Genomic DNA, 72089 nt, shown 5'->3' with positions numbered 1-72089 from the left:
TGGGTCTTGGCAGTGGTACTGACTGAGATCCTCCCAGCCATGATAGAAGTTCCCAAGCACTCATGGAGCAGGTGCCCGAAAAATCAGGTGAGACCCCTTTTAGAAGCCCAAACCTTGCTCCTAGTAGGAACTGGGCCAAGTCATCCGGCCTGAAGAGGAGATTATAAAACCCCTTCAGTTTACTCACAATAGAGGTGTACAGAACAGGTTCAAATCTAACCAGGTTCAATCCAAACTGGCCAGGTTCAACCAGTTCAAACTCAAACCGAACTGGCCTTAAAAAAAGTTGGCTGGTCTGAGTTCAACCCAATTCAGTGGTTCGAGGGGTGATACTTGTAAAGGGGAATCCACACCAGATTCTCCTTTACAAGCAAAGGGGATTCCTGCCTTTAAAAGGTTTCTAAGAGTGGCCATGGGGGTGGGTGAGAAGGCACCCCTATTGGCGGCAGCAGCAGCTCCTCTAAATCCCCAGCGCTCTCCCTAGCAGCATGGCCCACATGGCAGTGGCCCACATGGCAGTGAGGTGGTTCTGGCCTCCACGGATACCCGGAGGCCATTTGTGTGACCTCCGTGCATGTACAGAGGAAAAGCAAATGGCCTCCGTGCATCCGCAGAGGCTGGAACCGCGCCACTGCAGAGAGCCCCCATTGCTGGGGGTAGCATTGGGATTTAGAGGTGCCGCTGGTGCAGTCCCCTTTTGCCGTCCGCCCCAGACACCCTTCGAAAACTTTAAAGGCAGGATTCCCCTTTGCTTGCACCGGATTCACTTTTACAAGCATAGGCCCTTGAACCAGGTGAAACCAGTTCAAACTGTTTTGACCTGGTTCAATTCTGCAGACTGGACCACCATCCAGTTCAACTGAACCAAACTCTTGCCTGTGTGCTATCCCAAGGCATCTGGTGGGCCACTGGGTGAAACAGGATGCTGGACTAGATAGCCCTCAGGTCTGATCCAGCAGGGCTGTTTTTCTGTTCTTATGAACCGGTCCGCAGACCGGCGGCTCAGTTCAAATTCAAACTGAACCACAACAAGCAGTTCTGTGCACTCCCCTAATTCACATACACTGCTGGAGCAACTGTCCATTCTGTTGTCATAAGCCAGGCCAGCTCTGTCTACCCCTAATTAGCTCTGGCTATAGTTCTGGCTCATTACTCTGTGAGCTGTTCAGCATCTGAGGCAACCTGGTTCTTGTTCCAGAAGAGACAGTGGCAGTGCCTGAGGCAGTTTATGGTTGTAACTGGATCCACATTTCCCATATTTAATTTCTCCTCCTTATTGTTTCTATAAGGTTTAAAGCTTGTGTATAGGTCTCATAGAATGAAAATGAGTTCAGATGACCAATTCCCAACAGCAATATTGCACTGTGAATAAAGGGGAGTGCAATGTACAGTATACTGCTATACTGATGCCCTCAACTTTTTATCTGACCCATCCTCTGACTTCAATAGTTTGTTGTTGATTTAGACTGTTTTTCAACATAATACAAGTACATGGGAATGGGAAACACTATGGAATAGCACTGACCAATCCAAAAGTGTGTTAATCTTGCCTAAGCCCAAGGAAGTCAATGGATTGGGGCCTCAGAATTTCTGGAAATGTGCTCTTGTTTTTGTGGCCACTTATGCAATCACATCTCTATAGAAAGTCATGCCATAGTCCTAGAATCTGATGAGAACATCAGTTGTGTGTGTGTGTTAGGCCAAAACTGAAATCTCTGATAATAGGAGAAAGCCACTTGTGCCTGATCTCATCATAGAAAGGGCAGCTTAATAAATAACCATCTCATGTTTCTGCCTCATTTGTTCCCCATAGATACAGTTTTTCCTGATAGGATTCTGCTCACAGGGGCCTTAGTTTCAAGCTCAACTTGAAATGGCTCCTGTTCCTTTCTGCTGCTATATTGGGAACTTCAGATTATGACAATATCCAGCAAAGCCTTTTCTTGCTGTCTAGCCCTAGCTCTCTAACTCCCTCCATCAGAGCGAAAGACCAAAGAATGGATGTTCCTGAAGTACTGTAGGCCTATTCGCTAAGGGGCTTTCTTTCTCCCTGTAGGCCTATTCTTTAAGGTGGCATGGGAGAGGCATTTTGACCACCTGGGTTGAACTATGTTTTGGAGTGTGTTGCTAACCCAAAAGAATAAAAACACTTGAGCTGGCCACTCAAAATATGAAATTTATAAGTAAAATTCCTGACTTTTTAGAATATAAAGAACTTTTGGTTCTTTTTTAAAAATCTAGGCTTTTAATAGACACAGTTGCCAGAGTTCCTTAAAATTCTGTGCAAAAATTTACATTTGAGATTTCAGCCCAAGTCATATGTTTTCACAGCAGAATGCAAACTGCTTCCCTTGGCTGTTTCCCATGCTTCTCAGATAATACCTAGCTAGACGAACCATGCAATACTTATCCAGATGGACCTCCTCATTTTTGCCATACCATTTGAAGGCAGAGAAAATGGGGGGGGGGGGGCTCAATGTGTAACTTTTGGTAGTTGAGGGACTAATTTAAGTTTCACATTGGAGAGGCTTACCTCTGGCTAATAATGGTGGAGGCAGTGGGTGCCTTGTTTTCTTCTTTTTGCTTATTTTATACCATCACTGGCTGGAAGCACTGGAGCCATTTCCCCCACATACAATGCACCAAGAAATCTATTTATTTATTTATGTATTTAGTATATTTGTACACCTGCCCAAAATCACACCTTGGGGCAGTTTATAGCAAACATAAACCAAATTAAAACAGAAATTAAAACATTAAAACAATTTAAAACCACAATCCTAGTTAAAAAGCTTAGGTGAATGAAAGTGTCTTAAGAGTCTTTTTAAAAGCTGTCAGAGATAGGGAGACACTTATTTTGGCAGGGAGTGCATTCCAAAGCCTTGGGGTGGCAACAGCCATGAGATGAACTGTGGCAAAGGCAGATGGACGTCTCCGGATGATCTCAGTGGGTGGCTGGGCTCATAATGAAGAAGACCTTGAGGCTGTTCTCATGAGCAGCCAAGCCTGGTCTTGGCTGCCTGTGAGAACTGCTGGGATCCATGCAGATCCAGGTGGTGCTGTAGTGCCAAATCCAGCTCCAAAGTCTGGCTCTTAGCCTGGGTTAACAGAGTGAACACACTGTTAACCCAGGCTCTGGGATTGTGTGTCAACGTGGGCTGCTTGCAACCTGTGCTGACACAGAAACAAGCACCTCGGTCTCCCGAGGGAATTCCTCAATACACCACTCTCATTGCACAGTGCATTGTGGGATTCCCCCCGGCCTTTGGAACACCACGATGGTTGCCATCATGGCAATCATGTGTGCAACAGCACGGTGTGTTGGGGCCAGTCCAGATAATCTGCAGAGAAGGTAGGCTTAACCCTGCCTTCCCTCTCCCACACTCATGATTGTGTGAAAGGCCCCCTGCTCTTAAATCCCCTGGGCCTAAGCTGTTCAGAGCTTTATGGGTGATAACCAGCACTTTGTATTTGTGAACTGTGCTGCTATGTCTGGTTCCTGGTGCATTTTTTGGTGGGGTGGGAGGAAAGGTAGCCAGCTGGAACCAGCCTCTTGGAAGCCAGCCTTTAAATAGTTTTTACAAGAAAACAAGACACTTGGCACTGCTGCCACTAACTAGTCATCAAGGATCTCTAACACAAAAAACTTACATTATCTGAATTATTTGCATCAGTCTCCACTGTGGAAAATGTTGGATAATACCCACATTTGAACCACTTAGGAATGGGCATCTGAGGAGTTATGTCAAATTCAAGTATCAAAGGATGAGGTTTTTGTTAACAAATGGCAAATTAATGGTCTCTGAGGTTGGACTTGGACCCACTCAAACGTTCTTCAAGAACTCAAATGCAAAAGGACTGAATTTTTCAACAAAAATATCCAGCAGAATTAAAGATGGTTTCTTTAAAAGGTGATTGAAAACCAGCCAATATAACAGTTTGTAAAAGGGCTTGCAGGAGAGGATCTGCCAGTCAAACTTCTGCTCTTGAAAAATTGGAAGTAGGTTTTAATGTAAGCCTTGTTGAGGATGAACCAGCATGAGCTCCTGCAAAGGAAAGTCCTTCCTCACCAATCTTAAAGCATTCTTCTAGAGCAGGGGTGTCAAAGAGGAGGAGGAGAGGAGAGCTGGTCTTGTGGTAGCAAGCATGACTTGTCCGCTTAGCTAAGCAGGGTCTGCCCTGGTTGCATATGAATGGGAGACTTGATCAATAATCAAAACAACATCATGCCCCAAGAAAAGCAGAGCTTCTCTTTCCCCTCCCCTCCCTTCCACTCATCGTTCCTCATTTTCCTCCTCCTCTTCCTCTCTCTCTCTTTTAAAAAAAATATTTTTATTCAGTTTTTCCACAACACAAAAAGGAAAGTACAAATAAAACAAACAAACAAACAAACAAACAGAAAAAGGAGAGAGAGCACATAAGGACTTCCATCTCATCTTTGAAACAAGTGTCAGTAACAATACCCAGGTCTTGCCTGTAGTTTCATCATTCTCCCCCCCCCCCCCAGTAAATCATACAGAAATCAACTCTGGGACATTTTTTAAGCATTTGTTATTACCCCTCGAAGGCCTGATAAAAATCCATTTTATAATGTGTTTTTAGATAAACAAGAAGAGGGTCCCAATCCCTTTTAAATACTTCAAGTTTATTTCTTAATAATGCTGTTAATTTTGCCATTTCTGCCAATTCTAATACTTTGAGTATCCAATCCTCTTTACTCGGGCAATGACTGTCTTTCTATTTGTGAGCAAATGTCAGTCTTGCTGCTGCTGTCAGATACATAAAGAGGATCCAGTATTTCCTCGGCAACGCATTGTTGTCAATACCTAATAGTATTGTTTCTGGGCTCTTGGGAAAAGTCATTTTAAACACTTTTTTGAGCTCATTATAAATTGTCCCAATAGCCTTTAGACTTTTTACAAGTCCACCATAAATGTATATAGGAACCCTCCTCTTTTTTACACTTCCAACATTTATTTGACATGTTCTTGTAGATTAAGGCCAACGTCTTGGGAGTTAAATGCCATCTGTACATCATCTTGAGATTATTTTCCTTTAAACTAGAACAGGCAATATATTTCATGTCTTTTATCCATAGCTTTTCCCATTTCTCCAAGTCAATATTATAACTGAAGTCCTGAGCCCATTTTACCATAGAAGTTTTCACTACTTCCGTTCTTGTATATTCCAATAATAACAGACCGTACATCCTAGAGACTAGTTTTCCTTCCTTATCACACAACTGTTGTTCAAATTCTGACTTTGATTGGTTAAAGCCTTTTTTACAATCTTGCTTAAATAAGGCGTCGATCTGATGGTACTGAAACCAAGAGATATTCCAGTCCTGCATAAGATCTAGCTTTTTGAGTTCGTATTTTGTGCCTTGAAGAACAAGCAGTTGTTGATACGTGGGCCATGTCTGTTGCATAGTTTTCTGTTTTCTAGATATAACTTCCAGTGGAGATACCCATAGTGGAATTTTTGGTTCTAACACAAGTTTGTTTTTCATCCATATCATATATAGACTTTTTCTAACATAATGATTTAAGAAATCATTATTTACTTTTACCTTATCATAAAATAGATATGCATGCCAACCATATCTTATATCGAATCCTTCCAAATCCAACAATCTTGGGTTTTTTAATGTAATCCATTCTTTCATCCAGCTTAGACATATTGCTTCAAAATATAACTTAAAATTTGGTAGCGCAAACCCTCCTCTCTTCCTATCATCCACTAGATTTTTAAAATTTATTCTTGGTTTTTTACCTTGCCAGACAAAATTCTTTACATCTTTATGCCATTGGGCAAAAATTGACATTGTATTTATTATTGGTATTGTCTGGAAGAAATATAACATTTTAGGAAGAACATTCATTTTAATAACAGAAATACTTCCACTTAATGATAAATTCAATCTATTCCATCTACATAAATCCATCTTTATTTCCTTCCAGATTTTAATGTAATTATTCTGAAACAATAAGGCATTATTTGTTGTAAGCGTCACTCCTAAGTATTTTACCTTTTTTTCCACATTAAAACTAGATCTCAGAACAAATCTTTCAATATCTTCTTTGTTCATATTGTCAAGGTCTGGCCCACGGCCAGGGAAGTTCACGGCTTGGCTGGACGCTGCTGACTGAATGACGTGCGTTGAATCTCAGCAATGAGTAGGAGTCTGGTGCTGTAATTTATGGAGCAAGCTGAGAGCTCCCAGCTGGTAGGAATTTATGGCTTGTCAGCCCTCAGCGATAGGTATTTGCGCCTCCTAACAGCTTCTAATTGCGTCCTGCATTTAGAATGCCTGCGTTGTTGTGGTGTCAACGGTGTTTCAATGTCTAGTTCTTCCTTTGATTGGTCTCTCACACTTTCTGCTGATTCAGGCTGTTGTGCCTGTTCTAAACCATCAGCTGGATCTATCACAGCTGTCTCAGGAACGCTGACAGCTGGGCTCTGCCCCTCAGATACTGCTGACTCGGCCGGAAAGCTGCCAGCCTCCCCTTCCTCCTTGCTGTCAGAGCTCAAGGGCATGACACATATTTTTAGTTAGTACCTTTATCTTATCCTTATTTATATAGAACCCTGCCAAATTCCCATATGATTCTAATATTTCCAATAATGTATCAATTGACTCTAAAGGATCTTGTAAAAACAAGACTATATCATCTGCAAAGGCTCTTAATTTATATCTTTGTGTCCCTATTGACAGTCCTTGTATTTTGGTCTCCTCCCTTATCATCCTACACATGATTTCCAAGACCAATATCAATAGTAATGGAGACAGGGGGCAACCTTATCTAGTACCTTTTTGAATACTAAAATAGTCTGTAAGTTCTCCATTAACCTTAATGTTTGCTTTTTGTTCAGAATATATGGACCCAATTGCCCTTATGTAGTTTGCTCCAAACTCTACAATTTCCAGGGTTTTCAACATAAATTGCCAGGAGATGTTATCGAAAGCTTTTTCCGCATCTAAAAATAACATAACCAGTTGTTTATCATTATGCTTTTCATAATATTCTATTACATTTAGGACAGTTCACACATTATCCTTTATTTGCCTATTTGGTAAAAATCCAGCCTAGTCTTCATGGATTAACTCTGCCAAGACCCTCTCCATTCTTTTAGCAAGTATAGAAGCAAATAATTTATAATCATTATTAAGCAAGGAGATTGGTCTATAATTTTTAAACAGAGTTGGATCTTGACCAGGTTTTGGTATTAATGTAATAGTAGGCTGTCTCCATGAATCAGGGAACCAACCCTTCATCATAATTTCATTCATTGTCCATTGTAATGGTTGAGACAGTACTTCACTAAAAGCTTTGTAGTATATAATAGAGAGCCCATCTGGCCCTGGTGATTCCCCCCCCCCCCCTTTGCTCGCTTGATAGCATCCTTGACTTCTTCATTAGAAATTGAAAGATTCAGTTCTTCCCGTTTTTCTAAGTTTAATGTTGGTAAATTCCTTAATTGTAAAAATTGTTCTACTTTGTTTATCTCAACCTTTCTTCTTTGATAAAACTCCTTATAATATTTGTGAAATTCTCTTTTAATTACTGACTGTTGGTTAATGGTACCACTGGGCGTACTCAGACTCATTATATAATTCTTTTGCCATTCAACTCTCATTTTCCAGGCCAAATATTTACCCGGTTTATTTGCCTGTTCAAAAGATTTCTGTTTTAGAAATTTTAAGTTTCTTTCCATCTCCTCCACCGTCAACATGGAATATTTCTGTTTTAATACCTTTAACTGTTGTATTAAAGTTTGATCACCCCTTTTCTCAATTAGTTCTCCTTCCAAGTCCTTAATTTGAATCTGGATTAAGTCTTTGTTTTCTTGTTTCCTTTCCCCCCAATATGCATTTTGTTGAATAAAGAAACCCCTCATCACCGCCTTACTAGCATCCCATATTGTCTTCATTTGTAAATCACCCTTTAAATTTATCTCAAAATATTCTCTAAGTTTTTGTAAACCTTGTTTCACAATTTTAGAGTGATTCAAAAGGGACATTTAATTTCTTTATTCCAATTCTCCACTTTAATTCTATGTGATTATGGTCAGAAAATATCCTTGGCAATATATCAATATCTTTAATTGTTATCAACACATCTGCATTAGCCCCAATGATGTCTATTCTCGTATGCATTTTGTGTCTGTCTGAAAAGAAAGTATACTCCTTAGCATCTGTGTTTTTAATTCTCCAAATGTCATATAATCCAAAATGCTCAACCATATTAAAAAAGGCTTGTGGGAGATTCCCATCATTTTTCCACAGGTCTATTTAATCTCTGTCTTCCTCCGCTGAGACAATTCTATTAAAGTCTCCCATTAATGTAATCCATTGCCTATCTATCTCTATTAGTTGCGTTTCCAATTTTCTATAGAAATCTGCTTTTGCCTCGTTAGGGGCATATATGCCCACTACTATATATTTTAGGTCACCAAACTGTATTTCTACAATCAATACTCTTCCATAATCATCTTTGTATATCAGTTTTGGCTATAAAAAATCGTTTATATTAAAAAATATGCCCCTTTTTTTCTTAATATCTAAATTTTCAAATTGCTGGCCAAGTGCTTTGTTTTATAAATATTTTCTATCTCTCCTTCTTATATGCACTTCCTGTAGGCAAATCAAGTCTAATTTTCTTTTTCATTAATCGTGGAATATTTTTTGGTGTTTTGTTTTTATATTTAAGCCATTTACATTCAAGGAAAAGAATTTTATTTCCATACTAACTGTTTGTTTATTTTACTAATCCCTCCCTTATTTATTACCTTGTGTCTTTTGGAAATCCCCTGGGACCTGAAGATCGTTCCTGTATCTGCGAAGAAATTGTTTTATTTTCGAGTCTTCAGTTAATCTGTATTTCTTATTTTTATAAGTAAAGACAACCCCCTGAGGAAACTCCCATCTAAAGGGGATTTTATTTTGTTTTAAAGTATCAGTCAGATCCCTGTAATCTTTTTGTTTCCTAAGGAATCTCCTTGGGATTTCTTTCATCACCATAATGGTTTGTCCATTAATTTCCCACTTATCTTGAAAATGGGCTTGTATAATACGATCTCGGGTCGATTTAGAATTGAGCTGGATTACACAATCTCTAGGGACTTTGTGGGTGACTGCAAAAGTGTCATTTACTCTGTAGGCATCTTCAATCAGTCCTTCCGTATTAAGTAGATCTACCTGCAAAGGTTTAGCTAATTCGTTTGTCAGCACATCTGTTAAATTCACATCTGCACATCTGCACTAGTTGTAACATTGTGAGTTGATCAGCTAACTCTTCATTTTCCTTTTTCAATGTCAAAATCTCCTGATCTGCAACATTTACTTTTTTATAGATTTGCTTAGTATCTTCCACTATCCTTTTATTTATTTCTTCCAAGATATTACATTTATTTGAATTGCCTATAATCCCTTGTTTCATCACTTGAACCTCCTTATTCAGCTGCAGCATATCTTGTTTTAGGACCTGTGAATCTGCTTTTATCTGTTGTATGTCCTCTTTAAGAGTTTGCATATCATGGACCATGGATTGTACTACTTCATTATTTGTGTCTAATTTGCTATTAATAGTTTGAAGTAACTCCCAAATTTCTCCAGTGGACCTATTCATTTGACGAATTGATCCCACTGATAGTTTTCTAGCCATGTGAGTTTGTGGTCCAGTTGAAGTGTTCTTATTCTTAGACATTCTAATATACAAACCATAACCTACAATAACATAATGGAAGTTTACATCAAGGTTAACTCTTTAACCAATATACACCTCCTGTAACTATAAACGGGAAAGTGTGGTTTCCACTTTGATTCCACTTCACCCTTACTCTTCTTCACTCGAGGTGTATCCGTTAGTTCACTCTGTAATACAATCACAGGTCCCCTTCCAAGCTCATATTTGTAGACTCACACTGAAAGTCAACTATACCCCGCATGGGAAAGGTAGGAAATATACTTCACACTCTTCAGGACGCTTCAGGATGCCCAGAGGTTCGCCGTATTCACCTTTGTAGTTCCCAGCATCGAGTCTTTACACTTAGGGCATCTTGCAAGCCAACAGCATAGTAGCTTGGGCTACTCCAAGTAACTTTAGCAAAATTTGAGCCACTTTAAATCACTTCAGCAGATTCAATAGCCAATCGAAAACACAAAGGCAGGAGTAGGCATTAATCACCCCTCTCTTCGAGATTATTGCAAAGTTATAGCTCCTCTTCTCTGTAGATGTACTTATAGAGTTTTAGTCTCTCTCCATATGGAGCTGTAATATTTCAACCAAACCTTAACACCCACAGGCATCCAGAAAGCATTGTTTACGGTAAATAAGGTTCTATCTCGCAGGTTGTTATTTTCCTTGTTCCTTAAGATGAGATTTTTAATAGCTTACTTTGTTAACTCATTGGCGTTTAATAGAGATTGCAATGCTTCCGAGCTTGATTTCAGGACAACCTGAACTCCACACTGCAGAACAGTCCTTGACTCTAGCCCTGTCACTCTACTGGCACAAAGAGACCTTGGCTCCCCATGCCCCTTCTCAGCAGGAGCTGACTTCGCTGGGCTGGTTGAGTCTTCTTAGCCTCCCACTTTAAACCGGTGGGGGTGGGGGGTAGTTATTGGTGCTCCCCCAGTTGCTTTCTGCAGGTCTTCTCTCGGAGACTCCAAGCGAAGCGTCTTGCTCGGTCAGCATCAGAACCGGAAATCCCTTTCTCTCACTCTCTTAATCTCCCCTCCTCCTCCTCCCTCCTTTGCCCAGAGAAAAAGAGCCCCACACTGTCTTTTGATTTTGCCATCATCATCTTCCTCCTGCCACCTCTTTATCTCACCACTTCCTGCTCTGGACTAGTAGTCTGTACTTTAAGCCTACTACAAGGGAGAAGAAGGGGAGGAGAGTGGCAGCAGCAGAGGAGGAAGGAAGTGCTGGTTTCAACTCACTGGTCCTTCCTTGCCTGCCCATGCAGACTGCTTCCCATCAGCTGGTTGGTCCTGCATGGGGGCGGGGGGAGGGAAATGCCATCACCCATGAGGGGTGGGGGAGGAAGCCTGCCGGCCAGCAGGCAAATAAATAAACTTGCTGCCTTTTCATAAGGAAGCGGGAGGAAGAAAAGTGGCAGTGGCAGCTTATCCCAGCTTCACATGGGTGGGTCAGTGGAGCTCCACAGGTCTGATCCAGCCAGACCTTTTTTCAGGCTGGAAGTTTGACAACCTGGTGCTAGAGTGTCAACAAATCTTGTAGATTCAATATGCTTGGACTTACAATTTTTTAATTAACTTTTTATTCCATCTAGTATCAATACAATGAAATCACCATGACTTACATCTTGAGTAACTTTTTTTAACCTCCCAGTTCCTTTTTCATATCTGAACACTTCCTACAGAGCAATCAATATAAAATACATTAGCTGATAAGGAAGAATTGGTTTAGACACATGCATACACATTGAACATACACTCGTATCCTCACACCCCCACACATATACACAAATACACACACATACAAAAGGAAAGGGAAAAAAGGGGAGCCCACAACATCAACCTATCCATCTCCTCCAAGCTCAAGAATGATAACTAAGGCAGTCATAGTGCAAGCAGGTCCAGAAAATCACCCCATATTCCATGAAACACCTGATCTTTATCAGATTTGTGGAACACATTGTTCTCATGAGCTGCCAGCTACTAACAGGACAACTGTCCACTGATCAATTGTTGGTGGGTATTTGTTTTTCCAGTGGTGCAGAATCAACCACTTAGTTTTAGGGAGTGCTTTAAGCAGCCATTCTAAAAGGTTTTTTGATAACACCCTTGCCAAATGATCCTACGTGAATTCAGCAATCTCAAGGTAAGAGTGATTATTGAAGAACAGGGTTGGGGAAAATGAACGGTTTTCACAATGAAGGAATGTCAGCATTGGAGTCTCCCAAGAATCTGAACTGAGTCTGGCACAATGTAACTTATTCATCAATGATCCATTTCAGTAAACACATTGAATGAAATACTTTATTATGATCATTGATCAGTTATATATACAAACAGATGATACTACATTCAGATAAGAAGTAAATCATACTGAATACACCAACACAGAAGCCTTATGTTACAACATCTAAAAAGAAGGACTAGAGGATAGCTGTTGACAGATCTTAACAGCAGCTGCACAATATTTGACAACCTTGTAGGTGGTAGAAGGTTTCTTATCTGCCAGGAGGAGTGTGGCGTAAAATTCAGCTGTCCGGCTGGGAAAGCATAATAGCGAGGGAGAAATAAGACTGCACCAGCTATCATTATAAAAAGGATAAAACAACAGCACATGGTGGATTGACGTCACCTGAGCCACAGGGGCATAACCAACTGGCCAGAGGGGTTTTCAAAAACCTTCCCAATAAGACCGCTGATGGTAGGGTATCATATCTTGCTCTAAGGAAAACCCTGTGATAGCTCGGCGAAGAAAGGGACAATAGATAGCTAGCAGGTTCTCGGTTGAAGTCACCAAGGTGCCCTCTTATGGTCTCTGGGATGGAGCTTAAATCGTTCTGATTTTCAATATCCAAGACCCTCTGTTTGAGGATCTCCTTGGCCTGACTGTAATCTAATAATGACAAATGTTAAGCAGAGAGGCCAAATGATGACATTTTATCCATCAGTGCTCTTGTCCAGGTGGATTGGAACCTATTGGCCAACATAAGAGGGATCAATCCCAGAGGGGAGAAATGTATCCTAAGCCAATAACTGAGGATTACAATCCATGCTTTTGTTTCCACCCTCTGGAAGCCTGTTTCCAACCTCAGTGCTACATTGGAGATACATCGAGGGGCCCTGAATACTGCTCTAAAAAACTTAGATTGGATTATCTCCAGCAGCCTATAGTTAGGGTAGGGACCCAGTTGTGAGCCATACAAAAACTGGGCCAATGATTTTGCAGCAAATAACTTCAGCGCTGCAGGGATAACTTCTCTACCTTTGGAACAAAAAAATCTTAATGTTGTTGAAGCACTTCTTTGTGCCTGATGAGCAACGTATTCCACATGGGCCTTCCATGACCCAGTGGCATCAGTAAACACAATATATTTCTCCAAATGATCATGTACCCAAAAGTGGTCAGGAGGGTTTGTATGAAGGAAAAACAAAAGGCTGTCTTGCATTTGTGAACTGGTCATGAGTCATTTAAAATTTCTCAATGCAACTATCAGGGGCATAGGAAAGACAAAGCCTAGTCTTGTGGGCTTGATTAAAAAAGAGATTCAAGCAGCCCTTAAATTTCATTTAAATATCAAGCATAGATATAAATCCCCATATATTTTATGATGTATACTTTACAGAGTGTAAGTTTTTTCAATGCAATGAAACATAATATATTTGGGAAGTATCTTGAGATTTATTCTATTTACAGAAGTGATTATATTTCAAAGGCTCGAAAAGGCTTAAATATTTTAAGAGGTAATATATGAATCATTCGTTGAATGGCTTCTGGGAGGCAGTTTTGAAAGCCAATTAGACTGCTCCATGAGCATTAGAATATTTGTCTCAGAAAGATTAGGTTATAGGAAAGCACTGACTTTAATTAAGTCGTATAATGATGCACTATGTAGCTGTAAGACCACTGGACCTGTTTTACAGAATTCCTTCTTGCTTTGATTGCAAAATTCAGGGGGGGAAAGATAACCACAAATTTATGTGTGTGTTAGGTAGAAAAGAAATGTTATCCAAGACTTAGTTTAGGAATGAAGTTATGAGACCTATTGGGCCAGTTCAGATGATACATTGTCCACGAGCCCAACCACATGTGATAAGTATGTGTGTGAATTAGGGATATGCACAATACACAGTTTGTATTCTGTTTTGAGCTCAAAATGAAATGCAGTAGGCCAAAATGTTGTGGCAAAATAACCAGTCCAACCAGTTATTTCAACAAAGCAAACTCGAAACATGTTGAGTGTTTCAGCCATAGGGAACAATGGAGAAACACAAAACACCCCATTACTTTCCATGGGTAGCTCCCAGAGACACCAAAATGGGTTGGGTGGTAGGACATGATGGGTGCTACCTACCAACCAACCACAAAAGAAATGGGAAAATGGGCGATATTTAACAAATTTCTAACCTTTCCACCAAACCCCATAGGATCCTACAAACTCCTGCCTTTGTCAATCTGAGATCCAGCAAAACCAGTTATAGCAACAATAGCATGGCATATCATACTCAGTGCTGAGAAAAGAAAGCCACAAAATTATTATTATTATTATTATTATTACATTTATATCCCGCTCTTCCTTCAAGGAGCCCAGAGCGGTGTTCTACATACTTGAGTTTCTCTTTCACAACAACCCTGTGAAGTAGGTTAGGCTGAGAGAGAAGTGACTGGCCCAGAGTCACCCAGCTATTATCATGGCTGAATGGGGATTTGAACTCGGGTCTCCCCGGTCCTAGTCTAACACTCTAACCACTACACTACGCTGGCTCAAATCAAACCTTCCTTGATTCCTTCTCCTCTCCTCCTGATGTATCCTCTTCTCCAAGAGAGTCAGCCACCGTATAAGGGCTCTCTTTGCCTCCCAGTCCCCTTGAATACATTTTGAAATTCCCTTCTTTTGTTTTCCCCCTCCTTCCTCCCTCTCCCCAGCCAATGGGGGCACAGTTGCCCATGACAACACTTGGTTTGTATGATAACAAGCCAACCAAGAAGCAAGGAGATTGCAAGCCAATTGGAAGCCAGTGCCAGAAAACCAATCAGCTAGGGCAACAGGCCTCCCAAATGGCACTCAGAACAATGTTTTGATTGAAATGTGGTTTGCTCTGAGCTCAAAACAGACCCTTTATTTAAAAGTTATTATGTTCCAAGCTCGAAACATTTGAAATGGCCCATTTCAAGTTGAAACATTTTGCTGTCAAAACGTTCTGCACATCCCTAGTGTGCATCATTAATGAACATGTTCTTCCTCTCCTCGTGGCTGAAGTCCCATTTGTCAATCACATAAGTGGATAACTTGAGCCACATCCTACATATGCCAGAAATTCTTGTTTAAGCTATATTTGCAATGTGTGTAGAGAAGTGGTTCTGGTCAACCACCACCCCACATGTTTACAGAAAGATGCGCCAGTCACTTCTCTCTCAGCCTAACCTACTTGTACAGAGGGGATAGGATGTGTGTACTCATGGTGTGCACACTTCCATATTGCATATGGTCAGACCAGTGGGCATAGTATAATCAGAATCAGCCACAATTTTGAGTTCTGCAAGTATCTCCAAGATGTCCAAGATCTGGGACATTCCAGATATGAATCTAAATTTTTAGATTCACCCTATATCTCTTACACTATTTATTTATTATTATTTTATTTCATTTTTATACTGCCCTTCCAAAATGGCTCAGGGTGGTTTACAATTAAAACAAAACTATTAAAATCTGTTAACAATTTAAAGGGAAAAAAAATTAAAACAGTATAAAACAATTAACAATTAAAACATCATAAAACAGAAATTAAACAATCACAACAATTAAAAAACCCTGAAAAACAGGTTACAACATGTAGTGGTTAGAGTGCTGGAATAGGACCGGGGAGACCCGAGTTCAAATCCCCATTCAGCCATGATACTAGCTGGGTAACTCTGGGCCAGTCACTTCTCTCTCAGCCTAACCTACTTCACAGGGTTGTTGTGAAAGAGAAACTCATGTATGTACGACACCGCTCTGGGCTCCTTGGAGGAAGAGCGGGATATAAATGTAAATAAATAATAAAAAATAATAAAATAAAAACCAATTACAACTATTCAAAAACTCTAGAAGGCCAGGCCAAACAGATAGGTTTTAAGGGATCTCCTGAAGGCCAGTAAAGAATTTAAATTGTGGATTTCTGCCAGGAGTACATTCCACAGCCCAGGAGCAGCTACAGAGAAGGCCCGCCTCTGAGTTGCCACCAGATGAACCGGTGGTAACTGGAGACGGACCTCCTCAAATGATCTTAATGTGCAGTGGGGATCATGCAGAAGAAGGCACTCTCTAAGATAACTCGGAACTAAGCCGTTCAGGGCTTTAAAGGTAATGACCAGCACTTTGTATTTTGCCTGGAAACATATCGGCAGCCAGTGTAACTGTTTCAAAACAGGCATAATATGGTCTCTCCGGGTTGCCCTAGAGACCAATATGGCTGCCGCATTCTGAACTAACTGAAGTTTCCGCACTACATACAAAGGCAGCCCCACGTAGAGCGCATTGCAATAGTCAAGCCAGGAGGTTACCAGCTGATGCTGTTTTGAGGTAATCCTCTTCAAGGAATGGGAACAGCTTTCGAATCAGCTGGAGCTGATAGACTACATCTGGTTTTTACTAGCCTTGGAACAGAATATTCTACAAGGTGGTTTTTTGGTGTGTTTTTTTAATATTCTTCCTGTACAGCAGGAGAGAAATTTCTAAGAGAAGGAATCTGTCATGAGGAAATTCCCCTCCACTGAATATGTAAAAGTGGCTAAAATTCTAATTGTTCTTGCTTTAGGGCACAAGACTGTTCTCTGGGTCAGCTTAATTTACACATGAAATAAGGTGATTATGCCCAGTGATTAACAACTTTACACTTTAAAACTATGTGAGAAAGATCTCTTAGCAGATTTTTCTAAATATTGCCTTTTCAATAGCAGCATTTTAGAGATTTAAAAGGGTTTGCCTGAAAGTCCAGGAAAGCTTTATTAAATATGAAGTACTGTGTAACTTCATAAGGTGCAGCTGAATTTGAAACAAGTAAGTTTCAATCTCTAAGCAGACTGAAGAATCTGTTTTATTAATTTGACTTTTTATTGACTTCAGCAATTAGCATGTCCAGACTCCAGAATCTTCACAGCATCCCATCCATGTAGTGAGTGGTTAGCATGGAGACGACTAGTCCATAAAGACATTATTTTTAATGCAAACCACCCTGAGCCGTTTTTGGAAGGGTGGTATAGAAATCAAATAAATAAATAAAACACACACATTCCCTCCTTTGTCTGACAACTCACACAGATAGACATTGTGAAATGTAGCACAAAATACCACACAACATTCGGTGTGCTGCTTGTGTTGCACTGTGTATGGAGAACTGAGTTCACAATTCCTGTTCAGCTCTGAAATGTACAATGTGACTGTGGGCCACTTGCTTCTTTCCTAGGCTAGCCTACTTCACAGGGTAGTTGAGAAGGTAAAAATATAATCAGTTGGGTTGAAATTAAAAGGAAAGCAGATTTAGTGTAGACCTGACTGCCAGGCGGGGCTGGACCCAGGCCGCCGATTGGCTGGCTCCGCACCTGATGCCATGTCAGAGTTTTCATTCATCTGTAGAATTGGTCACAATGGAATTTTCCACAAAATATGTGGGAAGAGAGCTGGTCTTGTGGCAGCAAGCATGAATTGTCCCCTTTGCTAAGCAGGGTCTGCCCTGGTTTGCATTTGAGTGGGAGACTACATGTGTGAGCACTGTATGATGTTCCCCTTAGGGGATGTGGTGTCTCTGGGAAGGCTTGCATGCAGAAGGTTCTAAGTTCCGTTCCTCTCTGGCATCTCCAAAATAGGGCTGAGAGAGACTCCTGCCTGTAACTTTGGATAAGCCACTACCAGTCTGTGTAGACAATATTGCGCTAGGTGGACCACTGGTCTGACTCGGTAGAAGGCAGCTTCCTATGTGTGCTCTGCTTTGCCAAGTAGAGACCTAACTTGCTTCACAGGGTTGTTGTGAGGGTAAGAATAACCCAGTACACCTCTCTGGGCTCCTTTGTGGGAGAGAGGGATATAAATGGGTTGACATGACAAGGAAGCCATTTTAACCTAGACTTTATAATATAGCCCCAAATTCTTAAAGCTATTTGATTGTGGAAGAGTCTGCCGAGTCTGCCGTGTCTGGAATTTATATCCTGCCCTTCCTCCCAGGAGCTCAAAGCAATGTATGTGTGATTCTTCCTCGCAACTTTTATATAATTATGTGAGTTGGGGTCAGGCTGAAGAGAAGGAACTGCCCAAAGTCAGTTCATTCTCACCATATTCAGTGAGCATTTTTTAAAATTAATTTGACTTTTTATTAATTTCTGAACATTGAAAAATAAAATTAAACTCAACATTGTAAAATGTAAAATAACATGTTGTATGTGCTGTTTGTGTTTTGTCCACCACAAGACAGCTGGAAAGAGACCAAGCCAGGGAAGCCTTCAATATCCCCATTCAGCCATGAAGCCCAACCAATCTTGCAGGGTGGTTTTAAGGATCAAACATAACCATCTACACTTCACTGGGGTCCTTGGTCTCCAAAGGCCATTGCAGTGGGGGATGAGTGGAAGTTCCCCGCCTGTTGCTGGACTGCAACTCCCATCATCACTGCTGCTTGTCCCCTGTGGCTGTTGATGATGGGAGTTGTAGTCCAATGCCTGCAGGAGGGCCAAAGTTTTGCAGCCTTGCAGTTGGTTATGCAGTCTTGTGCAGGCTGCACAACTATGGCCTTCTCTTTCAGTTTTAAAGGCACCTCTCTCTTGCTGCTCCCCACCACCTCATCGGATTCCTCTTTACATGTGCTCGAACTGGCAAACTGGCAGATGAACCAGGTAATGCCCGGTTTGATCATGGGCCGGACCCTGGGGCCAGGCCGGTCTGCTATTGAACCAGTCAAACCAGCCCAGTTCACTGTGGACCGCTTCGATCACAGACCGGTTTGACGCATTCTTATTAACAACTATCTTAATGTGATATGTACAGTGACTAGGATTACTTTAGATGAAATGTTTCTGTTTTAGAAATTTACACCAGACAGGTGCAGACACTGACTCAGACAGACACAGAGACACACAGCAATGCAAGGCAACTCTTGCAACTATTTTCAGCATTCCTCTTTCTTTGTTTCATTTCATGTTGTCTACATAGCCAGCGTGGTGTAGTGGTTAGAGTGCTGGACTAGGACCGGGGAGACCCGAGTTCAAATCCCCATTTAGCCATGATACTAGCTGGATGACTCTGGGCCAGTCACTTCTCTCTCAGCCTAACCTACTTCACAGGGTTGTTGTGAGGAGAAACTCAAGTATGTCGTACACCACTCTGGGCTCCTTGGAGGAAGAATGGGATATAAATGTAAATAAATAAATAAATATTCAACCATCCCAGGACAAGAACCGAGCAGAAAAATGGAAAAAATAAGCCACTGCATGGTCAATATTTGCACAATATAAGTGGGAAATCATACATCACCAAGACCTGGCAATGGCTTAAGAATGGCAACTTGAAGAAAGAAACAGAGGGTTTAATACTGGCTGCACAAGAACAGGCACTAAGAACAAATGCAATAAGAGCCAAAGTCGAAAAGTCAACAACAAACAGCAAGTGCCGCCTTTGTAAAGAAGCAGATGAAACTAGGGGTGTGCAATTCGGGTTTTCGGTGATTCAGTTCAGGACCTGAACCGAATCACCCCTGTTCTGTTCTGTGCCCAAATTTTGCTGACCCAAATCACCCCCGATTCGGTTCGGATTCGGATTAAATCCAAATCCAAATCCAAATCGATTCGGATCAGCAAAATGGGCCCTGGGGCCAAAAAAATGGGGTGGGGTGGTAGTGCCTAATGGGTGGAGGCTACCACCCCAATTTCAGGGGGATTGGACAACGGGCTGATTTTTTGGGAATTTTTGAAATTTTAGTGACTTTGGGGCAGATTGGGGGCAGAAAGTGGATCTACCCCAAAAGAGTGGGTGGGCTGGTAGATAGTGCCTAATGGGTGGAGGCTACCACCCCAATTTCAGGGGGATTGGACAAAGGGCTGATATTTTGGGAATTTTTGAAGTTTTCGTGTCTTTGGGGCAGATTGGGGGCAGAAAGTGGATCTGCCCCAAAAGAGTGGGGTGGGGTGGGGTGGTAGTGCCTAATGGGTGGAGGCTACCACCCAATTTCAGAGTGATTGGGCAGAGGGCTGAATTTTGGTGAATTTCTGAGGTTTTTCTTCATAAGGTGCATTGTGCTAGATTGATTCATTCATCATACTCATAGTAAATGAGAGTGTGAAAAAGTGAGAGTGGGGTCATTGAGAGTTGAGTAATGAGTATGATGAATAAATCAATGAATCTAGCACACAGCACCTTATGAAGAAAAACCTCAGAAATTCACCAAAATTCAGCCCTCTGCCCAATCACTCTGAAATCGGGGACAGGTGGTAGCCTCCACCCATTAGGCACTATCTACCACCCCACCCCACTCTTTTGGGGCAGATCCACTTTCTGCCCCAAAGTCACTAAAACTTCAAAAATTGCCCAAAATTCAGCCCTCTGCCCAATCCCCCTGAAATTGGGGTGGCAGCCTCCACCCATTGGGCACTACCACCCCACCCCACTCTTCTGCCCCAGATCCTACTTTCTGCCCCAATCTGCCCCAAAGACACAAAAACTTCAGAAATTTTCTAAAAATCAGCCCTCTGCCCCACCCCCCTGTAATTGGGGTGGCAGCCTCCTCCCATTAGGCGATACCACCCCACCCCACTCTTCTGCCCCAGATCCCACTTTAAGTACCCTAACCTTAACCCTAACCTTATATGGGCATTTCCTCTGCAGGTAGGAACTTTTCAATGAAGGTGAATGGGAAGAAATTTTTGCATTGAAGTCAATGGAGGAAAAAAGGTGGGAAATCCAAATAGCTGTCAGAATGAAAATGGAGGGGGAAGAAGAAGACAAGTCTGCTGGGACAAAATGAAGACTGCTGGCATGGCCACGGAGGTCCGAATCACCCGAATTTTTTCACCCCGAAACTGGGGTGATTCGGATCAGCCACAGAAAATTTTGGGGGTCGTCGGGGGTGATTCGGCTCAGCGCCGAATCACCCGAAATTAGCTGTTTCGGGCACAGAATGATCTGTGCCCGAAACGAAATGCACATCCCTAGATGAAACAGTGGACCACCTAATCAGTTGTTGTACAAAGATCGCACAGACTGACTACAAACAAAGGCATGACAAGGTAGCAGGGATGATACACTGGAACATGTGCAAAAAATACAAGCTACCTGTAGGCAAAAATGGGTGGGACCATAACATTGAAAAAGTTGTCGAAAATGAAGATGTAAAAATATGATGGGACTTCTGACTACAAACAGACAAACATCTGCCACACAATACACCAGATATAACTGTAGTCGAGAAGAAAGAAAAACAAGTGAAAATAATCGACATAGCAATACCAGGGGATAGCAGAATAGAAGAAAAAGAAATAGAAAAAATCAACAAATACAAAGACCTACAAATTGAAATTGAAAGGCTGTGGCAGAAAAAGACCCAAATAATCCCAGTGGTAATTGGCACCCTAGGTGCAATTCCAAAGACCTTGAAGAGCACCTCAACACCATAGGGGCCACAGAAATCACCACCAGCCAATTACAAAAACCAACTTTACTGGGAACAGCCTATATTCTGCGATTATATCTATAACAATAGCAACAACATTGATAATAAAATTAAGCCATCCCAGGTCCTTGGGATGGACTCAATGTCTGGATAAAACAAACCAGTCAGTCAATAACACCTGTCTGACTGTGTAAATAAATAATAATATACAATCATTTGTATATTAATTTTATACATATATACCACTCTTTCTCCAAGGAGCCCAGAGTGACGTACATGGTTATCTTTATCTGCACAAGAACCCTGTGTGGTAGGTTAAGCTGAGAGAGCAGTGACTGGCCCCAAGTCACCCACTGAACTTCATGCCTGAGTGGGGCTTTGAACTCGGATCTCCTGAATCCTAATTCAGCCCTCTAACCACTATACCACACTGGCTCTGATTTACATGTAATCTCATTGTTAGATATTTTTCATCAGGCAAATATTGGAAGGGAAGGACAAAAAATATAGTAAGCATCAGAGTTATTTCACAATTGTAGGAGTGGATGGATTAAGATGAAGAGAGGTTTTTGCTCAATGGCCCTTGGAAATTAATATGCAAATAGTCTGCACCTAAGGCTGACTATTTTTTACTTATTAAAGAAGTTACCTGCCAGTGGAAGAAAAACTAAGCGTGTTCCTTCAGCTATTAACAAATATCGGATGGAAAGAGCATAACAAACAAAGGATTTTGTGAGCACAAGGAGGATGTCATCCTGAAGATGCATAACTGGGTTTCCATGTCTGCCTCCTACTTTTTCAGATGTCCTCCCTGATGTACTTTTTCCCTAGGAAACTGAGAGTTTTCCATTTTTAAAGGGTAAACACACACACACACACAGAAGGTTTCACCATCACCCCTTGATTTTTCATTAAGAAAGGGATGGGGGTGGGTTTCTGCAAATCTCTTTGTTGTTTTTGATGCAAGAGGTGGATAGCCTTGTCTCTAGGAAGATTATAAAAGATTATACAGGCATAGTATAGAGATACATGCACATATATACTTGTGACCACTTTACCTTGCCAATAATTGGTAAAGAGAGACCAGAGATGAATAAATTTATTTTCTGGTTGGCTTCCTTCCTTCAGTTAGTTGGGGATGATGGGAGTTGTAGTCCAACACATGCAGTAGGGCCAGAGTTCTGCGGCCTTGCTGTGAATCAGGGGGTGTCCAACTACAAGGCTGAAGAACTTTGGCCCTCCTACAGGCATTGGACTCCAACTCCCACCATCCACAGCCACAGGGGACAAACATCAGGAATTATGGGAGCTGGAGTCCAGCAGCAGGTGGAGACTCTCCTTTCATCCCCCACTGCAATGGCCATTGGAGACCAAGGTACCCAGAGAAGTGTAGATGGTTATTATTTTTATCTTCACAACCATCCTGAAAGGTAGGTTGGGATTCATGGCTGAATTGGGATTTTTAAGGCTTCCCTTGAAGGGGTATACAGAACCACTCTGGGGAATTCAGTTCAAGCTTGAAGTGAACTCGAACCGAACAGCTCGGTCCATGTACCAGTTCTGATGAACTGGCTGGTGGTTCAGTTTGTGCCTAGAACTAGGGTCGAACTGGATTGACTCTGGTTCTAATGCTTGTAAAGGGGAATCTGGTAAGGCACAGCTCCTTGGGGGTGGCGGCAGACTTGCAGTGGATTCTTACCAGATTCCGCTTTACATGCACTAGAACTAGTTAAACTGGGCCAAAGCAGTTCAATCCGAATTGGGCCCACTTCAGCTTGAACTTGGACTGGCCTCCCTTTTTGGAGGGCCAGTCTGGTCCGAGCTCAAATCAGTTGAATTGGTTTGCACACCCCAGTTCCCTGGTCTGGTCTCACTCCAGCTGTCTTGTTGTAGAAACAAAAACAAACAGCACATAAAATGTGATATTTTACATTTCATAAAGTTGGAATGTAATTTTAATTTTAATTTTCAATGTTCTGAGATTAATAAAAAGTCAAATTAATTTTTAAAAAATTCTTACTGAATCAGGCATATCTCAATCAGGAGTTTATTTTACTGTAAATTAAGTCTGCTAGAGGATGAGATGCCACCTTAAGTGGCGCAGCGGGGAAATGCTTGACTAACAAGCAGAAGGTTGCTGGTTTGAATCCCCGCTGGTTCTATATTGGGCAGCAGAGATATAGGAAGATGCTGAAAGGCATCGTCTCATACTGTGCGGGAGGAGGCAATGGTAAACCCCTCCTGTATTCTACCAAAAGAAAACCACAGGGCTCTGTGGGTGCCAGGAGTCAAAATTGACTTGACCGCACACTTTACATTAGAGGATGAGAACTTGAAGTCACTGATAATGGGCAATCATTGCTGCACAATCAACCTGATCTGCATAAATGAAAAGTTAACAGGTAGTCCTTTATGTGCAAAGAGGCTGCAGGGAGAATCTTTTGGAGAATCTTTTGGAGACTATTTTAAGGCTCAGCAGAATCTACTCAGAATTTTCCACCTCATATTCTCCCCCTCGCCCAAAAATGTGCATAGAATATTTGGGAGGATATTCATTCTCTCTAAGTCTAGTTTAGACCACTTGTCGCTGTTATTCTGGATTTGTCTAGAGCAGTGGCTGATGAGTGCTGGAGACTATTGTGATGCTTGCCTGACAGTGAAGCAGCTCACTGATTCATACATCTTGAACTTTGTATTTGGAGCTGCCTCTTAATTTTGCCTAAAGTGGCATTTCAAGGTAAATATGGAGATTTCTGCTCAGGCAAAATGTCCAAAGAATTTCAAAGGAAGCAAACAAGTGCTTACATGGGACGAACAAACTTTCCTCAAGGGGAGCCCTCAAATCCTGCTGCAATTAAGTTGTGCCTAATGTCCCAAATTTTTAGGAAACCATCTAAGGTTTTGCTTGGGTGAAACATCTGATAAATGTTAAGGGGAGCAGAAAGAGTGCTGTTGATAAGATTAGCAACATTTTTCTCAGGGATGCGTTCTGCACATCCCCTGTTCACTCCTTCATTAGTAGAACATGATGGTTAGGAACTGTGCCTTATGATTCCAAGGGGTAGTATTAATTCAGTATCATCTTAACTCAGTTCATATCATATTAACTCAGTAATGAATTTATTTCTTCCTGAAGAAATCTGCAAGAAATCATTCCATCTTCTTAGCTAATATGAAGCTGAGAAAAGTTTCATATGTCAACTGTCCTTCCAAACACCTCCAAATGCACATTTTACTCATTCCTCCAGCAGAGCTGTGGGTGGCAAATAGTAAGCAGAGTGTAGGTTTTCTTTCTTCAGCTTCCGGGTACAGGCTGTTCGTTGTACGAGGGGCCTTTTCCCCTTCCTTGCTCCCTCTCCTCTGTTGCAAACACCCTGGAAGTCAGGGTTCTCAGCACAGAAAAAGAGTGGCATGTCAGCTGCTGGGAGCCATAGTCTTTGCAGGGGCTAGAATGGGAGTAATTCCTGTACAGCTACCAAACTGGTCTTCCCGGTGGTCACTTACATCAAAGAGGAGTGGAGGGAAGCCTCATTGTATTCCAGGGCAATGCGGGGTGAAAACGGAAGAGAACTACACATGCACACACATGTATACACACACACACACACACACACACACACACACACACACACACTACTGTTTCCAATCTACCACCACCACTTCTGGAAGGGTGAGAAAAATGCACATTTGGAGGACTGGTTGGAAAGGGATGGGTTTTTCTTAGCTCAGATACAAGTCGTGGGCACTATGTAGATTCTCCCCTTTTTTGAAGGGTGGGGGGTTGAGTGTTTGTGTCAGAAACCAAGCAAGGAGAACTTTATTGGCATTTCTAATTATTTCATGAGGTTACTTTTCCTTAAAACAGACATATGTGGATGTTTGTTTCAAATGAAAGCACATAGGGTAAAGCCCATGAGGTAAATTGTTTGTGTGATCTGCTCCCTGCACAGTTTGGACATGTTCTTTTCTGAATGAATCAGCTGCAAGTCTCAGTTCTGTAGTGGCAAGAACGTTTCTCCCAAAGATTCCCCTCACAGATATCAAGCACTCATCTGATTGTAATCAGCAGTCTGTTAGTGGTACCTGGTCCTCTGCTTATCAACTCATGTTTTATGCCGCCCTATTTTATTTCAGCACTGCAGTTACTTTGGAAGCCTATTGGTTTGCTCTTCCAGAGAGTGGATTCTCTGAGCACTTCATTCCAGGCCATTCCAAATCTTACTGAATTTGTTTTTGTTAGATTAATTTCTAAAATTATTTCCTGAGGCTATACATAAAATAAAATTGTTTAATTAAAATTCTCTGCCTCATCTCGTATGTTTAAATGAAAAGCAGGGAGGGAAACATACATAACATTGTAAAGGGGTTTTAAGTGTCTAGGTTTTCCTTTTGTCATTATTTACAATGACATGCTGCTGTGCACTGAGTCTCCTGGGGGCAAAGCAAGGCTGGTGTGTAGGACCTTGGAGAGCTCTGAAGATGCCATGATACTAATAAAGCTTGTTCACTCAGTTGTCTGAATCTAGGTTTAATACGGCTTACGAACACTGAAGTGATTGTGTGAACCATGCCAAGGTGATTTATGGCCTGAGATTCCTACTTTGGCATGGGTTCACACAATCATGCTAATGTTGGTAGCCCACATTTAAACCTAGATTCAAATGATTGTATGAACAGGCCTAATGCCAATCTGAACACAAACATTTAAATGTTACAACCTTCTTATTGAAGAATATATAATAGATACTAGATTAACAACTGCATACAGTGCACCAGATATATTTAACTTTTAAAATTTTTTAAATGTTGCATTATACCTTTTTTAGCTACGTTTGCCAAGTTAAAACAGATCCAACAGCTCATTTCCCACAATATGCTCATCCACTAACTATATACAGATTAATCGATCTGTTTATCACCATTAGTCTACATTTTACCTGTTTACCCTGCTTGGCAACTTGGCAAAGAGGCACCTTTTAATGTGGTGATTCTATTTATTTAGCAGGGGGAGAGTAACTGGCACTATCCAGCCCCAGCACAGTAGCTCCAGTGACTGTTGCTGGTGTCTATCTCATGTTTCTTTTTAGATTGTGAGCCCATCAGGGACAGGGAGCCATCTTATTTGTTTGCTATTTCTCTTTGTAAACCTCCCTGAGCCATTTTTGGAAGGGTGATATAGAAATCGAATAAATAAATAAATAAATAAATAATATAGCAAGCAGCTCCCATTTCTTAATTCAAATTGTTGATTTTCACTGCCTTCACTGATATTTTATTTTATTTATTTTATTTTTTACATTTATATCCTGCTCTTCCTCCAAGCAGCTCAGAGCAGAGTATATCGTTATTTTTATCCTCACAAGAATCCTGTGAGGTAGGCTAGGCTGAGAGATACACAACTGGCCCAGAGTCACTCAGTGAGTTTCATGGTCGAATGGGGATTCAAACTCAGGTCTTCCTGGTCCTAGTCCAGCACTCTAACTAAATGATGAAGGCAGGATATATGAAACCTGCAGAACATGTATAGAAAAGGGGTTCTTTGCCTTTCAGTTGTTTAAAAGGACAGTACTGCAGTTACATTGCTGCAGCATTTGTGCAAATTCTCCACATCTTTTAAAAGCACAAGAATGGAAAACACCTCCTGAGAAATGTTTGTCAAAACATTTCAGAATTCCACAAATGGTTCATCTGAGAAAGAACCCCTAGATTCGCTTCACAGATTGATGATATCTCTAGGTTCTCTGTGACTGTGACAGCCTAGAAACTGAGGGTCCATGATGCAGCCACCTTGCTGAAGCTCAGCAGGTCTAGGTCTGGTCAGTGGCTGGATGGGTGACTGCCTGGTGGGAACCCCATGTGTACCATTTTGAGTTCCAGAGCAGAAGAAAGGTGAAAATTATAAACATAGTACATAAATAGTGAGCATATAGCATTTATGATAAAACCATTCTCTGATCCAGCCAGAGTGCAACAATATATTCTTGAGCTGCAAGTTATTCCATCCCAGGATTTTATTTTTAAACATTAGTTCTATTAAAAAGATTTAAACACACATGTAATAGAAAGGAAAGAATAAAGTAACAGGAACCATTACTCAGAGTCTGTATCTCTGCTTAACTATTGACTGCCTAGGGCTAGAGAATCAAGGCGTGGCTAGGCCATAAGGGACATATGGGATCTGACCTATTCAAACTCACTGGCATGTGTTGCCTTTGTAGGTCTCATTCCTTGGTGTCCATTATTATTATTGACTAAGGTTCCTGATGTCATGGCTCCAAATTTGAGTGGCAGGCAGGACTCGCATCCCAAGGGGGAACAGCCATCGCCATCACCACCAGCAGCTAACCAGTCACAGAACCAAAGATCCGGTGGCAAGGATGAACTGAGCAGTGAACAGCCATGAAAATATGAAGCCAGACCTCCAGAGATGGTCCCCCCAAAGCTGGGGGTGCTCAGATGCACCAGAGACCTCTTGCCCTTCAGTGTCAGTTGTTAATTATTATTATTATTATTACATTTATATCCCGCTCTTCCTCCAAGGAGCCCAGAGCGGTGTACTACATACTTGAGTTTCTCTTTCACAACAACCCTGTGAAGTAGGTTAGGCTGAGAGCGAAGTGACTGGCCCAGAGTCACCCAGCAAGTTTCAAGGCTGAATGGGGATTTGAACTCGAGTCTCCTCGGTCCTAGTCCAGCACTCTAACCACTACATCACGCTGGCTCTCTAATTGAAACAGGGAAAACATCAGGCATGAGGTGACTGAGAGATGGTGCTCTACACCTGGAGACTATCTTTTTAAGAAACCACACACTGAAGCAGAGGTAGTCAGGGGCAAGAAAAGAAAAGGACTCAGCGGAAGCTGGGAATCCATGGAAATGGAGCCTACAGCCATTAATAAAAGTTGTTGCTTCTATGCCCACCTGAATCTACATTAAATTCCTATACCTGCATGCATAGAGTTGCCATGCCCCCTGAAATTCTGGGTTTCACCCAGATTTTAAGCATCTCACCCAGGTTGCTTAGCCCACCCAAATTCGCCCAGATTTCAGGTTTGGGTTTTTTTTTTTAAAGCTAAGCTCTAGCCCTTTTAGAAGTGGAGTTATGGAGCAAAACATGCAGTCACTATTCTGCTCAAAAATTATTTTCAAGCCAATTTACATAATATGCAAATTAGGCACCCAGATTTGGATAGCCAGAATATGGCAACCCTATACATGCATATTTGAGAGTAAACCCCACTGGGGCTCAGTGGGACTGGGTAGACTCAAGTCCAAATCCCAATTCAGCCATGAAACTTACTGCATGATTCTGGATCAGTCACTTACTTCTCAGTGCAACCTTCCTCACAGGGACATTGTGAGGAAAAATATAATCGTGGAAACTGCTCTGGGCTCCTTGGAAGAGGAGTGGGATAGAAATGTCAATAATCAATACTTCTGAACAAGCATCCACATGGTTAACTGGTAGATCAGTTTGACTGTGATAGTGATGACTTCCCAAGAGATCCCGAGAATTTTAATTTTGCAAAGAAACAAGAGGCCTCTTGCACAGCATTTTGAGAATCGCACCTGGAAACCCAGAGCAGTTAAACCTGTGTATGTGTGTACAGCACAGAAGTTTTCAGTGCCCTTCATTGTGGTGACTGGCTTATTTCTTTCTTATCCTAGAGGAAAATTCCGACACTGGACTCTGTTTGCTGGACAACCTATTCCGTATGACAGACAAGTCACTACTCTGCTTCCCACATTTATAGAACATAGGTGATACAATAATAGTTCTCAACCTCATAAAGGTGTTGCTAAGGGGGAGAGTATATTTAGCTTAGTTACCAGGGTGATGAAATTACACTTTTCCAAGTTTCCTTGTAACTGAGATTCTCTCCAAGCCTCCCCCGCCCATTCACTATTTGTAAAGAACTAATGAACAGGATTCTGAATGAGTGCTTGTAGACTTTGTTGCATCATTACAGCAGTCCTAAAAGCAACATGGGGCTGCCCAAGAGGTTTGTGCTGAATTTTGCTGGGAAAGAGAAAAGGTATTTCAAGGAGTGTAAAGAATTCTAATTGGAAAGGGAAACACTTGTATGAAAACATGTATCATACAGGCCCTGGCCTCAAGATTGAGCATATTTCACAGGAGATGCAAATCCAGGAATATGTAAGGAAAGATGAGAGGCCCACAATCAATGCTTGTCCTGTGGGCACGACCCAAAACATGAGGTCAAATACAGAGGAATCAAATGCTTTCACATCTTATGATTTTCATTGGTGCTTGTATTAGCTGAATGCTCGAGGGAAACGTGTATTGTTTTCTGGAAGAGACAAAAGGCATGGGCTGACATCCTGGTTAAATTTACCAGAAGTTCTATAGTAATTAAGTAATTCTTTAAAGTAACTCCTGAGTGGTATTACTAAGTAACCTAGTCAGGATGTCAGCCTCTATATGTAACAAGTACAATCCATCAGGGATGACAGGGAATGCTTTGGAACACCACTGCAGGCCCATTTACCTCCACCATGCCCCCTTTCCAGCATAATGTGCCAGAGCCCCCTGACAGCCCCAGTTCAACTCTCTCCGCATCTCCTGCAGCAACACACTCCTCATCCCCAGCTAGGGTTGCCAACATTCTGTTGTCCAAATACAGGATGGGACACAAGGGGGGGGGGAATTTGGGGTAGGGTCATCTCGGGTCAGGGCCAGCACCAGCTGCAGGTATTGGATCCTGTGGCTGGACGAGGAGGAGGAGGAGAGGAGGAGGAGGAGATGTGTTCTGTACCACTGAACTACAATCCCTTTTATAAAGGTTATCCAACCCTTCAAACCTGAGATCCTGAAATGGTGGGAATTGGACCCAGGTAGCCCCCGCCACCGTCCTGGAGGTGAGGCTGGGCTGTGGGAACCTGCAGTGGAGAGGGATAGATGAAGGAGGGTACATTTACATACACTGTGAGGGTACAGCCTCACAGTGCAAACTCAGAAGGAAGTCCCACTGTATTCACTGTGCATACCACCGTGCATTCTTTCCATGCATGTGTAGCAGATTATAAACTGTCTGGTGGCTTTCAGAACAAACACCAGTGCAAGTACTTGTGAGACAAATGCTTAGGGGTCAGTACAGAACTTGTTGACTCACACACAGGGGAACAGAGACAGGAAGGAGAGTAGAAACTCCCAGCTAGCCCAACCCATACAGCGGAAACTATAGTGCCCCCTCTGGCTTCACAATAGATTACATACAAACTGCACAACAAGTTAGGCTGCAGCTGTTGCATATCCCAACAGCATGCTTACTCAGAAGGAAGTCCCATGTGTCCTGGGTAAGCATGCACAGGATTGTAGTCTAAGCAAACTAAATATGTCCAATTAGAGTTTGCAGCTGTGCCTGGATGCAGAAAAGTGGGGTAAATTTAAAATAATAATAATCATAAAGTTAATTCCTGGCCAAAGTCTTGTGGTTGAAAAGCATGCAGCCAGGTGGATAGTGCCTAGGGTTGCCATATTCTGGCTTTCTAAATCCAAGTGCCTGATTTGCAAATTATGCAAATTGGCTTGAATTTTTTTTTGCAAATGTAAACTAGCAGTTGCACTTTCCAGTTGATTTGTATTTGCTCTGGATATCTACCAACAATAATTGGGGAAGATATCTTTGCCTAACCATTTTCCTTGACATATTAATAGCAGCTATAGAACAACAACAAAAAGCACAGCTTTTTAATTCAGGCTGGGGTTCTATACACACTTATTTGAGAGAAGATCTGATTGAAACCAATGGTGCTTACTTCTAAGTAGGCATGCATTGAACTAAAGCCAAGTCCTTAAACATTACAATACACAGCCTGGTTGGCAGGTAGTGATTCACATCAAAAGCAAGCTATCCTCTCAACTGCCTGATAGAGATCTCCTGCTGATAACAAACAAAGGCAACATTCTTCAGGGGATTTTAATTGATTGATTAAGTGCCATCAAATCGGTGTCGACTCTTAGTGACCACATAGATAGATTCTCTCCAGCAGAGGTGTAACTAGGGAAAACGGCACCCGGGGCAAGCACTGAAATGGCCCCCCCCCGCGCGCCCCTGCCCCCCAACATACTACATTATACTTAGGTTTTTCCTCACAAGCGCCCGCCGCCGCCAAGCCAGGCCACTGACTGGCCGCCAGGCGCCAGCAAAGCAATGGGGGGGGGGGGCGGGCAGCGCGGAAGGGACCGCTCGTGGGGGAGGGGCGTCGATGCACTCCCTTGACTGCTGCAGTGCTGCTGCACTGAGCAGGAAACATTTGTATTAACAAAAAAATTAAAAAATATTTAAAAAATATTTGTCATGGCGGCGCCCCCCATGTGACCAGAAAAGATGGCGCCCGGGGCACGTGCCCCCCCTGCCCCCCCTATAGTTACGCCTCTGCTCTCCAGGATGATCTGTCTTCAACTTGGCCTTTATGGTCTCTCAGTGGTGCATTCATTGCTGTTGTAATTGAGTCCATCCACCTTGCTGCTAGTTGTCCTCTTCTTCTCTTGCCTTCAACTTTTCCCAGCATTATGGACTTCTCAAGGGAGCTGGATCTTCGCATAACGTGTCCGAAGTAGGATAGTTTGAGCCTGGTCATTTGTGCCTCGAGTGAAAATTCTGGATTGATCTGTTCTATGATCCATTTGTTTGTTTTCCTGGCTGCCCATGGTATCCTCAAAAGTCTTCTCCAGCACCAAAGTTCAAAAACATAAATACTTTTTCTATCTTGCTTCTTCAAAGTCCAGCTTTCACATCCATAGAGTATCACGGGGAAAACAATTGTCTGAACAATTCTAATCTTTGTAGGTGTAGACACGTCATGGCATCTAAATAGCCTTTCCAAGGCCTTCATTACAACCCTACCAAGTGCTAGTCTGTGGCGTATTCTTGACTGCTGGATCCTTTGCAACATTAAGGGTTGATCCTAAAAGGCAGACGTTATCTACCACTTCAATGTCTTCATTGTCAGTTCTGAGGCTGGTTGCTGTACCCATTGTCATTAATTTAGTCTTCTTGACATTTAATTGTAGTCCCATTTTTTCACTTTGCTCCTTGATCTTCATTACTAGAGCTTGCAGATCATCCGCATCCTCAGCTATCAGAGTGGTGTCATCAGCGTAGCACAGGTTACTGATGTTTCTTCCTCCAACTTTAAAGCCACGCTCATCTTCTTCCAATCCAGCTTCTCTCAGTATATGTTCAGCATATAAATTGAATAAAGAAGGAGAAAGTAGACAGCCTTATCTTACTCCTTTGCCAATCTGGAACAAGTCTGCTTCACTATGTTCCATCTGGACTGTGGCTTCCTGCCCTGCGTATAGCTTTCTCATGAGAACAATGAGGTGTTCTGGGACGCCCATTTTCCTAAGGATATTCCACAACTTGATATGGTCGATGCAATCGAAGGCTTTTCTGTAATCAATAAAGCACATGCTGACTTCTTTCTAGTATTCTTTGGCTGCCTCAATTGTTCAGCATGCAACAGCAATGATGTCTCTTGTTCCTCAGCCTTTTCTGAAACCAGCTTGAACATCTGGCATTTCCCTTTCAACATAGGATTAGAGCCCTATGAGATGAGAAGTTCTGGGACTGAAAGTGTCCCATTCCAGTCCATTTTAATTCACTGATGCCCAAGATATCAATCTGTAGTCAATTCATTTCATCTTCCACTGTGTAGAACTTTCCCATATTCATGCTTCTTATGTTCCACATTCCCATTGTAATTCTGTCTTTGCAGCTTTGGATTTTCTTTTCCCGCACGGCAACATCAGCTGCTAGACATCCAAAAGGCTCTAGTCTAACCTCATCATAAACACCATTGGTACTCTGAGAGATCCTCAGCTCTTCCTCAGTAACACGTTGAGTACCATCTGACCTGAGGGGCCCATGATCCGGCACTACATCGACAATCATTCCATTTTGTCTATCCATGTGGTTTTCTTGGTAAAATACAGGAGTGGTTTACCATTGCCGTCTCCCACACAGTATGAAATGATGCCTTTGTCGTTGTCACTGAAATGATTGTCCGCCTCCAGCACCTTCCTGTATCGCTGCTGCCCAATATAGGTGCCTGCTTGCTTTAGCTGGGGAGCTAGGATGACCTTCGTGCTTTGGGTGACCCTACTGGGAGTATACCTCCCGGCCTACTTCATCAATCCCTCCCAGGAACACACACACCCCGCCACGATGAGGCAGCATAGCAGAACTTGGTGAGGTGGGAGGGGGACGGCTCAGGGGATTACTGTACTTAAAAGTGAAACCCTTCCAGCTAGCATCCTGTGCTCTTCCTCTCTTAATCCAAGTTCAGCAGTCGAGCAGAATAGTGACTGCACATTTTGCTCCATAGCTCCACTTCTACAAGGGCTAGAACTTAGCTTTTCCTTTTTTAAAAAAATGAAAGCTGAAATCCGGGCAAATCTGGGTGGGCTAAGCAATCTGGGTGAGATGCTTGAAATCTGGGTGAAACCCAGAATTCCGGGGGCATGGCAACTCTAATCGTGCCCCCTTCCTCTTTCCCCCATGGCTTTCAACACAGAAAGAAGAAATCAAGCAAGCAAACTCCCTCCCCTGCTGAGCGAAGGGATTTCCTATCTGACCAGACTCTGCCCCCTCCACTGGTGCTGTTGGCCCCAACTGGAAGGCTCCTTTCCATTTCTGTAAGAAACCAGACAAGTCCTCTGCAGAGGGAAGGAGCACTAAGCAACAACCCTCCCACCTGCTCTCCTCATTAGTGGTTGATGATGTCCTTAGGCATAGGACATTCCTGAATGTACTGTAACCAGGAGCATTCCCAGGCTTTACCGTGGGTTTACTGCAAAGCTTTACTGCAAGTTCAAATTTCCCAAAACAAAAACCCCGATGCAAAAAAATGGATTTTTAAAAAAATCCTGGACATATATTGGGCTACGCTTTAATGCACAATGAAAAAACTGAATCGTGTATGGAGTGCTCCCCGATAGCTTGCAGGGACTTTGGAGTAAATCTGGCTGATACATTTTATTTTTATTTTTATTTATTTTTACATTTATATCCCGCTCTTCCTCCAAGGAGCCCAGAGCGGTGTACTACATACATTAGTTTATTCTTACAACAACCCTGTGAAGTAGGTTAGGCTGAGAGAGAAGTGACTGGCCTAGAGTCACCCAGCTAGTATCATGGCTGAATGGGGATTTGAACTCGTGTCTCCCCAGTCCTAGTCCAGCACTCTAACCACTACACCACGCTGGCTTACCTACACCACACTGGCTTACACATATGGATGCACTGCCTCCATTCCAGAGGAGAAGCAAGCTAAAAGCCCCATCTGGAAATGCTCCTGGATTTGTTAAGGTTTTACAATGTTTATTTGAACTGAATGTACCTCAGAATGGAACAGCAGTTGCAAGCAGGTTACAAGTGTTTTTGTGGTTGTAAGACGCTTCTCTAGTATATATTAAATCATCCATAATTGCAGGGCCTTGATTAGGGAAAAAATTGTTTTGAAGAACGGCTCATGAGGTCACAAGGAAGATTTGTATGATTGGCAAATACAGTGCATGCATTTGTTAATCCTGGGAGGCAGAGATATGGCTTATACAAGAAGTAAACGTCAACCAATATCTGAAGTGCGCAGGATACCGTTACATAACATACATGATACAGCCTGCTTCAGAACCAAAATTAAATTCTATCTTTCCCCCTTTCCTACAGAGTATAGTGGCACAAAACACTTTCTTCTCTTGAAGGAATACTTATAACATAGTATATAGCCTTAATTTGAATAAGCAGAATGGTAGCTAAGTAGTTTCTCCTCAAAGGTAAAGCTTCACTTGCTATTCTCTCAAACAAAACAAAGATGTGAGACTTTTCAACTCTAGCACGTTTCTGTTCTCCAGATTAAGTCCACATAGCTTGTGACCCACCAAGCAAAACGCAGACTACGAGTCATATTTGGTGCAGCCTGGCATGGATTCAATTACCACCTATGTTTTACTCCTTGCCTAGGACTGCAAATGTACAGTAGGCAAGATTATCAAGTACATGAAAAACATTTGGTTTCTGCGCTGTGTTCAGTTTGGCAGGTCACAGGTTTTGCAGGTCTGTTCCAGATGCCATTCTTTCTCTCCCCAAGCTTTTTCCTGAGGGAGCCTTCCTTCTTACAGTGAATATGATAGTTGACTTCACATCACTGAAAGACTTTCACATAGAAGGAGGAGTGCATTTGTTGCTCCTGAGGCCAAGACTAGAACCACTGGTTGAAATTAGGAGGAAGCAGATTTAGGCTAGACATTAGAAAAACATTTTGTAAGTGTAAGAGCTCTTACACTATCTGCCTCATGCAGTAGTGAACTCTCCTTCCCTGGAGGTTTTCATACAGAGGCCGGACAGCCATCTCTTAAGAATTCTGTAGAACAAGCCTGCTCCAAGGTCCCTTCCAACTCTTAAATTCTATTATTCTGTAACTGGTCGCAAACCAAAAGGTGAATCTATGGTGAGCAGCCATTTACTATGTGATTATGTGAACTGGTGTGTGATTGCTATAGAAACCTTAGTGTAAACTACAGCAGGGGTGGTTCAACAACATTAATAGTAAAGGTTAAACTTTGCACAGAAACACAATGGACAACTATATTACTAGGATCATCAACATCTGAACACTCAGCCCTATGAATTCAAAAATTCTTAGGCATAAGCACAAATCTGAATTCTATAGGAAGGAGAAGATACATTTAAATGTCTAAGCTTCCAAATAACTACTAATTTCATGTCTGCTATGGATGCTTCACTACAGAGACAAAATAGACATTAAAGATTTAAAGGTTTTGAAATAAGTCTCAGCAGGAATACATAATCTCATTAGGTAAGAGTTGTTGTTTTTTCCTCCAATTAGAAGCCAAATAAATAAAGTAGATCAAAGATTTCAAGGGTGCATGAAAGGCTGACTGGCTATCTGTAAAACCCTAGATGGGATGGAGAGTTCCTTATCAGTCCCCTTTAAAATACAAACACTTGCTTTAGAAATTAATAGAACCTTTCATTTCCAAGACTGATGGGCTCTTGGGCATGTACAGCCCTGACTTGAAAAAAGAAATGCTGAATTCTAAAATTAATAAAATGGATGGCTGCATAGGTGGTGCTCTACTGAACGTAGCTTTGACAGACCTGGGACTCTAGTCAGACATTTAATTAAAAGTAATGCAATACTAGACAGGCTGCTAAGACTAATGGGGAGGAAAATTGAGAAGAAACTGGCATGTTCTCGGACAACCTGATAAATTAAGAAGTGGCTGGCCATGTTGAGTTCTTTTTGCAACTATCCCTAGCTCTGGAAATGTTTTCACTCCAAATGTCCTCCAAAAGTTGTCTCCATATGCACTATTTTATGGAAGCATGTCTTGTCATCTTATTTATTTATTTTTTCTCTGTGTAAACCACTTTGGAAACTTTTGTTGAAAAACAGTATATAAACAGTTGTTGATGTTGTCACCACGAGTATACCAACTGCAAGTATGGAAAAAAGCTGCCGTTAATGTTAAGGTATATCTGCTCTTTTGATAGATAAAGGTGGCCCTTGTTACTTGCAGGGGTTCTGTCCTTGCCTATAGGTGTGAATACAGAAACTGCAAATAATGAAACCATGGGGCTATTCTCACGACCAGCCAAAATCGGGCTAGGAGACCCTAGCCCGATTTTGGCTGGTCGTGTAAATCACCAGGCTTGCAGGCGAGCCTAGTGGCTTACAAGCGTGTAACCCACTTTTTAAGCCCTCCGCTCAGCCCAGGTTTGCGGAGTGAGTGCTCCGCAAACCCGGGCTATCTGTTAGTGAGTAGCTGCGGCATGGCTCGGCGCCGTGGATACTCATGAATAGACCCCTGGATGGGAGGCAAAAAGCCACCTCCTGGCTGCGGGGGTCTCCCCAGTATGCCCTGCACACTCGCCAGCTGTGTCACAGAGCCGGCAATCGTGTGGGTGGCTGATTCGGCTGCCCACGGCTCCCTCTCCGCTCGTGTGCAGGGAGAGCGGGCTTAGCCCACTCTCCCCACAAACCCTGCTAAACCGAGTCTCACCGATCGTGAGACTCGGCTCCTCGAGTCAATGGGAATTGGAGGGTTAGGTTCCTTGAGCTTAAAGAAGGTCCAAAAAGCAGAAATAAAGGGGATAAAGCATAGTACCTGGCTCTCCTGGCCTCACACTTTCCATAAAGGCCCCCCCAACTCCACAAATCCTCCAAGTTGTTGGGAATTGTTTAAAAATATATATTTGGAAAGTTTGTTTTAAGTCATAAAATGGCTCTACTCTGTGCTGCAAAATGGTGGCCAGAAATGACATCGGAAGTTATTTCTGGCCACCCAGGAACTTCAGATAGGCGAATTTTGCCTATTTTTTTAAACCACAGATAAAGGAACTGGATCCCTATAACCCAACCATGGATATGCGAAATGTGGGTGCTGGCCACCTGTATACTTTTTTTCAGATTTCTCATTTATAAATCCTGGTGTCATGTCTGGTTTGAGAACAAATGGTGATTGGTGCAGACCACAGTTTGCTGCATTCAGGAACAATGGCAAACTGTGGTTTGTTTCATACTATAAATGAAAAATTTGATTATCCTTCCCTCATGTACAAAGAAGGAGGGTGTGTCAATGAGGAAGAGGAGGACACCAAGATTTAATGCAGATCATAGCAGTAAACAATGGTTTGTTTTGTCTGATCTAGGCCAGAGAAAAAAGGTAAGTGAAAAAGAAGGAGATCTAAAAGCTAGAAAGCTGATGTGGAGGCACAGTGATCTAAGGATGGAGGACAGAGTAAGTAGTAGCATCAGAAAAAGGGACCAGAAAGAATTTTGAGTGGAGAAGCAAAAAGCCTTAGTGAGGGCCTGGAGAAGGCAACAAACAGAAACATGAAGAAGTAAAGGAGAAAAAGTATTGGGACAGGAGGGGTGGACTGTGTGCAGTTGATGAGAAGGGAAGGGAGAGGCAACAGAACTTCGCAGCCTAGAGAACTTTAGGCCAGAGAGCAAGAAAGCCAGGGTCAGTGTTTACTGCTTTGAATTCCATAGCTCACAGATCCAGTGTCGCACTGGATTGCAGTTGAAGTATAATGCATAAATTACAATCTAGCTATTACGGCTGTGTGAAATGGCATCACACCTTTCACTGTGTTTGTTTGTTTGTTTTGTTTATTTCGGCCCAAGGCCAGCATAAATACAAAACAACAACAACAACAAAAAACAGAGAAACAACACTGTGTGAAATGGTATCACCATGGTAGTTGAGAGAACTCGCTGATACATTATTTCAGAGAGGGTCTGCTTCAATTTGGCCTGATAAAAGCAGTCGTTTCAGTTTGGGCTTCTTGTTCATCATTCCTCTGACTCCTATATAAACTTGGTTTTTTTCCAACAGTGAGGGACCAGTAATTCATATTGTTTCACTTCAAGAAAGAATCTTGGTGGCTTTTAAAAAAAAATTCTCCTGGAGTCCAGGGAATGGTGTGGGTGTTCCTGGGAACACTAGTTTCCACCCCACCCACCCCCAGGATTGCAGGCATTGTGTACAACCTTCAGTGTGTATAAACCAAGACCTGTGCATAATTGATCCTAATAAGGAAATTGGTTCAGTTTCTCCAATCTCACCTCAAAAAAACAGCTTGTGGGACTAATCATGTAAACATTTACAACCATATTCCTGATTAACACTAGGGCTGACACTGAAAAGGCACACAAAATGAAATTTGAAGTGAATTTCAGGCCAGGGTTCCTGCCAAAGTGAAACTTCTGAGAACTTTCAGAAGACATCAGATGAGTTTCTTTAATATGAATGAACATTCTGTGGGGATTTCTGTACATCTCTAGTTCATACTGGAAGTTGTGAAAAGTACATATGCTCATTCCCTCACCCCCATGCATTTTTCAGTCTGCCTGGCAGGACAGTGTTAACCAGCCCTTTGTCTCTAAGCCATTCAGCTTAAATTGTTTGAGGACTGCAAAACTTACTTTTACTCTTCTAACTAAGCACAGAGGGAATTGTTTAAAATATATAACAGTGCATGAAGAATACAGTGTTGTGTATAAAACACAGCCGGATCTGTTATGTTTTTTACAAGCTACAGTAGGATATGAATTTCATTGTGCATGCTATTGATCATGTCATTGGAATGCAAACGGATCCTTAACTACAGGAGCAGAAGCATCTAGAACGGCAGAAAAGATGTCTATCACCATGCATATATTTATCAAAGCACTTTAGTAGTAAAAGTTACCAGATGGCACATAGGTTATGTAGAGTTTTCCACAGAATTAAGATGGCAGGAGCCCAGGAGAGAGGTTGTTAAATGAGGCATCCTGTACATAAACTATGAAACTGAAAGGAGTAAGCAAAAAAATACTCTTGCTGAGGGAATAGTTACAATAGTTACAAGCCAAGTAATGGAACTCAAAGGGCCTGATTTTCAAAACATGATCATTAACACAGTCTTGTTAACATGCTGTTTCCAAGAAGATAGTAAATGGTGTTGAAAAATGCCTGGCTCTCGCTTTAAAGTGCACTCTGCACACACATACACAGATAATATGAAAGCTGCTGTTCCAAGATCAGCCGGGTCTGCTAAAATAGTTTGGTTCTTCTAGCGTATAAAACTTCTGCTGAGGACTGTTTATTGACAGCATAATGATCAAATGCCACCATCATTTATCTCATGCTCTACATTGCTGAGGAAACCTGCCACATTTCCTTTTGAACAGCAAATGAAATTGAGCATCAGATAATAATGTTCATGGTGGAACAGCTTGTGAGGCAATAAGCCTACTGGGCAGCTGATGAAATAAAGAAGGGGCGGAGGCATTGAGTAATGGGAAGCCTAAATGCTTGTGGACTCATGAGTGAGTCCTTCTGGTTTCATTGGGATGTACTCTGAAGTAAGAACACAGAGGATTCCTCCTTGCCAAGGAAGTTATCAATTCCTGCAGCCTGGTAAACACAAAACACTTTGGCCATTTCCCACAACTCCCATGAGTTTCAGTGGAGTTTCAGTGGGCGATGATTCATAGCATATTTATATTGCACTTCTCCCAGGGAACTCAGGGTAGAATACTTGATTTTCTCTCCCAATTTATCTTCTACCACCACCCTTTGAAGTAGGTTAGGCTGATTGATGATGATTGGCTCAAGGACAGCATCATTGCTGAGTGACAGCTTGAACCTGAGTCCTGAACTCCCTCTTCCCAGAAAATCACACTAGCTCCCAACTTGGAAGTGTCCTATGTTCATTGTTCTTCATTTTTACTTGATGACAGAGAGCCAGGGCCTTTTGTAGTGGTTAGGAGTGCTGGTGGTATAGTGCTGTGAGTGCTGGACTAGGACTGGGAAGACCTGAGTTCAAATCCCCATTCAGCCATGATACTTGCTGGGTGACTCTGGGCCAGTCACTTCTCTCTCAGCCTAACCTATTTCACAAGGTTGTTGGGAAGAGGAACCTAAGTATGTAGTAGGGGTGTGCAATTCAGGAATTCGGTGATTCGGTTCGGGACCTGAACCGAATCACCCCTGTTCTGTTTTGTGCCCGAATATGGGCCACCCGAATCACCCTTGATTCGGTTCAGATTCGGATTTAATCTGAATCTGAATCTGAATCAATTTGGGAGGGATAAAAGGGGCCCAGGGGCAAAATTTTGGGGTGGGGTGGTAGTTCCCAATGGGTGGAGTCTACCACCCCAATTTCAGGGGAATTGGGCAAAGGGCTGATTTTTGGGGAATTTTTGAAATTTTAGTGACTTTGGGGCAGTTCAGGGGCATAGCATAGGATCTGGGCAAAAAGAGTGGGGTGGCCTGGTAGTGCCTAATGGGTGCAGGCTACCACCCCAATTTCAGGGGGATTGGGCAAAGGGCTGATTTTTGGGAAATTTCTGAAGTTTTCATGTCTTTGGGGCAGATTGGGGCAGATTGGGGCAGAAAGTGGGGACTGGGGCAGAATAGTGGGGTGGGGTGGTAGTGCCTAATGGGTGGAGGCTACCACCCCAATTTCAGGGGGATTGGACAAAGGGCTGATTTTTTGAGATTTTTTGAAGTTTTAGTGACTTTGGGGCAGTTTGGGGGCAGAAAGTGGATCTGCCCCAAAAGAGTGGGGTGGGGTGGTAGTGCCTAATGGGTGGAGGCTACCACCCCAATTTCAGGGCAGAGGCCTGATTTTTTGGGAATATTTGAAGTTTTGGTGTCTTTGGGGCAGATTGGGGGCAGAAAGTGGATCTGCCCCAAAGGAGTGGGGTGGGCTGGTAGATAGTGCCTAATGGGTGGAGGCTACCACCCGTCCCCAATTTCAGAGTGATTGGGCAGAGGGGTGAATTTTGGTGAATTCTGAGGTTTGTCTTCATAAGGTGAAGTGTGCTAAATTGATTACTTCCTCATATTCATAGTAATTGAGAGTGTGAAAAAGTGAAAGTGGGGTCATGAGAGTTGTCTAATTGAAAAAAATCTCATTTGCTATGATAGAATGAGAATTCACACCTCAGAAGTTTTTTAATATAAGCATGCATATGTATTCAGTACTTGGTTTGGGCCCCTTTTGTAGCAATTACTGCCTCAATGCGGCGTGGCATGGATGCCATCAGCCTGTGGCACTGATGAGGTATTATGGAAGACCAGGATGCTTCATTAGCGGCCTTCAGCAATTCTGCATTGTTTGGTCTCATGTCTCTCATCCTTCTCTTGGCAATGCCCCATAGATTCTCTATGGGGTCAGGTCAGGCGAGTTTGCTGGCCAATCAAGCACAGTACACTGTATACTTTTCAGAGGTCCGATATTGTTCTATTCTTCAATCCTTGTCTTCTTGGTTCCATGTAATATTCTAATTTTCTGAGATTGTGGATTTGGGGTTTTCATGAGCTGTACGCCATGATCATCACAATTATAACGAATTAAGGCTTGACTTATCTCGCTTTGCATGTAATGCGTCTGTCTCATATATCAGTTTCACCTTTTAATTTGCATTACTGAAATTAATGGACTTTTGCATGATATTCTAATTTTCCGAGTTTCACCTGTACTTCAAATAGAAGTCATCCAAATGCCCAGGAAAACGTTGCAGCAAAGGGGACACTAGTCTTAAGCGGGCGTCCCTATAGAAATTACAGTATAAAATGGCATGCGCACTTGTCTCCACTTGACCAGACCCACAAGGGCAAAGTCGAGCAGAGAAAGGGGTACCTTTAAATCTTCCCTCCATAACAGCAGATGGAAGTGCATTAAGACAGGCGAGTGTCAAAGCACGTCTAAATTTAGGAATGGTAATTAGACTCAGATAGCTAGCTGGTTTAATGTTAAATATTTGATCCCCCAGAAAGATATTCTTAGGCAAGGAAGCAACTTCTTCCTGCAGTTCCATGTCCATGATACGTTGTTTGATCTCAATCCTGGCTCGATCATATCCCATTTTGATAATCTCATCCTGAGAGAAACCATAATGAGCCAATTTGTCAATAATTTGGGTCTTCCACTTAAATCTGAAACAATCAGTCTTAATAAAGGGGGCCAATCCTACACAAGAGAAGACAAATTTTAACCAGAATAATATGATATTCCTCCAATAACAAGTTTCCAACCTAATCATACCCACCTCTCGTCTTAATGCAACATTAGGCACGCATCGGGGGACTAACAATATAGATCTCAGAAATTTAGACTGCAGGGCTTCTAAAGCCGTAAAGTTGCTAACAGGTCCTATTTGGGCTCCGTACAGCACTTGAGAGTGGACTTTAGAAACAAATAGTTTAACTGCAGCGGGGATATAAGAAGCCCCCCTCGAGAAATGAAAAGATGTAATAAGGTTCGTAGTTAGCTGTGCCGTCAACAAAGTAGATTTGAGGTGGGCATTGCGTGAGCCTGATAATATCTTTGTATTCTCTACTTTACCTTGGTGTATCTCTTTAACTTGCCCTGCCCACAGCTTTATCCGATCTTTATGTTGTATGTCTGCCAAATGCTCCTTGTGTCTTTTTATAAAGGGTCTGCCTGTCTTCTCAAAATAAAATTGCTTGCATTCTATGCAAACCATATTATATACCACCCTCTTTTTTTGACATCATCCATTGTTCTCACAAATCTTGCAATCCCCCATTTCACATTTGTTATCATACAGTCCTGACTTCACTAAATGCTGTCTCAAGTTCATTTATATATATGTGAACCATATTAGAATCTTGCTGAAAAGCCATATATAAATACTAATAGTAGTAGTAGTAGTATGTCAAAAACTGAATCATGGTTCACCATGAATACATGGTACAAGTATCACATACAGCTGCCTTGTCATAGGCTACAGTGGATGTGATTGACTGTGATAGCATCATGTGACAAATGGCAATAGAGTGGAGTTATTTGGTATTAGAAATTGCACTTATTCAAAACCTGTTTAGAAATGTTAGCAATGTGTTCACTGTGCAAAAGTCTCTAGTCATGAGATACATATACACCCAGATTATTATTAACAGGACATCATTTGTTATCTGTCCACAAACCTATAAATACAAGTGGGAAGCCTCAATCCCTAGCCTCATTTGTTGCTTATTGATGACTTTTAGTAATAATCTTGTTGACAGCACATGAAGCTTTATGATCAATCCCTTTCTTTATTGGAATGAACTAAATCTACTGCAGTTTTGTACAGCTCCCATGAGGATGCAGAGATTTATATTATTTACTCTGCTCTTATGTTTTCTGCCTTCTCAATCACTGTTTGTGTATATATTATACACAGCAGATGTAGGATTTGGCGGTGGGGCTGTTATATCATTGATAGTACCTAGGAAACAAACAATAAATAAATGTGGATAACATTGCACTACTACCGAACATAGTATTCATCTGCAACTAGGCTTTGATTCAGGAAACTATCCCTCTTTTTACCCATTAGAACTCCTATATTTTATGAGCATTGCCTCATTGGAATTTCAGGGGAAGAGTTTTATTATACATAAAGTAGCCAGGGGGCTCGTATGAAGTAGGTGGCTACATTTGCTACATTACAGATCTCGAAAAACAAGAGCAAACATAGGGCATGTTAATCACTAATCACTCCATACATGGACTACTTAGTACTGGGGTTGGGGACAGTGCTTGGTGGAAGAGCACCTGTTTTGCATACAGAAGGTCCCAGGTTCAGTCATTTGCATCTCCAGGCAGTGCTTCCAAAGAAGACACCTGTTGGAATCCGCGGAGAGCTACTGCCAGTCAGTAGACAACACTGAGCTAGATGGAGCAGTGTTTGACAAGGTAGTTTCACATGTTCATATTGACCTTGTTCTCACTGAGGTGGAAAACCTGTGTCTGTATTTTATCATTGCAGATGGAGGCAAAATTCTGCAGAGCATTAGTGATGTCATTGAGTTTCACATTTCCTAGCTGAGGAAGACAATGGTTCATAATTCTTCTCTCAAAAATGAAGTGAGCACTACAGCCCCAAACACAAACACATTTTAATCTGAGTTAGAGAATAAGTTGATCCCTCCTTCCCTTTCTTCTATCCACTTAAATTCATTGCTGCTTGAAATGGAGGAAAGGAAAGAACTCTCTCTCTCTCCCCCACCATCCCCAGAAACAGAACTTTCAGCAAGCAGAACTCCATTCAGAGAAGGTTCTTGCCCCAGCTCTGGAAAATTTCCCTCCTTGCTTCATATTGGGGGTCCCCTGATCCCCAGGAGTGGATTTTTGGAGATCTGAGTAAAGTTGAGAAGGAGGCTGAGCAGAGGCGTATCTAGGAAAATAGCGCCTAGGGCAAGCACTGAAATTGCGCCCCATGTCCAAACTTCTGACACCCATCTTTTAGATAACTTGTGGCAGTGCAGTGGCAATTTCTTAAAATATTTTTTTAAAGGCCGCTGAAAACGGCCACCGCGCATGCTCAAATGGCTTCTGTGAGGCCTGGCATGGCTTGGGGCCTCACAGAGGCCATTTGAGCATGCATGGTGACCATTTTGTTTTTGGCAGCCATTTTTAAAAAAATTAATTCTGAAAAATGGCGTCCCCCTTCAAGTGCCGCCCAGGGCACGTGCCCTGCCTGCCTTATCCTAGATACGCCCCTGAGGCTGAGGGTGAGAAATATTGCATTTACACTATTTAGGATACAGCCCAGAGTATTATTGGAAGCAACTGGACTGGCTTTTAAGTACATGCAATAGAGGATTTTTTTTTAACTTCCAAAATCATGTTTAAATAATTTAAGACTAGAAATTTTCTTTGAAAAATGGCTGATGTGTGTTCTTGCTTTTTCTGGGTATTCTTGTTTTTCTTGGGGAAGAAGAATTAACTCAGAGTATGACTATTTTGAATATTGCACTCTAATGGTTTAGTGGGCAAAATATTCCAAGCCTAGCTCACTTAGTAAGCAGAGAGGAATTTTGTTGTTGTTGCTGCTGCAGGTTTGCTTTACTTAAGCGCCACACAATAAAGAATATTAAAGTGGTAATATAGCAAAGAGATTAAATGCATTATCTTCAATGTGACAGCTACATTTTGTTGTTGGGAAGAAGTCTGAAGCATTTACTCACTGTCAGAAAAGAACTGTAGTCTGACACACTGAAAGTTTCACATTAGAAACAATAATGTAAAACTACTAGAACTTTCCATGAATAATGCAGGATTTCTGATTCACCTGAGGCCTCTCATTACAAATTACACTAGAGCTAAATTTAATGGTAAATACTGAGTTGAATGAAATAATACGATTTTATTCATGCATACAACACTGAAAATCGAATAATTATAGGAATTCACAGGGAAAGGGACTGTATTGTATTCAGCAGAGGATTTTACTGGGCTCTACCCTCCAGCGCCCCTGCTTTCCTCTTTTCCCAGAGAGAAACCCTGTGCAGGTCTGTGTCTGAAGTCCTGCCAGGGAATTGCATATAAGCTTGCAAATATTTCCAACATCTGTGTGGAGCTTCTTCAAAATTCAACAGTCAACCAAAGAAACTAGGACAAGAGTCTGAGAGGGCCTGTGGGTGAAGTTTACATGCAATATCTTGCCATTGTAGAAATGCTGCTCTAGCCTTATACATAATACAATGCTTATGTATAGGGCAGCAGAGTCCCAGGGACTTAACTGACAGACGAATGCCTCCTTGGGTATCGACGTTAATCAGTCAGCCTACACAACCAAAAATTTTCACAGCTTTAGAGATTGCCTCTGGGCAGGTATAGAATGAAATCGCGTCAAATATTTACGTTGCAATATTGCACTGTGTTACAGTGCCCAGGTCCATCAGTGTCAGCTGGATTTAAGTATGTATAATTGGGTGTAAGGTTGTAGCTTAGGAAACATAAAGCAGTGTATCAGCTCAAGTGTTCTCTTGTTGTTCTTCAGAGCTCAGGATTTAAGGTGGCTAAAGCAATCCACATTGGTGAAATAAAATAAAAAGAAATTCATAATGTGAAATAAGTCTATACATATTTTCTTTTCTTAATACAACCGAAATGTTTATACCTTCCCCCATACAGAATCCCCTACCCATATGACAAACTTGTTGTTGTTTGTTTGTTGTTGTGTTATTGCTATAAGCCTGAGGCCAACAGTCTGGCTAGTTGTTTCAATCCAAGGCATGAATTTCTGGCTTCAATGCATGAATTTCTGGCCGCTGCAAACTGGACAAAGAGGCACCTTTAAAACATGGTGATTCTCTTTATTTAGCGGGGGGGGGGGGTAACTATCCCAATCCAGCCCTAGCACAGTACCTCCAGTGACTGTTGCTGGTGTCTATCTTGTGTTTCTTTTTAGATTGTGAACCCTTCGGGGACAGAGATCCATCTTATCTATCTATCCATCTTCTCTCTCTCTCTCTCTCTCTCTCTCTCTCTCTCTCTGAAATACCCGTGGTTAATCCCATGCATGGCAGCTCTCGTGAGAGTTCACAAGCAACTGCCAGATAGCCACGGGAATGGGGAGAGAAAATGGTGGCCACTGGTGGGCGAGGGAAAGCGCCCACTGATGGGTCAGCCGGTGGGGAAGGAGTGCGCCTGCTCCCAGGCCAGGTGGCAGGGAGGAAAAGCAGACTGGGAGGGGGAGAGCGGACTGGGGCTGAAGGGAAGGGGAGAAATGAACATGGGGAGAAGAGACAGGGAGAACTAGGGGCACAGATGCTCTGCACCAGGTCAGCTAGTTTATTATCATTTCTCTATGTAAACTGCTTATGTAAATCATTTCTCTATGTAAACTGCATTTCTCTATGTAAACTGTTGTTGTTCTTTCACCCCAAAGTTCTTAGCTGTGTACACTTCTCCTTATTATCTTTCCCACTTTGCCTTTCCCTCACAGACTCCTCTCCTGACCTGCTAGTGGCTGGGGCTGGCTGCTGCTTACTGGCAGAACATCTGCTTTGCATGCTGAGGGTTTCAGATTCAATCCGTGGCATCTTCAAAGACTTCTGCTTGGAGAGTCACTGTCAGTCAATGTAGACAATACTGAGCTAGATGAGCCAAGGATCTGGCTTCGTAGAAGTCACCTACTTCTGCTCCTGTGCTACTCTTTCCCTCTGTTCTAGAACTTCTGTTTCTGTCCCAACACACCTTCCCTGGTTTCTCTGCTTTTAGGTCCTGGCCCCTTTTTATTCTACCCAATCTTTCCATATAACCTTCTGTCTTTCTGGAGCCTTCACTCTTCACCCACCAAATTCCACCCAAGCTTCTGCCTAGTAGATACCAGGATTTTTCTTCTTCTTCCAAGAGCTGGCAATACCTCTTGGAAGGTCCTCCTTTTCTGTGTCATTAGAGAAGTTTCCACTAATTGGAGATGGGGGGACAGGGGGCACCTTCATTGACTATGGGGCAGCTATCCCAGTGGTGGTGGGGAATAGAAGAAATAACATTGGCAGGTCAGCAGGCCGTTCAAGGAGAAGTGTAGTCAGAAATTTAATAGCTATCTCCCCTTCTGGCTGTCCTGCCAGCTCTTTGACCTCGGGGAGCACTGCCAACAACCCACATAGCCTTACCCTGCTCCTCTGTAATGCCAGGTCAGTCCAAAATAAACCAGAACTCATCCATTATTTGATCATGGATGAAGGGGCCAACCTGGTATGTATTACCGAGACTTGGTTGGGGGAGGCTAGTGGTCCAGTTTGGTCCCAGCTTCTCCCTCCAGGATATTCTGTAGAGGAGCAGGTGAGTGGACGTGGGCAGGGAAGTGGAGTGGCTGTGGTTTATAAGGATAACATCTCCCTTACCAGGGTCCCTATTAGTGTATCGGACCATATTGAATGTGTGTACTTGAGTTTGGGGACCAGGGATAGATTGGGACTTCTGTTGGTGTACCGATCGCCCCACTGCCCAGCAGAATCCCTTACTGAGCTCACGGACTTGGTCGCGGAACTCGTGTTGGAGTCTCCCAGACTCTTGGTGCTGGGGGACTTCAATGTTCATTTCGGGACCAATCTGTCCGGGGCAGCTCAGGAGTTCATAGCTGCCATGACAACTAACGCCTATCCCAAGTAGTCTCTGCACCGACGCATACTGTAGACCACACACTTGATTTGGTCTTTTACCCTGATCAGGGTGGTGTTCCATGGGTGGGGGCTCCTGTGATTTCCCCATTGTCATGGACGGACCACCATCTGGTTAAGGTTGGACTTACAACCACTGTCCACCTCCGCAGGGGTGAGAGACCTATTAGAATGGTCCACCCGAAGAGGTTATTGGATCCAGTAGGATTCCAAGAAGCCTTGGAGGGATTCATTGTTGGCTTTGCCGGTAATCCTGTTGATGCCCTGGTTGAGAATTGGAACAACTTGCTCACCAGGGCAGTAGACATGATTGCTCCCAAGCGTCCCCCTCCGACCTGCTTCAAAATTGGCCCCTTGGTATATGGAAGTTCTATGGGGGCTGAAGTGGCAAGGTAGGTGACTGGAGCACAAGTGGAGAAAGAATTGACTCAAATCCGACAGATTGCGACATAGAACACATCTAAAGATCTATGCTCAGGCAATATGTGCAGCAAAGAGGCAGTTCTTTTCTGCTTGTATTGCCTCTGTGAGTTCCCATCCAGCGGAATTGTTCAGCATTGTGAGGGGACTAGTATCTGCTTCCCCTCCCTTGAACCAGAATTTGGAGTCATCAGTTACCTGCTGCAATGTGTTTAAAGAGTTTTTCACAGATAAAATCACTCAGATTCAGGCTGACCTAGATGGAGACTCCACAATTAATTTGATGTCTGAATTGGAGGTGCCCAACAATTCCTCTTATGTAATTTGAATGGATCGGTTTCAGTTTGTGACTCCTGAGGATGTGGACAAGCTGCTTGGAGTGGTGAGGCCTACCACTTGTTCTCTTGACCCCTGTCCAACGTGGCTTGTTCGATCTAGCAGGGAGGCTGTTGTAGACAGCCTGGTGGAAATCATAAATACTTCTCTGCTTCTCTGAGGGAGGGCAGGATTTATAAGTTATAAATCATTAGACCTCTTCTAAAGAACCCTGCATTAGATCCCTCAGAGCTGAGCAATTATAGGCCTGCTTCCAACCTCCCATGGCTGGGCAAGGTAATTGAGAGGGTGGTGGCCTCTCAGCTCCAGGCTGTCTTGGAGGAAACTGATTATCTAGACCCATTTCAATCTGGTTTCTGGGCAGGCTATGGGGTGGAGACTGCCTTGGTCAGCCTGATGGTTGATCTCCAATTGGGAATTGACAGAGGAAGTGTGACTCTGTTGGTCCTTTTGGATCTCTCAGCGGCTTTCAATACTATCGACCATAGTATCCTTCTGGAATGTCTGAGGGTGTTGGGGGTGGGAGGCACTGTTTTACAGTGGTTCCGCTCCTACCTCCGGATAGATTCCAGATGGTTTTGATTGGAGATGGTTGCTCTTCGAAATCTGAGCTTAAGCCTCAAGGCTCTGTACTTTCTCCAATGCTTTTTAACATCTACATGAAACCACTGGGAGAGATCATCAGGGGATTTGGAGCTGGGTGCTAACAGTATGCTGATGACACCCAGATCTACTTCTCCATGTCTACTTCTTCAGGAGCTGGCATATCCTCCCTGGAAGGAGCTGGCATATCCTGCCTGGAAGCAGTAATGGGCTGGATGAGGGAGAATAAACTGAAGTAACCTCCAGACTTTGTACGTAGTCTGGAGACTTCAGCTGGTTCAGAATGCGGCATCCTGATTGGTCTCTGGGTCATCTCAAAGAGACCACCTTACTCCTTTACTGATGGAGCTACACTGGCTACCAATAGGTTACCGGACAAAATACAAAGTACTAGTTATAACTTATAAAGCCCTAAACGGCTTAGGCCCTGGGTATTTAAGAGAGTGTCTTCTTCACTACGAGCCCCACCGCCCATTGAGGTCATCTGAGGAGGTCTGTCTCCAGTTACCGCCAACTCGTTCTGTGGCTACACAGAGACAGGCCTTCTCGGTCGCTGCCACGAGATTGTGGAATGCGCTCCCTGCTGAGATATGAACTTCCCCATCTCTGGCAATTTTCAAAAAACACTTGAAAAAGAACTTACTCCTGTCAGTCTTAAATTCTGACAGTCAGTCTCATGGAATGACCCCTGGCTCTTTATCCACTCTCTCAGGCATGCAATTCCACTGGAATAATAACATTAACCACTGTTGTTGCTATTATTATGACACTGTAGAGCTAGGACAGTAATTGTTTGTTTGTTTGTTTGTTTGTTTGTTTATATCAAATTTGTACACCGCCCCAAACTTTCATCTCTGGGCAGTTAACAATAGCACAAAACAGTTAAAAACATATACAAAAACTTTAAAAAAATTAACAATTTAAAAATAAACCCAAAATTAAAACCTAAAATTTTTAGGAAGCTGAGAAAGCTTGGGCAAAAAGATGGGTTTTCACACAAAGAATCCATGGGATTCTCTGCCTTGGGATGTAGAGATGCTTACCAGCTTAAAAGGGAGTTTAGACAGATTCATGGAGAACAAGTCTGTCAATGCCTACTAGTCTGGATGGCTATAGGCTACCTCCATGCTCAGAGGCAGGATGCCTCTGAATACCAGTCGCAGGTGAGCAACAGCAGGAGAGAGGGCATGCCTTTATCTCCTGCCTGTGGGACTTCCCAGAAGCATCTGGTGGGCCACTGTAGGAAACAAAAGACTGGTCTAGTTATAGATAGGCCTTGGGCTTGATCCAGCAGTACTCTTCTTATGTTCATGTACAAGCCACTAGTTAGTGACCAGTAGCTTTTTAAGGTGATGACCAACGGATTTTCTTTAAAAATACTTGGTATACCAGTGTTTTAGGATCTTGATAAACTATCACTGTCTCTTCGAAATGAAGCATGATGATGGCTGGGGATATGTTGGGCCAAGATCTGGCTGCTTTTTTTACTTACCTGTCTAGTGTAGCATATAACCAGAGCCTTGTTGATCAGATCTACAGATAACTTCAGGCTGTGTGGTATGTACATATCCTTTTAGACTAAATGATGAATGTGCAGGTCACTTATAAAGAATCATTCTCTGCTGCAGAGAACTATAGGGAATATTGTGCTTACCTTGATGCTTTCTGGAAAAGAGTATGTGGCTCCCTTAGCAATTCAATTTATGGATTACCCATGTGTCTGAGCAAAAATCAGGCAACCTGTGACCAAAGACTTTCACAGTTCTAAAGATTGCCTCTGGACAGCTATAAAATGGAACCACGTATAGACAAAGATTTAAGAAAAATCACCATGACAGTCTATCAGTGCTAGCAATCGGTTTTCATTATGGAGCTATCTGTGAAGGCTATTTCATTATGAAGGCTATTGGTATCTCCACAACGACAAGGGTGAGAAACTTGTTCTTCCTTCCTCTCTCTCTTTTCTTTCCTAATGAAAGCTGAGATTCACACCAACTTTAGGGTTTAGAATACGAAGAGGATGGAGGAACATATGATATTTGGCTATGCTATTTACTCAGAAAAGCCTGTTTTGAACAGCTTGTTTAGAAACAGCCATTTTAATCAAGAGCTCCTCCCGGGCCTGGTCTACAAAAGCAACAGAGTGAGGCAGAAGAGGCCTTAAGTGCTGGAATGAACCATTTCAGACTGCAGGTGGTAATCCCATTTGTAAACAGTGCTGGGCTGTTTTTGTGTGTTTAGTGTTTTGTTTTGGTCTTTTTTTTTGTTTTTTGTTTTTGTCCCCAGCACTTTTGGCAAATTTCCCCATAATGGAGACCTCTGGGGGGAGGGGGCTTTTCACTTTATGTTTTCGTGGATGAAAACATGAAAGTGATGTGGGGGGGGGGGATTGGACTGGGGGAGTGGATTACCAGTGTCAGTGGGGCAGTGATCATGCCTTTTGGGGCAGCGGGACCTTTTGTGTTCAAAACTGGAATAATCCCTCAGTGTCCATGGACACATTCTTTTGCTTTTTGATATATGCAGAATAGTTGTTTGAAGAGTCCTGAGTGATTGTTCGAGGGAAATATGAGGTGAGGTCACTGTTCAGAGTCTAATCAACTTCTCAGTTTATCCTAATATTCAACAATCATCATTGACACTATCTGGCATAAATCTCAACTAGGGATGTGTTGAAGAACCTGTTTCTTTCTTGTTACTGCATCTCCTTCCTTCCACCCCATGATCTTGGATATCCATGGGAATTGCTGAAATTCGGAGCAAGTCCCCCAGGAGCTCAAAAATTCTTCATGCCACTCCTTTCTGCACTGGTTGTGATACTGCTTGTGCATAAAGGATAACTTATGGGAGGAAAAACACCACTGAGATATTGGGCCCTTTCTCATGATTGTGTGAGAGGGCTTGTGGGAAGGCAGCAGGGAAGGCAACAGAAGTTTGCCTGTGAAGACAATATTATCTGTGAAGACAATACTGAGCTACATAGACCAATGGTCTGACTCAGTATATGGCAGCTTCCTATGTTCCCTGCAGATGATCCGGCTGCCACATCTGGGCAGGTCAGGGCACATGGATCCCCCCACCCAGAAGGTCTGCTGCTGCCCCAGGCAGCGTGGAGGTGCAGGGGTCGGGATGTGTAGTCCCGGCACCCAGAAATTACACAATCCACCATGTGTGGGGATCCCCCTGGGACAGCCGGGAGCCTGCTCTGGTGCCAGTACTGGCCGGGACCAGCTGGCACTTGCACATGAGCAGTTAACCTGAGGTAAGGGCACACTTGCACCCTTAACCTAGGCTAACCAGTGGGCTCCATAGGCAGGTTTGCCACCATGGTGCTGGTGGGAGCACTTGGCTCCCACCAGTTCTCATGGACAGCCAAGCCCCGGCTTAGCTAACCTAGCCCAGTCTTGGCAGCTCATGAGAACAGCTTCATAAGCTTAAAAGAGAGTTCTCTTATATTGAGTGAGGTGGAGCTAAAAAGTACATAGGACTAGGTAGTATTCCATTTATTCCCTAGATCTTTATTTTTTATTACTTATTGTTAGGATAATAAAGTAAATGAAAATATATAGCGTTGTGTAAAATATTTCATCTCTATTATCTAAATAGACATTTAGAAGTCTAAAACTGGAGTAAAGATCATTTCCATGATGATCACTAAAATAACCCCCGCCAACTATTTGAACCAGCTAACAGCCCCAAAGTACTGCAGAGCCCTAACACTGGCCCGATGCAATGCCTTGGGCACAGCTGTGCTGGAAGGGAGATACCAAAGAATTCCATATGGAGAGCGTTTTTGCCCCTGTGGCTCTGGTGAGATTGAAACGACAGTTCACGTACTTTTGTACTGTCACTATTATCGTGATATCTGACATAAGCTTATCTGCTTAGATATCAGCCCATATCCCGGCTGTACTGATTCATTTTACCTTCCTTTTAGCAGATCAGAATGTCTCTAGGTCTTATAATATGGCTAAGTTCTGCTTCATAGCTTGCAAAATTCGATCAGAGCTCATTAAGAACTAATATTCTATGAGATAATAATAATTCTGTATTAATTATATAATTTTGCTGTCCTTTATAACAAGTGTCACTCTGTTATTAGTCTTGATTAACCCTTCTATATATAGTTTTATCTCCATAGTTTTAACTTTTAGCGTCTTCCACTTATTAAACTAAGTAACTTTACAGAGACTTTTATTTTGTTGGTGTAGATTGTTTGAACCGCTTTTGTCTGTTTCGCTGTTGTGCTGGTCAAAGACTGAAATAAAGGCTATGACTATGACTATCACTAAAATAAAGATCTAGGGCAGACATGGAATAATATCTAGTCCTTTGTACTTTTTAGTGCCACCTCACTCAATATAAGAGTAAATTGGCTGTAACTAGCTATGACTGATTTAGGTTCCCCTGTACTTTAAGTCCTGCCTGGAGGGTAATGTCCAGAAGGTGGTCCTGGTTGACACCAGTATTGTCCATTTCCTTGGTGTTTGGCCTGTGGAGTTCTTCAGTGTTTCATCTTGTCTCCCATGTTGTTTAACATCTACAGGAAATGGCTCAGAGAGCCGTCATCAATATACAGATGATGACCCTCAAATTGTTCCATCTGATTCTATTAGATTCTAGGGATAGTGGAAGTTGTGGATCAGTGCCTATAATGAGCTGGATAGGACTGAGATTCAGTCTCACAAGACAGTAGTGCTCTTAGTCAATAGAAAAGCATTTGGGGACATATGGTACAGCCTATTTTGGATGGGGGTAGTACTCCTTCTAAAGAATCATTCACAGCTTCTGGATGCTCTTATAGTAGTCAGGTCTTTGACCAGGGGTGCTTTTGCATAGCTTCAGCTGGTGTGCCTGCTGTGGCCATTCCTGGAGAAGACAGATCTGGCAATGATTATACACACCTTGGTCACATCTTGTTTACATACTGCAGAGTGTTTTATGTGTAATACTAGAATGCACTCCACATCTTTGTTCAGAAACTGCAGCTAGTTTGATGCGTTGCTGCCAGGCTGCTAAAGGGAGCTTGAGATTTGAAACATGCAGTGTGATCTGCACTGGCTCCCAATGAGTTTCTAAGCTCAATTCAAAGTGCTGGTTATGAACTTTAACACCGTATATGGCTTGGGTCCAAGACACCTGAAGAACTGCTTGCTCCTGTATGATTGTGCCCACCATTAAGGTCTCTGGGAGAAGCCCTGTTCCATGTTCCTCTTGTGTTCAATGTTCAGTTGGTGATTATGCAAGACAGGGCCTTTTTGGTGGTGGCACCACAATTTTGGAAATAATTGTTCTGAGAGGCCTGTTCAGCCCTCCTCCTTCTTGGCCTTCTGCAGACCGCCAGAAACTGTTCTATTTAGACAGGCCTTCCATCTGAATTGATCTGTACCCCAATTTAAGGTTTCCCTGACTACTTAGTTGTCTATTTTATTTGTTTGTTTGTTTTAAAATGTATATCCTGCTTCTCTTCCAGGATTCCAGAGTGGTTTATGTGGTTATGTTTATCATCACAATAACCCTGGGAGGTAGGTTAGGTTATTTTATGATGCTGTTCTTTTTCTTTTGATATTCTTAGTTGTTCTTGTGAGCCATTTTGAAGGCTAACACTGAAAAGCTGCATACACATATTAAAAATAAATAGAGCTGCAGAACACATAACGCTGTTATGCATGAATATTTCTTGATCTAGTTCTTCTCTCTGTGTATGGACATTAAAGCCTGAAAGTTACGGTAAAAAGGAGAAAACTGAGGAAAAATATTTTTGTACACCACTATGCATAGCAAATGCCCAAGTAAACAGAAGTTCAGACTTTGAGAAGCCTTTGGCAACCTCTGCAATTCTCTCGTGGGTCCTCTGTATGCTGAGCATGTAGCTGGAGGTTTGTTTTTGATGTTCTTTTAGCCCTGCACATTTTTGTACGGAGAAGTGCAGTAAATTGAGTGTCTGACAGCTCTCGAAATCCGTGTTCTGTTGCTTTCAGGTTGAATACATTCTGGAATCAATGAAAGAAAATGTACAATTTTTATACATGTTTAATATATTTCTACAAGAAAAGGTCAAATGAAGTGGAACATTTCATTTTCGGTGATCTCACGTTTGCGGTGGCAGACAGGAATTATGATCATCAGATGAAACTGCTAGGCTGAGATATTCTAGAGACTGGGGAAAATTCATATGCTGGGGAGCTATGGCAAAAATAATAGAACCATAGTTGAAAACAGAGATCTGCATAAGCTTCACAAATGCCTTGCTCAGTGCTTGCAAACCATAAGGAGCCCCAGAAAGCTGCATGTCCAGATGTTTTCATTTAATATGAATTAGATCCTGGAGTCTTCATGGTGGATCATATAAGATTTCTATGCATCTATAGGCAGACCGCAACTGGAAGGAGGACTTAGGAACATAGGAACATAGGAAACTGCCATATACTGAGTCAGACCATTGGTCTATCTAGCTCAGTATCGTCTTCACAGACTAGCAGTGGCTTCTCCAAGGTTGCAGGCAGGAATCTCTCTCAGCCCTATCTTGGAGAAGTCAGGGAGGGAACTTGAAACCTTCTGCTCTTCCCAGAGCAGCTTCATCCCCTGAGGGGAATATCTTGCAGTGCTCACACATCAAGTCTCCCATTCATATGCAACCAGGGCAGACCCTGCTTAGCTATGGGGACATGTCATGCTTGCTACCACAAGACCAGCTCTCCTCTCTGGGATGAAATGATGAGACAGAGTCAGGGATTGAACAACACTGACATTCCACTGGTTGATTTCCAAGGTATAAAGAGTGGGGACCATTGATTTAGGATACAGAATAAAAGAAAACATTTAAGACCAAATAGTTCTAACAAAGCTCCAATCTACTATGCAGTTATTCTAGAGTAGTTCCAGGGACTTCAGCAGGGTTGACTAGTTTTCACTAATAGGAATAAAGGAAGGGCCATATCTCAATAGCAGATGGCGGTGGGTTTTGTTTTGCATAGTTTTGTTTAGCCTCCAAACCCCAATATGTGCCTTAACATCACACAAATAAAATAAAAATCCCAGGCCTGTAATGGGCAAAAATGAACTTTGTCTTTGTTGAGTTTTCTCTCCTCACATTGCTCTGAGTGCCATAAAGAAATCTGGTTACCCAATCTGGATTTGCATGCTTTAATTGAGGGGTACCCTGAAAGATCTCAGTATTTCAATCAGCCTCTGCTGTGCCTTTAAAATAAGTTTGATATGCAGCCATTAGGAGGTGGCAAAATGTTTCACCTGTTGGCTGCTGCACTGATCAAGCTGCCATTAAAAGCACAAAAGCATCAGGCCACGTTTTCTGGCCAGTTGGCAATCCTGGTGCATGGCTCCCGTCCCCTGCCATAATTTTAAATTTACTAAGAAAAATGGTTCATGATTTTCACCATGTTTGGAGAGGGAGCCAGGAGATTAGTTGCACAGAAGGCTTGCAACACAATTTAGCATACAGGGAGGAAGATGGGGAAGAGATTTTTGCTTCACTCTATCCCTAAAAAACCCCTCATTCTTTTGCTTCCATAAATATTTCCCTGAGGGTCATGCAGCCCTTGGGGGCATATTTCTAAAAGGAAAGGGGCAACAGGGAATCAGCAAAAATAACTTTACCATGTCACTTTCCCAGCTTCACTCAGTTCCCAAGCATATTTATCTTTGTGAAGTGGGGGGATGGGCAGGGAGAACTGGAAGCTATGTTCCCCAAGGCTTGGTATGTCTATGCTTTTTCAGGAAAAGCTTGGAAATACCCTATTTGCGTGTGTGGGGTGTGTATGTGTGGAAATTCTCAAAGGAAGTACAAAAAAAGGAATTAATTAGGTGACCTGGGATGAGGAAGCTCACCCTTCACTAGCTATAACTGCTACTGGCTGCTCTCAAGAGGAGGAGTTGCTTGTTGCATTTGATCAATAGTTTCATCAGCACCTGGCTGACATCCAGACTAACTTATTGAATAGTCCTACTCAGGGAGTTGTCTAAAGCAGGGATTCTCAGCGTTGGGTCTCCAGATGTTATTGGACTTCAACTCCCATAATCCCCCGCCCCAGTGGCCTTTGGTTGGTGATTATTGGAGCTGAAGTCCAATAACATCTGGGGACCCAACGTTGAGAATCCCTGGTCTAAAGGACTACTCAATTTCAATAGTACTCAGGAGTAACTTAGTCGGGATGTCAGCCCCTATGTACTAATTAAACTTATAAAATAGACCTTGACAGTCATTCAGAAAGTGGGTAGCGTGTACCTCAATAGAATAGCTGCCATGCATGACCCTCGGTACCAATGTTCTCCATGACCATGCCCCATTCAAGACATGTTGTAGTTTCACATATCATTCCTCCAAGAATCCTTTCTCCCCACTGCCTTAAGGCTGCAGGAAATACAAGAGCATTCTTGGCCCTTTATCTAAATGGAGAGGGGTGGAAAAATTGCCCGGTTGTATCTCTCCCTGAGTTACTGCACTGTGTTTAGCTGCATTTCACTGCATGCCAGTTCAGAATGTGAAGATGGGAGCACTGTGATTGGTGCTGACATATATCCTCCCTTAAAAGAGCAACAACAAAAACCTTATTGGGGGTTGGGGGTGGAGATGGTCATACTTGTGATTTATGTTTCTTCCTTTATATGTTTTAGTTCTGAATGGACTAGCCGATGCCCTTGTTGCTTAATGTATTCTTCTATCCTTCCATGTTTAGAGATGCCACGTCAACTTGCTTTGCTCTTGAATGCGATATAAATATATGTCAGTACTGAATCAAGTGTCAGAGGTGGTCTTGGGGATTGGGCTGTGGCCCTCAGCAGTTGTCCAGCAATGCTGATCCCTGATGCTGGCCCTGCATAAGGTACTTAATCACCTTCGTGTACTTCATGCCCCATTTCATCACAGAAACAAGATCGGGTGGTTAAACTCCCATTGCAATTATGAACACTTAATCTTCCTCCTCCTTCCATTTAATCTGGGACTCACAGCACTGAAGCAGTGTAGGGCCGACGCATGCTACGGTGGCTCCCACACTGCTAAAGTTACATTAGAAGTAAATCCTATGCAATTCAGTATGGCTAACTTCTGAATAAATATGCATATCCATCCAGCTATGTTCGAATTTGTCATAAGATGTGCATCAGGATTTCTATCATCTTTCCATTCCGTGAGAATCTGAGCTGAAATGGTCTGATGGGCAGGACGTTCAGAGAGCCCTCTACTGAGTTCAGAGAACTCTACTGAGGTATGCTGACCATCTGAACATGAAGGCAGCAGGTATCACTGGCTATACCAGACTCAAAGCAGCAAGAGCTCTTATGCTAACAGCTAAGGGATATGTTAGCAGAAAACTGGTTCTTAAAAAAATGCAGGAAGAAAAAAAATTAGGAAGCATACACTTGAAACATTTTTGTTACAGTGTTACCATTAATTGTCACTGGCTGATCTTCATTAACAGTCCAGAGGTGCAGAGTGCAAATCACCTCCGCAGTCCTTAGTAATCCAGAGATGGGCTGTGCATAGGAGCAATTTTCACAGATTGTGCCTCTCTCAGAAGTGCTCCGTGTGACACAGAAGTGGGTTCCTGAGGGTTGCATAACTCTGGATTACCTCAAGGATGTACTTCTGGGGGGCTTTGCATTGGCCTAAAAACCCCAATAAGAAATTGGCATTTGCAAAATGCAGTGTATACATTCTGACAGGCTTTAACTACTCAATTATTGAATACTTTTAATTTTACTCCATAGAATGTCCTAGTATATCATTTGCCCTGTGCAATATATTATTTCTCAATTAAAAGTTTATTTAACTGTATTTTTAGGTATGCGCCCTCAATATAAGGAGCTATTTTTAATATATAGTATCACTTTGCATCATATTGAGATTGTTCACATGACTAAGTGGGATGGGGAGGGTGGGAGGCAGGATAGCACCTACCTTCCCCCAGACAAGCTCTCTCCTACTCATGGCTGCGCAGCTCACAGGTGCGTCAAAGGCTTCCCTAGAGAAGAGGGTCACTGTGCAAAAGTTCAGAATATCCTTTGAAGATTGTGGCCAATGGCTGCTGCTCTGCAGACATTCTGATGCTTTGCCCACAGTCTGACGACATGAGTGCTTCAGAGCTTCCTGGGATGTAGCCTCAGCAAACCAGGAAGAGGGCGTGGCTTCTGTACCCTGAAACTGGAGGTTGCTAGACAACAGTTGGACAAACATCTGCAATGCAATGCACAGTAAGAAAAATTAGCCAAGGGCTTGGCAAACTTCGGTTTCACAATACGTGCAAATGCTGCCAATGTGTTTCTGGGTCTACTGTGTTGTTGAGCAAAATAGCCTTCGGGTTTCCGAGACCTACATTTTATTTCAATGAGAGAGGCCCAGCTGTCGTGCACTTGGGACAGGGCCTTCTCTGTTGCTGCCCCCAGACTTTGGAATGCTCTCCCAGTGGCCATTCGCTCCTCGGAATCCATCACGGCTTTTAGAAAGCTTGTTAAAACTTGGCTTATCCAGGCTTTTACATAATCATTTTTACTGCTGCTTCTGTGTGTTTTTAACTGTTGTATTGTTTTTATGCTTGTATTTTATAGATTTTAAATTTGGTTTGTTTTTATATTTTTTAGCTTAATATTTTTATGTCTTTTTATTGTACGTTTTAACTTTTGTAAACCACCTTGGGGTTGTCTTTTAACGAAAGGCGGTATATAAATGCAACAATAAATTAATTAATTAATTTCTAAGAAAATTGAAAGAAATCAATAGACAGGTAGTCATCCATTTTCAAATAAACCTTATTGTATTTTGGATCTGTCCTAGTCAATCAATCAATGACCTTTATTTCCATCTTAAACCAGCATAAGAGTAGTAGAATGCACGAGGGACAGGCAGGGGTACAATATAAAATGTAAAACTACAGTCATGAAGCAATAAGAGTGTAGGGTAGTAATAAGGTGGAGAAATTTTTTAAAAAATTTAAAATATAAAATTTAAAATAGAACTGAGACTTTCTAAGGAGAGAGAAGTCTGTAAACAGTTGGCCAGAAGGGTTCTACTTGTAAGAGATTTGGCCTGGTCATATCCCATAGCTAGTCAAGCGGAAGGGAGAATCTCAAGCTTGACAGTTTTGTCCAGATAGGTCTTTTCCAAAAGGACAGTAAGGAGTGTATGGAGCTGCTCTGGGAAGAGCATCTAGGTTCCAAGTTCCCTCCCTGGCATCTCCAAGATAGGGCTGAGAGAGATCCCTGCCTGCAAGGAGTCCTGTGGAGTCAGGGGGCCCAATCCATGAGGAAGGAGGGCTAGTTTAACCCCCTAGGTAAGAGTGGCCAGCCATACTCTAGCCTTCACCTTCATCATTCCTGTCTCTAGTTTCAGAGTGGCATTTGAAATGCAATGTGGGACTTGGAGGGCAGCTCTTAAAAATTTGTATTGTATTGTCCAAGGGGACAAAGCTATTAGGGGGACCCAATTGTGCACCATAGAGTAGCTGTGCCAGAGACTTGGCTTCAAATAATTTGAGTGCCGCAGGGATGTAGTGACCTCCTTTGGGCCTGGAGAAATTTCAGAATGGCAGAGAAGCTCCTTTGCGCAGCGAGGTTGATGTGTTCACTGTGGGCTCCTCTGGAGCCAGAGGTGTGGTTCTGTCCCAGTCAAGGTATCAATACCAAGGGATAAGACTGTCATTTTTGTTCAAGTATAAATAAGATGATAGAATGGTGATGACATATGCATACTCCCCTACTCCAGACAAAAAAAATAAATTAGACTCTTTAATGCATAAAATAAATAAAAGATCAACTTGAGCAAGTGGATTTTAATGTACATACATCATTATCAATGCTCAGGCAGCTGGAAGCACTCAACATTAAATCCTGGCCGCATTCAGACATAACAGCTAACTGGAGGTAAATGTGGCCAAGGTTTCAAATCGTAACTCTAAATTGTGCTGCAGACATTCACCAAACCACAGCCCACCAAACTCCAGTTGCAGAAGAGGGGAACCCCTCCATGCTGTTCAGCTGATCCCAGCCAGCTCCATGGCCAGACTGTGGACAAAGCATCACCACATCAGTGGGGCAGCCGTGATTGGCCACAACCTCGATGTGGGCATGTGGAGCACAATCAAGCATTTTTGGAGCACTCCACCTGCCCTCGGCAGGGAAAGGGCATTTGCAACCTGTTAAATGCCCTGCAATGCCAGTGCTTCTGCCAGTGATGGCATCACCACCTCCCCCCCGCCAAGTAACCTCGCAGCCTGAAAGCACCACACAAGCACAAATTCACTAGTGGTTTTGGGGGCTGGGGGGATCAAATTCCACTTTCATTACAGGAGGAGAGGGGGGAATCCACATTTGCTAGCATGGGATATGCAGAAAGAGAAGTGCAAAGAATGCTGGGAGATCTGTCCCACCATAACCAGGGAAGATGTCACAAAGGGTGACCCCGGCAAAGCAGTCCATGCAGACCCATTTGAAAACCACTATCTGGCAGCTTGCTGCCAAGCGGGCTAGCCATCTCATGAGAGGGCCAATCTTCTGGGAATATGGCTGTGCTGTGCCTGTAGAAGGGTAATTCCCAACCCATGGACTTCAAGCTCACGAGTATAGCCAGCCTACTTACCACCAATGAACCCAAGTGGGCCCCACTTTAGTGGGACCCCCAACTCTCTATGCTTAAAGAACTGATTCTCCACTACCTCCCTCTCCCTGAATCCCTCTGAAGCCTTGCATGCACCCCAGAGGAGATTTTGACACGCCATGTGCCATAGTCTGGCCGCAGGCGCAGCCGTGGAGTGGGCCAATGGGACTTACATTTACACACATTCGAAAATCCTGGGTCTGCTCTGTTTTTGTGCCGTATGCAGATAAGTGGGCATGGGAAATTGTGGGAAAGGGTACTTTTCTCTTCTCCCCCAACCCTGGCGCAAAATAGTCAACTGCAAGTGCCACAGATGTGGATGGCCAGGCAGGGGGCATGTTTCCACAGCAGCTTGGCCACTCTTCCTTGGGTCAGGAAAGAAGTCTCTGGGATACCCCTGCCCACCACTTTCCCGCACACCTCTGTTGCCAGATTTGGCTTTTTTTTAAGCCAAATTTTGGGTTACAGCCCATTTGACTCATGAGTATACCCCTGAGGTTCTGGCCACCCTGCCGCACACAACAACACAGCACAGCTCTACTTAGAGCACCAATGGACTGATACTCTTGTGAGTGGGCACCATCTGCATGGACTTTGGTGTCCATCATTATTGCAGAATTGTTTCAAAAACTGGATTGATCCTGATCCTGCTGGCCCTGCATGAGTAAGTCTGGGTTGGAAACACCCCACCCCCAAGGGGAAGTGGCTGGACTCCACTTCCCAAACCATTCTTTGTAAAAAGCAGAATAGACCCCCTAAACCTCCCCACCCTCATTCCCTGTGGAGACTTTCATGCACCCAAAGGACGTCTAGATACTCCATGTGTCATTGCCTGGATGTGTGTATGGAGGGGAGGGGTAGACACTGGTATGGACCTTTAAACCCAATCATGATCCTGGGTCCTGGTCTGTCATCACACTGTATGCAGTTCTGCAAGCATGGGGAATCACGGGAGAAGTTAGCCCCCATTCTCCGGCCACCCTGGGACAGTGGGCTGGCTATTCTGGGCCTATAGCAACAGTGTACCTGTACACATGGGGAGGCAGGAAGGAAAGCAGTCTTTGGGATACCCCTCCCCACAGCTCACCTGCACACAGCAACCTGGCTCTATTTAGAGCACCCATGGCCTGGCACTCTTGTGAGCGAGGTATTAGTGGGAGAAAGGGGTGTTTTGCCATCTCTATTCATTTCAGATTTGTTTGGGCAATTATCTCCCATCCCCTCTGAAGGTCCTTCTCATGAGTTGTCTGGGGGCGGATCTGGCCCGGTGTGCCGCATTATGCAGATCTCTCAGTGTAGGTATTGACCTGCCTTCCCCAACATTTATGTAAGAAAGATAGAACTTGGCAGTTCCAGATTCCCTGTTTGTGGCAAACCCTCAAACTTGGACAGGAGTATCCTCCCCAAAATATTTGCTCCCCTGCCAGAGAGGGGATGCCCTGCTCATGCTGGCTATCTCTGCCATGAGGGGGCCCTTTACCAGGGCATACCCACTCACATGGATGGTGTGTAGACATAGGGGTTGGGCATGGACCTTTAAACCCATTCAACGTTCCTAAGCTCAGTCTGGCATGGCACTGTATGTAGCTCTCCTGATGCGGGTATTCAAGGCCATGCAGATGCCAATTGCGCAGGCGTGGTGGCCTCCCAAATGGCCACCGTGCCAGAGGGGGAAGGCCTGCATGGGCCGAAAAGCTGGCCGCATGGGCTGGAAAGCTGGCCCAATGGGCCTGTTTGGAAGGCAAGGGGAAGGGGGAACCCCCACGGGACACTCCCCCACCTAGAGCAAGTCCACCCAGAGGGGATAAATTCTAAAAAAATTTAAAAAACAAAAAATCACAAACCCTGCAAACAGCCGTGGGTGTGATGGGGTGCCCTGCTTATGTTGCCACTTGGAGTATTTGTGCTTCTGGACATAAATGACTGTTGCTCTTTTCTCAGGGAGCAAAGCACTTAGTGCCCATCTTGTCATCCCATGCCCTCTTCCTTGCACTTGCCAGGTGTCTGTACTGCTGCCTCTATGATTGTGGTCTGAAAATCAGTGTGGAACTGCCCCATGAGTCAGGCATAACGTTTTGGTGGCAAAACCTCATGTCTCAGCGGTGAACTTTAGAGATAATTGAAGGTTCAGACTGGAGTTTGGTGAGGCAAACTGGAGGTTGCTTTTGGCCCGTAACTACGGTTTTGTGCTTTTGGGCATAACGGAGTTACAACCTAGGCCACACTTAACTGTGGTTTCCTTCCTTCCTTCCTTCCTTCCTTCCTTCCTTCCTTCCTTCCTTCCTTCCTTCCTTCCTTCCTTTGCCTCTGTGACCTAAAGTATTACATGATAAGCCAAAATCCAATGCACTGAATTCTCACTCAGTATTGTATAGAAAGATGATTGAATTTGTCTGCATTGCTGCCTAGGTATTAAAGGCATTGGAGTCCTGCCAGATAAAAGGAAGTACTTTTTAATACAATGTGTAGTTAAACTATGGAATTCTCTGCCACTAGATGTGGTGATGGCCACCAGTCCTAGGCAGTTTAAAAGGGGGATTAGCCAAATTCATGGAGGATAGAGCTATCAATGGCTACTAGACTAGGTGGCTCTTTATTTTCATCAGTATCAGAGGTGCCATGTCCCTGAACACTAGGTGCTAGGGAACGCCAATGAGAGGCAGCGTGGTGGACCTCTTTCCTCCACTTGTGGGATTCCAAGATGCACCTGTCTAGCCACTTTGTGTAGCAGGATGCTGGACTGGATGGGCATTTGGCCTGATCCAGCAGATTTTTCTTATGTTCTTATTGCAATTCATCAAGGCTATGCACACAAGCAGCCAAACTCAGGTTAGGGCAGCCCAGCCTGGGTTTGGCTGCCCATGTGCACCAATCCTGATCCTGGTGCTGCCCATGTGCCCTATCCTAGTGCTGCCCTCACCGGTAGCCTGACTTTTAACTCTGGTCTTTATCCAGGGTTAACAGCATGAGTAAACCTTTAACTCCGGCCCCGGAGTGTGCCTTTAACTCCGGCACACAGCCTGAGTATACACATTCCATCAGTATCAGAGGTGCCCAACTTCTGAGGGAATCTCTCAAAGGGCTGCACTCATCTCACATTGCATTTTGGGATTCCTAGAGGCCAGGACTCATTGTCCCGGCCTCCAGTGATCTGCACTGCTGGGAGCAGCACGGATTGTGTGGGCATGCAGCACCACACCCAAGGGAGAATCGGCCATCTTCTGGGGGTAAGATAGGTCCATCCCTGCCTTTCCCCCTCCACCCACCCACCCTGTCACTTGTGTACATACCCTTATCATGTTTTCTGCTTGTTGGGGGGAAAAGGAAAACTATAAGGCAGAGGTCTGCTTTACATGTATGTGTTGTAGGCCTCACACATGTGTTGTAGGCCTCTTACACAATTTTGGGGTGAAATAATCTGAACAAAGTCAGATATGTTTTGACCTAGCAAAACTGGACACCTTCACCTAAATGTAATTTGGAGTATAATTAAAACATAGCAGGCAGGCATAACCAATTTCGATATTTTGGAATGGTTAGATAAGGCATAGCATTTGCGTAGGAAAAGGAGCTGCAGAAAATAGCTGCTCAGCTCTCAAGTTGTTTTCAAGATCAGTTTCTGGGAGGTTCTGGAGATTCCTCTAGCTGAAGAGCCCTCGGACTACTTTTATACTAAAGGTAAACGACAGAGCTTCTTGCTTCACAACAGTGAGTGGGAATTTTAAAGGAAGATGGGAAAGGTTAAAAACTAAAGATGACAAGAGTTATGAGGGTGTGTTTCTATTTATAATTTAACTTGCCTGAAGAAAGTAAGGTTATTCTTTCTCTGTGACTCTTTATATAATTTTAATACTTGCCCAGATTTATTGCTGCAGTTCCCTCAGGAAATTACTGCCCACCGCCCACCACTCTCATCCATGTTAGTGAGAGAGCAACTGAGTCCCAAGTTTCTGGAAGGAAGCCTGAAGCAATTCATGTGAATCGTTGCCCCTCAGGCTTGCTGTTGTTTAGAAGCACCATGTTCAAAACAAAGTTGCTCTTCCCAGTGTCCCTTTATCACTTTTTTAATTTTTATTTATTTTTACTTTTAGAGTCAGGCAGCTTGGAAAAACTAATACTTTTTAAGAATGTAGACTACAAAGTGGAACTTGAATCTCTCTTTGCCTCTTAAAACAAATACAGGTTCAGGTCTCTTGGTGAACCAACAAACCGGGTGAACTTCATTGCTTTTAAATCTCAGTGCAAACATTTCATATGGTCCTTTTGTCATGAATATTGAAATTGTATTGTGGGAAAATGAGGCCTGTATTTGGGGTGGGGAGAGGGAGAACAGTTTGCACACATGAATACAAATGCAACATTTTGGATGTTTTCTTTCCTTATTACGTTATATGCACTATACTTAGGGCATAACCTTCAGAAGTGCTCTTATCTTTACAGAAGCACATCAACTAAATCTAAATTAAAATCAAAACAAAGGCTTCCTTGGGCATTTGTTCCAAGATTGCTGAGAGATTCAGGAAACGCACACACATCGTTTTTCTAAAAATGAATTCAACAGTAATCCCTCCATCAGCTGTAACGTATTTTCTGCAAAAGGCTCATATATTGCAAATGAACAAGAAGTGACCAAGGGAAGTCAGCATTCGGCAAGTGGTTGCAGGAACTTGTTGAGTGAAATGGAGAGCTTGGCTTCTTTATTTTTACCTCAAAAAGGAAATGGTCGTTTCAACACAAGGTTCTGTGAGACAATAAAGGGAACTGATTCATGGGAAGGTCTTAGATTAACATTTATTATAGACACAATCTTCCTTAGTTGCTGGTGTTTTCTGATTTTCGATCTTGACACTGTCTGAGGTTTCCTGCATTGGAGTCTGACAAACCAGAAAACTTTAGAGCCAGCCATAAAACATGTTGTTTTGTGTGACAGATAGCATTGGTGCTTCATTCATAACCCACACATTCTATCCCAGATACCACTTCTTGACCTATTCTGAAGGCAATATGTTTAGCGCTCCAAAGTTGGTAGCAGTAGCAGAGGAGCAGAAACATATGAAGCTGTTTTATACAGAGTCTGAGCATTTATATAGGGTCTGACCATCTAGCCCAGTAGCAGAAGCTCTCCGAGGATTCAGACAGAGAATCCTTTCCAGCCCTGCCACCCAAGCCTTTAAAACTGAGATGTGGAGAATTGAACCTGGGACTTCCTGGATGCAAAGTAAATACTGCGCTCCTGAACTACAGCCCCTCCCCGCATACAGTGGCAATGCTAATGCAACTGAGCTGAGAAGGGCTGAATTGAACAGTCCCATTGTTTTCCGAGTGCTGATGGATTAACAGCACGTGAATTGTATTGGCCTTCTGTGCCAAAATATCAGATGATTAATTCAACAATTCCCCTGTTCACAAAACTGGATGATCTGATGTTCTTGTGGGGAGATAGAAACTATGGTTGCAATCCTATGCCCACTTTCTTGTCTGCAAGGGCCAAACTGTACATTATAGTACATGCATACAGTGACTGACATCCTAATGCTGCGTGCATGCAGCCAAAAGATCTACACTTCAGCAGAGTGGGTGAGGAGTATTTCGCTCAGCTCCCCTTCCCTGGGAAGCGCTCTGTGCAAGCAACAAATATGTCCTTGAGGGTTGCGCAGCCCTCAGGGGCACAGCTGCAGACTGCACAGAGCACTTCTAGGGGAGTGCTAGGGGAGATCAGCAAAAATAATCCTCTCTGCATGCAACTGCCTGCACTGCTGAAGCAGAAGCATAGCTTTTGGCTGCATGCATCCAAGGGTATCAGCACTTGACTTTGTATTTTTTTAGTTTTAAATATTAGTTGTGGTGGGGAGGGGTTATCATGTTGCAGCTTCTCTCGCAATGGAAATAGCAGCTTTGAAGATGGGTGGTTTTAATTGTGACCATTGTCTGAGAGGAAAGTAGGGATGTGTACAAAACTACCGGGCCTGGTTTGGTTTTAGTTTGAACTGGACCTGAACCAGACCAGGCCAATTTGGTTTTGCCCCCCGACCGTTGAATCTCTCCTTGTTTGGTTTGGTTCGGGGGATTTCATTGAACTTTTGTTTCCAACCCCCCCTTTTTAACTTACCCCTTCAGGGGGCTTCTCTGAGGTGCGGGGGGTGGGGGGGTGTCTGTGGAGGTTCCTTTCCTCTGCCAGCCTTTCTTTATGCAAAAATCATCCGGTTCAGGTGGTCTTCAGCCCTTTCTAGGCCTATTCCCCGTTGCGGTGGCCATCTGGGAAAATTATTTCCCTTTTAAAAAACTTAACCCCTCTGGGGAGCTTCTCTGAGGTGTGTGTGGGGGTCTGTGGAGGTTCCAACTCCCGGCCACACAGGGTCCCACTGCACATGTGCGGCAGCCTCCAAAATGGCCACCATGTCGGGGAATAGGCCTGGAAAGGGCCGGAGAATGCCTGAACCAGGCGATTTTTGCATGAAGGAAGGGGAGGAGGAATCTCCATGGACCCCCACCACCTCGGAGAAGTTTTTAAAAAGGGAATTTCTTTTGGGGGAGAATGGTTTGAACCCCTCCCCAAACCGTGTGTGTGTGCTTGGTCCAGGGTTGAGCCGACCCCAAACCTTCAAACTCAACTGGTTCAATATCAAACTGGTTCAGATTCAAATCTGTTTGCACACCCCTGGTCGAAGGGGTTAAAAAAACCCACTCTATCTGTGCTGCAGTCCTGATTTTCTCCCTCTCCCTCTCTCATTTAATGTTAAACAACCCTACACAATGCCAAACGATGCACTTGAGGTAATTTATAACTCAGCTCTAAGTCTCATTGAACTTAGTGGGGCAATGAAACAGACTCAGGCCTAGATTATGAGTACTGATATGGGAATACACATGTAGAGATTGGTTTGTTACCTCCACCAGTGTGTGTAAAGAGAAGTGCAGCTAGGTAATTTTGGATCCTAGAGTTAATGAGGTTAGCCCCCACCCCCACCCCCAGCAAAATATACATCCTCTCTGTATATATACATTTCACCACAAACCCACAGGTTTGGCGCAGAGTGCCCTGGGGGGAGGGGGGTGAAAAAAAGACTAAGCAATATTTTGCAGACCTTTTGTCTGAGAACAAACCAACTTGGGCATAGTGCATGTGATGTTGTTTGTTTATTCAGAAGTAACAGTTCCACTTTCATTATATATGAAGTACTCTATGAGGCGGGTCTCTCAATCAGTGAGACCTGCTTTTGCCTGGCGGGAGCCCTGGGCAGCCAGATTGGCTGCCCACACGATTGCCCTCTCCGTGATGGAGCCGGTGGGGGCTGGGGAGCTCGAGGCCGCGCGGCACCCAGAAGCTCCAGTATGCCCTGTGCGAGCATGCAGGGCATACTGGGGAGACTCCCAGAGACGGGAGACGGCTTTTCGCCTCCCCTCCGGGGGTCTCCTTGTGAGTAGCCACAGCGTGGAGCCACGCCACGGCTACTCATGATCAAAAGCCCGTGTTTGTGGAGTGCTCACTCCGCAATCCTGGGCTTTGGGGAGGGCTAAAAAAGAGGGCTGGCCGCTTGTAAGTCACCGGGCTCACCTGCAAGCCCTGTGGTTTACACAATCAGCCAAAATCGGACTAGGCTCTCCTAGCCCGATTTTGGCTGATCGTGAGAATAGCCCCTATGGATAGAGATAGCTCTTTCTGGCAGCTTTTCTGCAGAAGGGAAATATTCATTAAAAATAACAGAATTGACCAATTTTCTTGAAATGAAATAAAAATACACAGAGTCCTGCCATCTTGGGCTACATGTGTGTCCAATTTCAGAACTCTGAACCTATCCATTCTGGAAATGTAAAGGGTTGGGTTAAAAGGTAGCAAGCAATTTCCACTTTTTTATGAAGGCAAAGGGCAGAATCCTTCACCCGGGGGTGGAAAGATGGGAGTGCTTCATTTCCAGCAGTTTTTGTAATTTTCTACCATGAAATAAGACACTTATAAGACTTGTTTGATTATTTTTTAAGTATTTATTTGAATACTTAAAAAAATAATCAAACAAGTCTTATAAGTGGCTTATTTCATGGTAGAAAATTACAAAAACTGCTGGAAATGAAGCCCTCCCATCTTTCCACCCCCGGGAAATAAATTGTTAGAAATCAACAGAATGGCCAATCTGCTTCAAGATCAATACACAGTGTCCTGCTAATCTTTCCTACAATGGTGCCAAATTTCAGAACTCTAGGCCAAGCCATTCTTGAAATATGAAAGGGGAGAAAAGGAGGTGATGTTTACCCCTTTTATGAAGGCAATGGGCAGATTCTTCCCCATGGGTGTGGAATCATTGTCTAAGGGGGAGGCTTCAGTTCCAGAAGTTTTTGTCATTTTCTTCCATGAAACAAACCACTTATAGGACTTTTTGAAGTGTTTTTTTTAAAAAAATAAATAAAAAATAATTGAAAGTCTAAAACATTACACAGAGTAATCTGTCCTACATCTGTCCCAAATTTCAGAACTCTAGGCCAAGCCATTCCAGAAATAGAAAAGGGGGCATCGTTTCCCTTGGGAATCATCATGGGGCCTTTTAGGAGTGTGGGCACACAGACCTGGGCCCCCAGGTCCATGCCTAATGGCACCCCTGTGTGAAGACTGAGGAACTTTTCCCTTGGCAAAGATGCACCTTTTAACATGGTGATTCTCTTTTTTTAGCAGGGGGAGAGTAACTGGCCCTATCCACCCCCAGCACAGTATCCCTCCAGTGACTGTTGCTGGTGTCTATCTTATGTTTCTTTTTAGATTGTGAGCCCTTTGGGGACAGGGATCCATCTTATTTATTATTTCTCTGTGTAAACCGCCCTGAGCCATTTTTGGAAGGGCGGTATAGAAATCAATCAATCAATCAATCAATCAGAGTGTAGGAAAAGTTTGACAGAAGGAGCTCCAGATTAGGGAATTTTCTTGTAAAAAAAAGAGAACCTCTTAGGAAACACCCAGCAAGTAGCAGTTTAGCGCTGCCAGTTTCAAATTAGTGGTATTTCCTGTTTCTGGCTCCAAAATGTATTTATGAATGGAAGCTGTTTTTCAGTCACAATTAATTATACTTCCTCCTTCTTATATACCAACTCATCTCAAAGAGTGAGAGACATCTTCTGCTAGAAGGGTAAGCAGTTGTGCTTGTGAGGAGAGTTGCAGCATTTCAGGTTTAGTACCAAAGTACATGAGTTTTTAGTACAGAAAGAGGCTATTCCTATGATCAGGAGAAATCTGGCTAGGGGAGCCTAGCCCAATTTCTCCTGACCGTGAGAACCACCGGGCTTGCAGGAGAGCCTGGTGGCCTCCACCCAGTTAACCCGCCAAAGTAACCCTC

The sequence above is a fragment of the Hemicordylus capensis genome, chromosome 1, assembly GCF_027244095.1.
Source record: "Hemicordylus capensis ecotype Gifberg chromosome 1, rHemCap1.1.pri, whole genome shotgun sequence".
Classification (NCBI taxonomy): Eukaryota; Metazoa; Chordata; class Lepidosauria; order Squamata; family Cordylidae; genus Hemicordylus; species Hemicordylus capensis.
The sequence above is the reverse complement of the archived record's forward strand: the minus strand, read 5'-3'. Positions refer to the sequence as shown.